Genomic DNA, 72,089 nt, shown 5'->3' with positions numbered 1-72,089 from the left:
TCAGTCTCTTCATTGTCATAGAGAGTCTAGATTTGGAGTTTGATTTTTGCACATATACTACTTTGATGTAGATAAAGTTTTGAAAAGATACAGCAGTATTAACAAATGAGGTGAAAAAAGTATGTCTAAGGAGTTAGTGGGTTTGTGCATTTGCTTAGATCCAAATTGGTAAGCAGGTGTGCAAGTAAGGAAAACTGGCATTTCTGAATTCATTTTATTCATATTCAGTAACATTTTTTCTTTAGTTTGGCTTAGAATTTTGTAACTACAGAGAGCCAAGAAATAATGCTAATTCCTCCTTTTTCTACATACCTTGCAAATACTTTTTTGCATGTATATACCATACCAGTTGTGAAGTTTGGGTTTCTCCAGCAATTGGAAGCCTATGGCACATTCTTTTTTCTTCTGTCTGGTGAAGTAATTACTAGTCCTATAGATGTGATTACCAAATATTGAAGTAGATAATATTCATGTCACCTCATTTTAGCTATGTAAACCATGAAGTTCTTGCTCTTGCTCTTGTGCTTTCTTTCTCATTAGTAGGAATAACTGAATTCATCTTGCTTTTTTTAAATGCCTAGGAAAGGTATGTTGCCCTCTGGAACTTTCTGTATCTGCCTGTTGACTGCAAAAAAAGTTAAGAATCTAGTCTGAATAGGAATCTAGCACTGAGAAGACACAACAATATCAAATGATTCTCAGTTTTGCAGGCCAATAAGATCTTAATAAACTTTATAGAAACTATTTTGACCAGCTAACATGCACATACACCTTGAGTGTTTATATCATAGAATCATAGAATGGTTTGGGTTGGAAAGAACCTCAAAGATCATCTAGTTCCAACCCCCCTGCTGCGGGCAGGGACACCCTCCACTAGACCGCATTGCCCAAAACCTCATCCAACCCGGTCTTAAACATTTCCAGGGATGGGACCTCCACAACCTCTCTGGGCAACCTGTTCCAGTGCCTCACCATGTTCCCAACAGAGTTTAGGTCAGGAAGATGATACCAGATTGCTATATCTGTACCTTTAATAAAATTAAAACTAATCCTCAAAAAGTATCTTTGATGGGGTCTGAGAAAATCAGAGATCACACTAATGCTCTTTTTAAGCATTGTTTCTTTTGAGTTAGCTGGCATCCAGCATTATCAACAGTGTGAACTATCCAAAGTTTATTTCAAAAGCTAGCAAAAACGAACCCAAAAGTTCCCTAACTCCAGGTAAGGACATGTAAATCTAAACCTGGCATTTCATCCTCAGTGGGAATGAATCATCCTCACCCCCAAAAAAACCCACAAAACTTTGAGCCAAAACACATCACCATACAGTTGACAACACAGGCACACATAGTGTTGGGGTACCCAATGCCTTACCCCAGTGTGACACCTTGAAGCTTCTTCTAGAAAAAGAAGCTGAGGCTCAAGATTGTGGTCAGAAATGTCAACTTTCCAAGCTCTTTGGTGAATACCAAAGGCTACACAAAAGGTACCATATCACTTTGAGGAGTTAAGAGAATTAGGGTGAGTGATGTGTACTATAGATGTCCTACCTATAGGCTGAAGAGTCTATATGTATCTTTGACTCACCCACAGTACCTGGCAAGATCAGAATCTCGGTTCAGTTACTGAGTTGAGATGAGATGAAATGAAATGAAACAGCTCTCTGCCTTACTGTCCTGCCATACAGAGAATTTATTCCACCTAAAATCAGATGCTTCATTTGAATGCATTGAATGAACTGAGTTTCTGATCTTGCCAGGTACTATGGTCAAAGATACAGACAGACCATAGATTACTCTCCCCATTAACACAACTTGAGGGCATGTAGTCCACTGTGGCTGTTAAGCCCTTTAATGGGTATATCTCTTTCAACTTTCAAATACCCTGCAGTAAAGCTATTAGGATCCTACTGTGGGGCATGCAGGTAATAGTCTGTCCTCTGTGTGTTGTACTGTGATGAATCTATTCGAGTGGAAATTCCAGCAGCAGCAAAACTGTGTTCAGGATAAAGCCAGGGGGAAGAAGCAGAGACCGATACCTGGAGTCAGAGAACTGGCTTGTAAGATACATAAAGAAGGGAACTGTCTTGGGATAGACAAGCAGACTCCAGGTTTTTTTAAACTGAGGATAACCTGCAGCAGTCTACTGCAGGCAAGATGTGCCAGCCATAGTGTTATCTAGGATGTGATCTTGTGTTATTTGTCAGAATTAGGACATTTCTGTGCTCAGGAAAGGTGTAGGTCCATGCTATCTATGCTTTGGAGCTAGAGACAGTGGCTTATTGTTTGTGTGCTGTCCCTTAAAAGGCAGGAAAAGAGACAAAGAAATTACTAATGGAAAATGTGAATGGAATTCCGTCCTTTTGGTATCTGTGTCTGAGTTGGCCATCTCAGGCTGTTTTAGTAGCCAGGGAAGAGAAATGGGCATTTGTAGGGCACAATTAATCTGAAATATTTTAGACAGTGAGTTTTCAGTGAGATGAATCACAGTGTACAAATACTTTCTGCATTTGCTACAAATGGAGCCTAAGTGTGCCTAGCTCAGACATCCACATCATAGGTATCTGTGTTTGCTCAAGTGAATGTCATTCTAAGAAGCCAATGAAGAACAACTCCAACAAGTTCTCAGACAACGAGGCATACATCCAATAGACGTACATCCCAAAACTCAGTAATGGAAGAGTGAACTGAAAGTGTCACTTCAGGAACTAGGACTTCATGCATCAGTCAACAAAGTTATTATGCGCTCCTCTGTTGTAGTGATTCCTGGGAGCCTTGTTTGAAAAGACTCCATCTCTCTTGTCATTAAGGGTCACTAAATCTATTTACATCACAATTCATTAGAAAACCACAGGGTACTGGAGTTTTTAGAACCATTTACAGTAGTGTTTCATATCATTGCTGAGGTAGCCTGTTAGTTTCCCTTAGCTTTCTGTAATATCACTGGCAGCAAGAAGCCTCAACAAAAGGTGATTCAGAATAACATAGCAAGGTAGCTGCTCTAAAGGAATCAGCGTGAGCAAAGTAGTACACATGCCATCACATAAGACTCACCATAAAACTCATTTCTGGATTTCAGGAGCTATTTTTAAATAAGAGAGCTAGTGAACCTACAAGGGGACAAAGCTAGGAATTATATAAAATGTAGAATACAAAATTAAATTCTTTTTTAACCTGCCATAGATATTTTATATCTATTTTTTGCATTTTTATTTTATTTAAGATATTATGGATATGTTGGTTGTTTCTGTTCTCAGTAAAAATGCTTTGCTTTACTCCTAGTAAGTAGGACCAACCAAGAGTTTAAATTAGCAATCAGTCTTGTTTGAACTTTACTTGCAAAGAGAAGTAATTTTTTGAGTGAGCAGCTCTTTTACTGTACTTCTTTTTCCCGAAACTCTAAAAGTACCTTTCCTCCCCAAACTATGCTGTAGTTATGGGTATTGTAAAAATCAGAAAAACACATGATGAAAGTGCACATTTATCAAGCTTATTCTTGACTATATTGAGGAAAGTTCCTTCCTGTCCATGTACTGTGTTCAACTGAAATAAATAACTGTTTTACTTATTAACCATATCTTTATGATACTGATATGATTTAAGACACAAAAAATGAAAACCTTCTGTTACTAATCTGAAGCAATATTTTACAGTTTCTTCAGAGGAAAGGTGGGTTGGAAGTTTACTTTAAAACACTCAAGATAAAATTATCAAAGATATTTTTTAAAATTTATTCACTCCCTGCTACCAAGATTTGTTTATTTAACTATTTCTTGGGAAAACCAGAAAATTCAAAAAACCATTTTTTGCCATGACAAAGCTTGATCGCAAATAGTATTTTATTGACAAGTCTCGTGTTTATTTATAATGTGACATACAGAATAGTGGAAAAGGTCATTTAAGCCTTTATTAATCGTCATGTTCATCATATGCTAAGGATAAGAAAGTCTATTCACCACACCTGACAGGTTGGCAATATCATCCAGGCATTGTGTTAATGTTTTTTCTTTAGGGTTTCTTTTTTTAAAAAAGGCAGGGGGAGGGGAAAGTGTTTTGCTTAGGTTACAAAATTATCTCTGGCACAACCTAACAGATACCACCAAACATAATGTTAGTAAACAGATAAATTGAAGCTGGGAGCAAAATCAGATAAGCATCTCCTAAAAAAATTGGAAACTAATCTGCTACAAGACAGAGGTAGTAATCCCTTCTACTTCCCTACTATCTCTTTGAATAATGGTGCATCAGTTTAATGAAATGAGGCTCCAGCTGCTCACTGGATAGCAGAGACTTCCACAGAGAGATGCATGCAGAAGTATGCAGGCTTTGGAGAGATGTTCCCTACCCAAATGGAACTAGTTTACTTGCCAGGTCACAGAGATATATGGTAGCATGGCCCTGCTCATTGAAAGCAGCTTTAGATAAGTCCATGAGCTCACAGAGATCTTATGCTACTCACTTTCATGGTTCCGAAATGCCTGTTAGCTCAACACGTAGCTAGTCATCTGAGGCCTCTTCTCACTCTACCTAGAGCCACTTTTCTGAAATCTATGGGAAATCTGATGATTAAGGTTGAAATCATCATCAGAGCAATTGAAAGCTACTAATGTACCTGGTCTGCTTCCTTTCTATGAAGCATTTATTTACAAGGTCTCTAATCTAGCATTACTTGAGAAGGCAGAAGCAGTGATGATACTTACAACAGCAGCTATTAACTCCTCCCACCTCAGATCCTGCTTAGCTTGCATGACCTAATTGCATTACAGTGCAAGATAACATGTTACAGATTTTATGGTACCTCTAAAACCATCTCCATTAGTTATACAATCAACATCAATTATTGTAATAGATCAAGGCTAGACTAGCCCATAAATAGCAAAGTCCACTGAAGAGCAAAAATAATTTTACTTCTTTCTTGTTAAAAACCATATAAATGCAATCAAGACTACCAATTTGTGAATCCATTAATAGCTTCAGGGATATTAGTTGGATTTCTGCTAGTATCTGGCTGCAGAATCAGAGCTGAAGATGGCAAATTTTGGATGTATCTTGTCCACACTGGATTGCTTCTACTGAAAAGAAATTATTATAGCAGTATATTTTGTGTGTGACAATATAGGAAGTTCAGCACACAAAACATTTAAACAAAACAAGTAACAAATGTAGCATTTTATAAAGAATTGTCTTCATTTTATAAATGCTTATTCATCAAAAATTACTGGTTTGTTGTTTCGAGTTTTTTGTTTGTTTGTTTGTTTGTTTGAAAAAGAATAAGTCAATTGTTGGTCCCACACAACCATACATAGTTTTCTAAGCCTTCTCTATAGAATGAGTTATTTTATTGATCAGGAAGCTGCTATCTTGGTGCTCAGTGCAAGTCTTAATGAAACACTTATCTTAGAAAAAAGATTAGTAATACGGCCAGTGAAAACCAATTTTCTCACATTTAATCTCCTAATCTATTTTACATTATTTCCCAGGGGTAGCATGAACTTCACAGACACATGGCTTGGTGCAAATAATCAATTACATGGTAGAATCTCATGAGTTTAAGAGTTGCTCTATAATAGTTAGCCACCTTTCTAAATGGACTTTTTCCTCTTCTAAAATACTTAAGCCTAGTCTAACTAAAGGATAAAGGACCCAGCAATGCTATTTGAAAAAAAAAAAAAAAAAAAAAAAAAATTATTTGAAAATCACCACATTTGATCTTGGCAGGATACCCCAAATGCATATTATTATGTAAGTTCTGTGAAACAATAGGTAAGGATGCCATGTTAAAACACCTTTCAATACTTGACATAGGTCCATTACAAACTACACCGAGTATCTCCCCATATTTGGAACAACCCCATGCAACAATATATTCTGCGGGCCACCCAACCGGAAAGCAGCTTTGTGGGGGGCATGGTGGACATGAAGTTGAAGAAGAGCCAGCAATGTGCCCGTGCAGCAAAGGTGGTGAATGGTATCATCAGCTGCATTAGGCAAAGCGTTGCCAGCAAGGCAAGGGTTGTGATTCTTCCTCTCTATTCAGCACTGGTGAGGACACACCTGGAGTACTGTGTCCAATTCCAAGCTCCCCAGTAAAACAGAGACATGAACATACTGGGGAAAGTCCAATGAAGAGCCATGTAGATGATTAAGGGACCAGAGCATCTCTATTATGAGGAAAGGCTGAGAGAGCTGGGACTGTTCACCCTGGAGAAGAAAAAGCTCAGGGGGAATCTCATCAAAGTATATAAATGCCTGAAGGGAAAGTGCAAAGACAGAGCCAGACTCTTTTCAGTGGTGCCCAATGGCACCAAGAGGCAATGGCCACAAATTGAAACACATGAGGTTCCCTCTGAACATCAGGAAACACTTTTTTACTGAGAGGGTGACTGAGCACTGGCACAGGCTGCCCAGAGTGGTTGTGGAATCTCCCTCCTTGGAGATATTCAAAAGCTGCCTGGGCATAGTCCTGGGCACCCAGGTCTAAGTGGCTCTACTTGAACCGGGGGTTTGGACCAGATGACTTACGGAGGTCCCTTCCAACCTCAACCGTTCTGTGATTCTGTAGTTCTGTGAAAAAGCTGCTCATATTTCTGTTGGATGAGGCTACAGGATATGCTGTAGAGAAAACCATGAACAGAGTTAGCCAGATGAAACTTTTCTCATTAAGCCTAATTAGCTTTGGTGAAACACTTATGTTGATTTTCTTTTCACCACCAAAATAAGTTTTTCTACATCTCTGTGCAAATCCATTACAGTGATGTCGAAGCTACTTGATTAAGGCAGAGGACAATCTCTTAGCTATACACCTCAAGTAAGAGACTATGGGACCTTGAGGCAAAAGTTAGCTCACAGAATAAGTGTTGCTGAAAGATTAGCTCATATAGTCTGTTCTTTGGGTGAAGGGACTAAGATCTGCAGGAGTATACTCAGATGAGGATGTCCCTCTAGTTTATTCAACTTGATGCTTAATAGACTCAAGGAATTTGATTTGCCTGACAGCTCATATTATGCAATAATCCCTGTACTCACATACTATAGAAATGTACTGTATGATAATTGTCTACAAAAGTTTTAGTTTGCTGTTGAATCCATCAGTGCTTGTATCCATGTGTTCCTTTCGTTCATTGATGAGTTAATGGATGAAATCTATTATCTATATAACTCAATCCTTATCCTCATCTTCCTATAAATTCTTTCCTCTGAACAATGTCCAGTGCTATTTTCAATGCTCAAGCATTCCTGCAGGTATTTCTGATGCAGCCTAAACCCCCACTCCTGTTATCTCTAAAAGCTTCTAATCTCACTCTGTCCGGATGCTAGCGAGCTGTCTCTTCCCTCTTCATGCCCGTGCTGTTTTATTTTCCCCTCTGCTTTGTCTCTGTGGAGCAGAACTTGAGGGCTATTTCAAATTTCTTTGTCATTTTTTCTTGCCTTCCAGGCTTGTTCCACATCCCATTAATTCATTGTCCATATTATTTTTCTAAACCCCATCTTTTACACTACAATATCCTTGATAAAATATATCCAGTTGTATGCACCACCATCCATCCAGTGATGGATTAGATAGTGCTTTACTGTCTAAGTCAATATGTCTTCACACTTCTTAGTCATCTCTTCCCCTTGATTAGACTTGACTCTTCCACACCAAAAGAAATACATTACATTTTGCTCAGAGCACTACAGACAAAGTAAGTTTTGTGGCTCCATTTTATGTCACTCTGAAGCTGTCAGACAGGAAAGACACTTCATCCTCCAATACCCACATCGAATTTAAGCTCTTTACTTTTCTGTATTGCTCGGTATCTTGCCTCAGCTGAAGCATCTGCTTCCTCCCAAACTCACATCCCTTTTCCCAAACTGTTGGGGTCTGTATATATCTATATGCTATGCCAGTGTTTGAAATAATCTCTCACTTTCTGTGGATCAAGGATCAATATGCTGTTCAAAGCCTTTTTTGAAACCCGCTTCTTTTGTCCATCCTTTTATCAGTTTAATTTTGAGTAATCTGCCTACTTATATACCTCTTTTTTTTAACTTTGTGTATCTAGAATATAAATTTCAGAAGATATGATGATTTTTAGACCATCTATATTTTGAGCATGTGGAGCTACACAATGATAAGCCCTCCGTAAAAATGTACTTATGGCCAGTTTAAAACCTGAGCTCTACCCTCTGGATTTGTTAGTCTCCTTCTGAGTTAAACCTTCCTTTCCCTCAGACCAGTTTTTACTTCCCCGCTGCCAGTGACAGCAAACATCCTGCCTGTCAGCCTTAAACATTTTATATGTACTTTCAGGCTTTCAGTAAGGCAGACAGTGAATCTTGCTGGGAGTCTATCTGAGCCCCATGGAATAGCCTATCCATTATAATTTTCCAGTTCACTACCAACCATAGCTCAAACATATATCACAACCTAAGTTTTGGTTTTTTCATCTTGTATAAGAAGACCACAAGTCATGCAGAATTTAATAGTAACCAAGTAAAAAAATTTCCTTTTTTTTTCCTGCTTTTTTCTTTTTCTTTTTTTTTTTTTTTTTTCTGAAAGTGTTTCATTTGCCACTTTGTAAAGAGTACTGAATGCAATCCTTGAGGCATCATGTGCAGCCTTCCAAAAAGAAAAGCTGAAAAACAAATTGGACAAGCATTAAGAACTGCGAGTAAAGCAATTCAGTTACACAACAGTGGAATTGTATGTCACAAGGCTGAGAAACGAAGTACCTGCTTCTCAGTCTCTTAGTCAAATCAGAGATTGCAATAAAGTTCACAAGGGGTTTAATAATCCAATCATGGGGTTTTGTGTGTTACCTATGGATTTTGTTGATATAATAAATGTGGTAGTGGATCTGCTCGACTGTACCTCCTGGAATACAGACTCTGCAGTGACAGGCAAAGCTACATGCCTGATTTGGAATTATTATAGTATAAAAATAATGCAGTTGCCATTTCTGACAGCCATCAGTTCCTCTGCAAATAAGCAACTTTTCTTGAGCTGCTGGGGCACAGCACTCAAGCAGAGCGGAATATGATACAATGATGATCTTGTTGCTACATCTCTGTACAGCTGTAGGTACAAGCAGATTCACTGTGCTGGTTGGGTAAGGCTCAGTTATTAACTTGAGTTGGCATACTTAAGGGTAAGGGAACACCACTGTGCCTTTTTACGCATCTGTTTGAGGAGGAAACAGATCAGGAAAGTAAACAATCATCTCTGAAAGCAGGACAAAGCACAAATCCCCAATATTGTCAGAAAGTGATGAAGAATTAGAGAGGATTGAATATGAAATGGTTCATCACAGTGAGTGTGCATGTATATAGACTGGAGAAATTGTTACAGGGCTGGTAAAAAGTCCTTTCTTCTGAAAAAGAAAAATAAGGGAAAAAATCTTGCTTTTCCTCTTGGGAATAGCTACATTGACATCATAATTGAAAGACATTTTAAAAATTTTAACAGCTTTAAATTTAAATACTTTAATTTCATTTTTTGCTTTCAAGAATTTGGCTTATTAAGAACAGACTCTTACTGGAAGTTCATTCAGGATTTGCTTTTTAAAACAACATTTTTTAAAAATTCTTCTGAGTGTTGCAAATTCTGCAAAAGAAAGCATCATGTTATCATGTGAAAATCAGTCTTGGCCTTTACACAGATTTTAGACCTTTACAGATCCTATAAAGAGCGGCTTCTTCACACTGTAAAGGTATGTCATTGAATTTTTTAGCTTACTATCTTTTCATTGCTGTATCATTTTAGAATGTCAAAAGAATTATAGTTTCATATTACTGTGTAAAACTGAACATATATGTGTGATGGCAGACATATATTTAGGGACCTGGGATCTGAAGAGATCTCTCTGAAGACACTGAGGAGAACAATAAATCTCATTGAGAAAGGAAAAGATTTATAATTCATGTATGTTTATTAATTATTACATTTAACTGCTTAATGCCAGCTTTCTGAAACAAATTGCATTTATACCATCCTGATAGCTACTTAATTGTGCATGAATAATGAAGGCATAATATCTTCAAGCAAAGCTATGACTTCAGAACTGAATTGTAAGTTGAAGCCTTTTTTTCAATATCAGAGTCTTAGTTTTGAGTAATGGTGAATAATCTGCTCAAATGGTCTTAAAGAACATCAGGGGTCTCACTGTGGAAAATTCTGAGACTATTTTTCAAGAGATGACTGACATCATCTGCAAAAAGGTAAAATTTACCTTTTTTTCTTGCAAATTTCACTTATGTAGCGCTCCACAATGCGATGTTACAGATTCTAAACGGAGCTGCAAGAAGCAGTAGCTCTAGAAAATGTAAGGAATTCTATATGTATATATGTATGAGTCTACGCGCATTTTTAGGTGAAGGCTTACAGTGTAAGTATGCCAAATAGTACTTTCCGACAAACCGGTTGGAGGGAATCGGTTTAGGAGCAGGTTGAAGCCTGGCAAGTGCGCGTCCGCACTGCCATCTGCTGTCAGCCATCGCGCCCGTGGGTGCACAGCGGGTCGCACCCTAGTTGGGGTGCCCTTGGTTCCTTCAGCGGGTATGAGCCTACCAATAAGTCTCATAAACAAAGAAACATCCCTGGAATGGTGTTTTGCTTTCAACCGTTTCACGAACTCTGTTTGTGAAACAAGAATGTTGTAATGACTTTGTGTGACACCAACAGGAGAAACAGAAGTGTTTTCCTCTGAACGGTGGTAATATCAGGCTCCTCTCTTTCTGTACATCAGCATTAGTGATGACAGTGTGGTGTTCCTCCAGTGTCACCTGCATAATTCCCCCAATTTCTATTCCTAATCTGACACAGTAATGATCTAATGACAACTCCATAGGGTAAAACTAGCATAGTACAACCAGCAAACAGAGTTGTAAGTCTCCTTCCTCACACTTAGGGACTTCAGGTCAGGCTGCTCACATGAGGGAACTGTGTAATACCACAGTCCAGTCAGTAAACATGACACATACAGTCATCCTGTAACTGAAAAGACATTTACTTATTCCCAACTTTTCCAAAGAACTTCAATGTGTGCAACTGTAGCACATCTCTGTTGCCCCTGAAGCTGCCGGTGGCTGCAAGCACTCCAAATCCAGACTACCTGAATCTTCAATAGTCAGGCTGGTTCACACCATCCTCTGAGAAGTGTCAGTACTTAATCCATCCAGTGATTCTCTGATAAATTTTTAAAAGTGTATGTTGCTTTGAAAATCTGTAGTTATGCTGGGACAAAAGAAAAAGAAAAAAAAACAATATTAACCCCAAACTGTATGTGTAGCGTCATCTTTTCTACAGCAGGGGCAATCTTTCATTTCCACAACAGGCTGCTGGAATCCACAGACACCCAGCAACCACTGTGCTGTCACAGGGCAGGGGAGGGCAAGAGCTTGGAGATTCATGGTCCTGACAGCTCCTTCCTGATGTTTATTTTTCATTAGATATCAAGGAAAAAGAAATTGTTGCTGTAACTTAAAAAATAGCTACATTGGGCTTTTTGAGCTTTAGGATAATCAGTCCACTGCAATTCAGTCCACCCTCAAATAAATAGGGACAGAATTTTTTTTTTTTTTTCCCCCTTAGTGCAACATGTAAGTCGTTCTTATTCTCAACATAGTGATTTTAAAATCTGTGTACAACTGGTGTCCATTTGCTGCAGTTTATATTGAATCTACATGGACAAAACCTTGCAGTTAAATGTTTGCATTACTAACACTTGATGTATTTATCTCCCTGTTCTCTAGAGTCTAATGGACTAATATTTTATACTGTTAGATACATTTAATCAGTTTAGCAAAGGAAATATAGATTGGATTTTGCACTTGGAAGGTTTTTTTGTTATTGGTCCAGAAAATTTTCTATATGACATGACAAATCTTTTATGGAACTCCTAATTGGGCCTATTTTGTGTTAGTTTAGATGTTCAGCACTTTCAAAAATGAAGATATTTAAATGCAGAGTTTAACCACTGCACATGCAGTGCTCTTTACTACTTTACATAGGCTAGCTTTAAACTCTCCATTTGTACATGACTTCAATATATTAAATTTGATAGACGGACATTGTTATGGACAATAGCGAAAATACATTTGTACTTAAAGGAGTGAGAACATAAACAATGAGTTTATAATCTACTTTTTAGTTAAGAATCTCTCCGAGTATGGGCAGTCGAATTTGGAGTCTGTTTCTTTAGTTTGTGGCCAGATCTTTTTCAAACACATGTAGTGCTACACAGGTTAATGTTTATGATTTGGTAGCCAGGAACAGCATATAGCTTGCTTTAAATAGTAAAATGACTGAACTGAATATGTAACACTGCGATATGACTAGACAGTCCTCTTTCTTGGTCTTGAATTGAACTACTGAATGGCTTTCTGGTCCTCTATGCCACCCTTCTTTGTCTGATTCATCTAATTGGGGCATTAACGACTTTCCAATACTCTGCTTAGATGTGTCCGGTGTAAGGTAGACATCTACCTTTCTTCTTCTAGAGAAAATGACACCTCTAGTGAGAGTCTTTCCATCCTAACAAAGAGATCTAAGTCTAAGTGATGCTGCAGAGTCTTACTACTGCCTTCTCACTGCAGGGAAGGTGCCTCATTTGTGCCTGACGGTTCTAGTACCCAGACTTCTCCTATTGGCAATGATACTGACTCATACAATGATACTCATACAATAGCTTCTTCTTTGCCTGTTGGCCTGAGCTGTCTTTGGAAGGAGACATGGTTACACAGGGAACAGTGCACAACATCTTCCCTTGACATCAAGTTGGGATCTGACAGTTATACGTGGGAAACTAAACTGCTAATGCAGTCCTGCCACATTGATATCATAATTCCAGCCTAAAATGAGTAGGATAAAGTGTGAGTTTTATCTTTATTGACCAAAAAAAAAAAAAAAAAGGAAGCTTGAATTATAGTTAAAACTGCGTATTAAACCTGAAGATGGCCATGATTAAATTAAATTAATTCCATGTAAAGGGTATAGTTCTATGTGTGTTTGAAGGGATTTGATACATCTGAAGGTAAGTTGTTTTGCTATCATGTTTATCAGATGAGCAGTTCTTGTAACACTATGGTTTTCTTTCGTAGGTGACACTACTGTACGCCTTTCTTCACATGAGATAAAACTTGAAATATTTTGATAAAATGAGATGCTTGCGGAAACGATCAGCAGTGTCGTTTTTAGGAGTCCTTGTCATTTGCTTGCTGTTCATGAACTTGTACATTGAAGATGGTTATGTTTTGGTAAGTTTTTTAGATGGAAGAAATTATCATGGAACAACAGGACACATCCCTAGTAATGCAGTGTGTGTAAAAGTTCGTAATTTCTGCAATTTCCCCTGTTAGTGTACCACTAGCAGTGAAGTATCCTCAAAACATGTCCTTTAGGATGAAGCCATCTTATCAATATATACTGCACACAGGGGGTGTCAGAAAAAGCCTAACAGTCCTTTTCACAGAAGTAAAATACGTCATTGCTTATTGGAAGTATGGGAGATAATGAATGTAGCAAAACATGGAGACATTTTCGTTAGATATCTTCCTTTGAGTCAAAACATCCGCTGTATTTCCCATATTTCTGGATATCCCTCAATTTTAATGTTGAAAATCATCTACATCTGAAATACTCATGTGAGCTAGGAGCTCCTTTTTCAGTACACACTGCAAATCTGTATTAAACAATATTATAGAAATAAAATTATAGAAGAGAACTTACACTGATTCCATATATTTCAAGCTCCTTGCATGAATTATTTCTTTTAAGTACTTTTATTCTGTGTTTTTCTCACTTCCTATATCCCAGATTTGAGTCTGGCAGCTTCAGTGCTACAGTATTAACAACTAGACATAAATGATATCTAGTGTAAGTTTATGATTGTGAAAAAGATTTATTGAAAGATCTTTGTAATGAATTTCAACAAGTAAGCTACTGACAGTGTGACCTAACTCTATATATAACCTATGGGTGTCTCAGTGCAGAATGTCAAGTAATCTCTGAAGACTTGATTAATGGATTGAATTTCCAGTTCATCTGAGGTTGGACTGGGCCCAGTAAAAGAACATGGTAGTTTAATAACTGGAGCTTGCAAATAGTATAATGACTAAACTGAATATGTAATATTGTGATATGTATGATTAAACAGTCCTCTTTCTTGAACTTGAATTGAACTACTGAACAGCTTTCTGATCCTCTATGCCACTCTTCTTTGTCTGATTCATCTAATCGGGACAGTATGGGCTTTCTGATATTCTGAAAGGTGAAGTCCCATTTCAGTTGGATCTGAAAAGCAACATCATAATATGAAATAGTAGTAAAATCCTTACATTAATTTATCAAAACCATAGACAACTTGCTAGTAATTTTAATGTAAAATATTATAACTATAGCATTACGTTATAAAAATATTGTAAACATTGTAAATATTATTAAGACTATCCTACTATTTTTTAAACTATTGAAAAGATAAACCATGCTTCTAGCATGTTACTCCATTATAGAGACATCGCTTTCTCTAACAGTACTTGCACTAAGGTTTTGCACTATGTTTTATTCATTCATCATTTCTTGGTTGTGATTGAATTTGACCTGGCTTATCACATTTTTTTCCCCAGTGGTATTTTCCCTGATGCTTCTTCTCCTTTCACTAATTGCTTCAAAGTCCCCCAGATGTTTCTAAAAGTGCTTTTTTTATCACTGCTAATGGTGTTCCTCTTGATTTGTTTTTGAAATCTTTTCCTGTCCTATTTGCCAGCTCCCCAGATGGCTCCATGTCTTATTCTTAATTTGCTCTTTTTTCCCCTTTTTTAGAAATCCACTCTCTTTCATTGCTTCTCTCATCACAGTTCTGGCATGTTTGCTTTCATGTAGCTCCCAGCCAAGTCTCTTGCCAAGTCTCCTGACAGTTCTCCCAGATCTCTTGAGATCTTTATGGTCCATCAAGCATTTTTCAAATGTGTTAGGCTGTTGACTTGTTAGTTTATTTATTTATTTTTATTTTCAACTTTCCTGACCATGTCTGACAGCTCTTGTCTGGTGTGTTTTCTCTGCTGAGGCAAAAGATAAGCAGTTTCAGTGTTGGTGGTGAGGAGAGATACATGGGAAGAGCTTTCAAGGACAGCAGGCTAACCAGTTCCCCTCAGGGAACAGAAATCTGAGAGTCCTTGGAGTCCCAAAGGCCCTCTGACTTTCTAGTTGTAGCGAGTCTCCTGCTGGAATATCTCCTGAAGGGAAATGATAGAGGGAGGGTGCAATTGGCCCTGAGTTTCTCTTCCCGGTCCCAGAGAGCAGGCTGTGCAAGGGGACGCGGGGCTGGCACCTCTTTCACCAGATGTAAGATGAAGTGAGTGGCCTTTTTCAGCAAGTTAGAATGACAAAGTGAGATTCTTTGTGGCAAATCTTAAGAAAGGAGAGGAGAACTCTCCCTTTTTGCTCAGAGACTCGTATGTCCCGGGAATCCCTTCACTGTTTTCTGCATGGCATTTGCTGTGGAAATAGAAAGCAAGGGCCCTCATGGGAGCGTTGCTTAAGTATGTTTGATAGAGGATATACAGTGCTGATGCATGTGTGTTAGCAGAGCAGTTTAAGATGCTTTGTCTGTAGCATGTGTATCACATCTAATCAAACATTTTGAAGACATACTAAATTAATATAACCCAGATCACAATATCTGTAGGATTTGCCACGATTTTTTTATACATATTCTGAATTGTAAGCGAATTGTGAGGCATGCCTTCTGCACTCTTATCTGAATACTAATCATTATTTTGGGCACTATGAAAATAATAGTATTGTAGCTGACAGAGGATCCTTAGCAGAGTAGGGCATCTCTATAAAGGATGGAGAACTTCTGGCACATCGTCCCATGGCACCCACAAGAACTTCCCAAGCTCCAGCAAACACTAGAATGTAAGTTAGAGGCTAGTTAACAGATGAAAGCCAGAATCATCATAGAAAAAATTAAAAACAGTTAAAGAGAGCTAATCAAGCTCTTCAGCTTCACTGATCTCTGCACAGTAGTTAGATGTAGAAGAACCAGATTTAAAATTTTTGGAAAAACCCATATTTCAGTTTTGATTTTCATTCAACAAAGAAGTGACAACAACAACATTTAAAAAAAAAAAAAGAAAAAAAAAAAAGATTGTTAGCCACAAAAGGCATTTTTTAAAGAGAAAGAAAAAAGGAAAATGTTTGTGGTCAGTTTAAATATTTTGCTTGTTAAAATCAAAACATTTTGTCCTGACATTCTCTATTTCTAAACATTTTGAAACTTTTTATGTAGAAAAACCTCAGCAGAAAGGATTTCCATTCCAAAACCTTCTTATGAAATGGAGAATTTTGGTGCTTCATTCTGAAACCAGTGACATGTGATGTTTTGACATTAAAGCAAGGCTGGTTTCAAAAAAAGAGGTTTTGGACCAGCCTTTTTTTTTTTTTTTTTTTTTTTTTTTTTTTCCATTTGATAGTTTTCACAGAAAATCTCCTGAAGTTTTGGTACATTCTCTTCCTAGCTCATTGAGTTACATTTTAATCTGGAATCTGATCAACATAAACCTTCCTCTCATAACTTCTGAGCAAATGTAAAGTAGCATAGCAGCACTAGAAAAAAATTACTGGAGAGACATTGCAGATCAAGAGAGCGTAACAGTGCAGGTAGATGTCCCTGGATGTCCACAAAAGATGTTTACTAAGTTCACAAGTGGATTATTTACTGCTTCTCTGAAAGAAAAATAATGAACTTAAAATGAACCTAGGATCAGTTTAGAGAAATATTTCTTTGTGATATAAAATATATCTTTGACACATTTTTAAATATTTATACCATTAAATAGGAGTGCTGTTTCAGTGGTGGTTGTTGTCAGCACCAGTACTATCACTGCATAGTGCTCCCATTTAATGACAGATCAGGAAGTTTTTAGTGCATTAACATACTGTATATATCAGAAGAAATTAACTCATTCGTACACTGGCTTGTCATCAGATGAGAATCAAGCATAGTAAATTAAATAAGCATTCCTACCTTTAAATTCAGTCTCATGACACTACAACCTGTTAGATATTTCCCTTTTCTTAAGGACTGAGGAACAGATTTTCCCTGAGACCCAACTGAGCTCATGGACAAGGCACTGCTGATGAAGCCACTCCTTCCCTTGTGTGACTTTTTGTTGTGCATCCCAACAAAGAGCAAGTCAAGCAAAAACACCAAGAGACCCCCGTGGATGAACAAGGACTGGGCACAGTCAAACAAAACAAAGGAAGCCTACAGAGGGTGGAAGCAAGGGCAGGTAGCCTGGGAAGAATACAGAAAAACTGTCCGAGCAGCCAGGGATCAGGTTAAGAAAGCCAAAGCCCTGATAGAAATTAGGCTGGCCAGGGATGTCAAGGACAACAAGAAAAGCTTCTATAGGTATGTCAGTGATAAAAGGAGGACGAGGGAAAATGTGGGTCCCCTCGGGAATGAAATGGGTGACCTGGTTACCCAGGATATGGAGAAGGCTGAGGTACTCAACGACTTCTTTGCCTCAGTCTTCACTGGCAAATCCTTGAGCCACACTGCCCAGGTCACAGAAGGCAGGGACTGGGAGAATGCAGAACCGCCCACTGAAGGAGAAGATCAGGTTTGAGAATATCTAAGGAACCTGAAGGTGCACAAGTCCATGGGACCTGATAAGATGCATCTGCGGGTCTTGAGGGAACTGGCAGATGAAGCGGCCAGGCCACTCGCCGTCATATTTGAGAAGTCCTGGCAGTCTGGCGAAGTTCCCACCAACTGGAAAAGGAGAAATGTAACCCCCATTTTTAAGAAGGATAAAAAGGAAGACCCAGGGAACTACAGGTCGGTCAGTCTCACCTCCGTGCCTGGCAAGATTATGGAGCAGACCCTCCTGGAGACTATGCTCAGGGACATGGAAAACAAGGAGGTGATTGGTGACAGCCAACATGGCTTCACTAAGGGCAAATCATGCCTGACAAATTTGGTGGCCTTCTATGATGGGGTTACAGCATTGGTGAATAAGGGAAGGGTAGATGACGTCATGTACCTGGACTCATGCAAAGCATTTGACGCTGTCCCGCACGACATCCTTGTCTCTAAATTGGAGAGACATGGATTCGATGGATGGACCACTCAGTGGATAAGGAATTGGCTGGATGGTCGCACTCAAAGAGATGTGATCAACGGCTCAATGTCCAAGCAGAGAACAGTGACGAGTGGTGTTCCTCAGGGGTTGGTACTGAGACCGGCACTGTTCAACATCTTCGTCAGTAACATGGACAGTGGGATCAAGTGCACTCTCAGAAAGTTTGCTGATGACACCAAGCTGTGTGGTGTGGTCGATGTGCTGGAGGGAAGGGATGCCATCCAGAGGAACCTTGACAGGCTGGAGGCGTGGGCCCATGTGAATCGCATGAAGTTCCACAAGGCCAAGGGCAAGGTCCTGCACATGGGTCAGTGCAATCCCCAGCATGAATAAAGGCTGGGCAAGAAATGGATTGAAAGCAGCCCTGAGGAGAAGGACTTGGGGGTATTGATTGATGAGAAGCTCAACATGAGCTGGCAGTGTGTGCTTGCAGCCCAGAAAGCCAACCATGTCCTAGGCTGCATCAAAAGAGGCGTGACCAGCAGGTGGAGGGAGGTGATCCTGCCCCTCTACTCTGCTCTCATGAGACCCCACCTGGAGTACTGCATCCAGCTCTGGGGGCCCCAGTACAGGAGAGACATGGAGCTGTTGGAGCAAGTCCAGAGGAGGGCCACGAAGCTGATCGGAGGGATGGAGCACCTCTCCTATGAGGACAGGCTGAGAGAGTTGGGATTGTTCAGCCTGGAGAAGAGGCAGCTCCGGGGAGATCTAATTGCGGCTTACCAGTACCTGAAGGGGCCTACAGGAAAGCTGGTGAGGGACTGTTTATCAGGGAGTGTAGTGACAGCACAAGGGGTAATGGGTTCAAGCTGAAGGAGGGTCGATTTAGATTAGATGTTAGCAAGAAATTCTTTACTGTTAGAGTGGAGAGGCACTGGAACAGGTTGCCCAGAGAGGTTGTGGATGCCCCCTCCCTGGAAGTGTTCAAAGCCAGGCTGGATGAGGCTTTGGGCAATGTGGTCTAGTGGAGAGCGTCCCTGCCCGCAGCAGGGGGGTTGGAACTAGATGATCTTTAAGGTCCCTTCCAACCCAAACCATTCTATGAGTCTATGATTCTATGACTTTACTGTGGCTTGAGAAGCCTCTTGGAAGAAAAAGACAGGAGAAGTAGGTAGGAAGAGGAGGCATGGTGATAAATTTGCCTTTATTGTATACCATCAGTGTTCACCAAATCCAGAGAAAGCTTTGCCTGTCTGGATGATCACATGCATTTCTGATTATCACAAATCTGAGTTGGAGCTACTCAGAACAGCGGCAAAATGAGCCAGATGCCAGGATCTAGTTTCATCTTTCCTTTGCAGCAGTTTTGGTGGGTTTTTTAATCACTGAAAATATGTTCAAAAAATCTCCCCGACTTCATCATCTATGAAAATTTTCTCATCTGTTGCTGACTGATGCTTTTTTATCCCTACTCTGAACACCATAGTATTTTTTGACAATTATTTAGTGTTTGCAACCTTTCCAGAGCTTTTCTCCAAAATATTTTTTCTTCTTTTCCTGTTACCGTAATCTAAAGGGTTATGGTAGATTTTCTGTAGCCAAAAATGTATGATATTCAGTAATGGGTTTTTTTTTTAAAAAAAAAATATGAGGTGACATCTACATGCTTTCACGAAAGCTGACACTGAAAAATGTTATTCTTGGAAACCTGCCTGTCCATGTTTCCTCTCTGGCTGGCATTCACAAATGTGTTTCTCTCTGTCTCTCTCCCTCTCCTATTCTTTTTGTTTTCTCACTAATAGGAAGGGGACAAGCAATTAATCAGAGAAACAGCCACGCACCAGCTCAACCCAGAGCGCTATGTTCACACTTTTAAAGATTTGTCTAATTTCTCAGGATCTATAAACATTTCCTATCGCTACCTAGCTGGCACGCCTTTGCCAAGGAAAAGTAAGTAACTGCAATCTGAATGTTATGAAATGAGGTGATTTAAAAATGGGTGAAATCCATATAGTGCCTGTGGTATTTCTAGGCAAGCGGGTCTGAGTTAAGCGGTGACGATCTCAGAGAGTTAGTGGGACAGCTATTTCTCTCTGCATAGGCAGTTCCTGGGCAGCTGCTAGTTTAGCCCTAGCAGTGCCTGCCCCAAAGCCTGGTTACCTTCTGGCCAAATGCCTGACTTGTAGTCATCCTGCAGGCAACCCCTGGATGGTCTGTGCGAGCACATTTTTTTTTATTTCCCCCCAAGGCCAGAGGGAGATGATTTAGAAAGCAGCAGCAAGACACATGCTGGTGGAGCTCCGTAACCACCCTTTGAGACCATAACATTAGCCTCTGTCTGTATAATCAATAAATTCAATCATCTGAGGTATGCTTGGGATCACGTAGATACACCCTGCAGGTCCCCTGTTTTGCCAGTCCAGCAGCTGTGAATGGATCTCCTTGTTCCTTTAGCTGTGATAATGAGGGATGTGAATTGTGCTGTTATGGGGACAGTAAAGGAAGATTCTTCTCGCAGCCATCTGCAGATGGACTGTTTAGTTATTCTGACTTCAGGCAGGGTTCAAGACTTTTATCTCAAAGTGAAATATGGCCATACCTAGGTTTTAGACAGGTGTCCTTTGGGTTCCAAATCAATCATTTCACAAACATAAACAAGGCTCAGAAGTCCAAGCACAGAAAGTAAAATAAAATCATCTGAGAGTTGTTGATCTTCATAGAAAGCTATAAAGTAAAGTTTGTTCAAATTAGATTTGAGAAATTTGAGGCTTTGTAGGCAGCGTAAATGGCTTCTGGGGGTTGCACTTCGCTGTACAACTGCATTTTGAGTAGACTTAAGCCTCGAGGGAAACTCTGAATCACTTTATCAGAGCCATCTTTTACAAGCCACAATATTTGAGGAAAGTTGGGGTAGGTTCAAATAAAGTACGCTCTGTCAATTATAAAATCTTAACATTTTTTACATCAGAAGTTAGAAAAATGGGGATATATTAGCAAATATTTAAAAAACTGATTTGGACTGCTGGTAAAAATGCAACGGCAGTGACTCCAAAACAGCAGAGATGAAAATTCTTCCCTTATAATTAAGATGCATCTCTTCTTAGAAAGATATAACAGCATTAAAAATTATATATACAAGCACAAGTATGCAGTAGTAAGTTCTCTTCTACTTTAAAATAATATCTAAATTACATCTTGCAAGAGGGACTTCCCTATAAAATACTCAATGAGTCCTGAAAGAGGGTTAGAAGAAAAATTATTAGCAAGGGAAAATTGGAAAAATTCAGTGAAAATTGAACATGCAGAAAAAAATTATCCACGCAACATTCATAAAAAGGTAAAGTTGTGCATAAGTGTAACTAGTCTTCTAGAGTGCTTAAAATGATAAAAGTTGGCAATTAATCTATAGCTCATGTTTTTGTGCTGTATTTTGTAGTTCCTTGCTTTAAAAATATTGTATGAATCATATCTCATAATCCCCTTTTCTTTAGGAGATTTTACAGCCTTGTCATTGTCTATGTTGTTTCCTCTATCAGGCATATATGTGCACATTGCTTTGGCTTTTGTCTACTACGTGCTATTCCTTGCAGTTAACAAGTGAATGTTTAATGCAATAGCCTCCATGAGTCTATTTGCTTGCAATACTAGTCTGCTTTCATGAAAAGAAAATAAACGTCCTTTGTTGCATGCAGCCTAATAAGTGCACATATCAAATTTCTCAGTCTTCACCATTCAAAAAGTTTATTTAATATAAGCATAGCTCTGGAGGGTAGCTTTGTGGCAAAATGGTTTCCAATGTCAGATACTCAGTTTTTGCTTGAATTGTCTTTTGTACAGGATATCTTACAATTGGTCTATCCTCTGTGAAACGGAAAAAGGGAAACTACTTGCTTGAGACCATCAAATCCATATTTGAGCAGTCAAGTTATGAGGAACTCAAAGAAATCGCAGTGGTAGTGCAGCTGGCAGATTTTGACTCAGCCTGGTGTGAAGGGATGGTCCAGGATATTTCACAGAAATTTGCACATCACATAATTGCGGGCAGATTAATAGTTATTCACGTCCCTGAGGAGTATTATCCTGTACTGGATGGCCTCAAGAGAAATTACAATGACCCAGAGGACCGTGTGAAGTTTCGATCCAAACAAAATGTAGATTATGCTTTCCTTCTTAACTTTTGTGCTAATCTTTCTGACTATTATGTAATGTTAGAAGATGATGTTCGCTGCTCAAAGAATTTTTTGACTGCTGTTAAGAAAGTAATTACCTCACGAGAAGGATCCTACTGGGTGACTTTGGAATTCTCCAAACTGGGGTACATTGGAAAGCTTTACCATTCCCATGACCTCCCACGCCTGGCCCATTTTTTGTTGATGTTCTATCAAGAGATGCCTTGCGATTGGCTGCTCATCCACTTTCGTGGGCTGTTAGCTCAAAAAGAAGTGATACGTTTCAAGCCATCCCTGTTCCAGCACATGGGATACTACTCGTCTTACAAAGGAGCTGAAAACAAGCTAAAGGATGATGATTTTGAAGAGGAATCGTTTGATATCCCTGACAACCCACCTGCAAACTTGCACACCAACATGAATGTATTTGAAAACTATGAGGCAAGCAAAGCTTACAGCAGCATTGATGAGTACTTCTGGGGCAAAGCTCCTTCTACTGGAGACTTCTATGGGATTGTATTTGAAAGGCCCATTAAAATCAGTAAAATTAAAGTTGTTACTGGAACTGAAGACCGTCAAAATGACATTTTGCATCATGGGGCCCTGGAAGTAGGAGAAAAGATTGTAGGGAGTAAAAAAGGGAGACAATGTACTACTTACCTGAGACTAGGGGAATTCAAAAATGGGAATTTTGAAATAACAGATGTAGAGCACAAAGTTCTGTTTGACATTAACTGCATGAGAATACTTGTTACCAAAAGTCAAAAAGAATGGCTGATCATTAGGAGCATTAGCGTCTGGACTTCTCAAACACCAAATCAATAAAGCAAAGCCACCTGAGAAGATACACAGTGAACACAATCAGCTGGGTCCCAACTGGTGCCGTTCCCCAGAAAAACTGACATGTCCAACTCTTCACTAGAGACATGGAAAATCTGGGGAAATCACAAGACAAGCAAAGCAATTTATTTTTTACTAGTTTGGCCAGGCAATATACAAACACTTACTTGTTGCAAATTTTGAATTTTATAGGAAATGCAAAGTCCTCAAACCTCTCTTGAGATCTTGAACCCCTTTTTTATTATCATTTCTCTGTAAGAGAGATCTTCTGGACTAAACAGAACAAAACAAATCATCCTATAATTACCAAAAGGTTTAAAGTTATGACCAGTATGTTGTGAAAAGAAATTGGATTGCACCTTACGCACATATAAATTTAAAATGGTAGTAGGCATTTGTACAATAGTTGGTGATGTGTTTCTTTTAAAGGCAGTTGTGTCAAGGAAATCTGTCCTGAAACTGGCAGTTTCATTCTGAGCACTGTAAGAAAATAGTGTGGCTAATCATTGCAGCTTCTTTTCAAAAGGGAATGTACGTAAAATTATAAATTTGACATGACAACTATGTAAAAAATAGATAATTGCATCTGTTATTCTGTCTCAACAAATATCCTTTGTTCTTTTTCCTGGGTCCTTCCACTGAAATGCGCACTGCTTGGATTCTATATTACTTAGGGGACCAATTTACTCTCCTTATTTGAACAAAATGCCGCACAGTAAGCAAGCATTCTGCTTGAGTACAGATGTCGCTATCAAACCCAAGCACCTCAAGGGCAACACTGTTCTCTTAGACAGGCATCTTAACAGATCTCAGCTTCAACACTTTCTGTTCCTTCACAATATGCAGAACTCCCCATGAGAAATTTGCACATAGCTGAATACTGCAGTATGTTTTCCAAGGACTGTTATACCTTCCATATCTACATGTCCAGTCCATGTATGGTATGAATGCAAAAGTATACCAGGTTAATCCATTGGAGACAAATGTAATCTCCAGTCTTTCTTGGATGATCTCTAGCCAATAGAGCAGATGCAAAATGAAGAATCTTGATTCAATGAAAAATTAATGTTTCTAAATCAGGTGGGTTTTTTTCTTCAGTTTTCTAATTCTGATCATATTTGTTTTGTAGATATCTTTCCACTGCCTCTGATTACTCCTGTGAGCTTATTTTGTCTGGCTTTAGCCAATAAGCAGAAAAGTTCCCTCAGTCCTCATGACTTCAGTGTCAGTTCCGGGCTTTTAGTGCATCACACAGGGAGGCTGTGTAGTTATATGATTTATACTATCTGCGTACATTTGGATTAGCAGAATCTATGGGTTTTTTTCCTCTAAGAAATTCTCAAGACTCTCTCAGTAGACACATTAAGAAACCCATGAGTATCAAGTGTGAGACAGATGAACACTGTATTGTCAATCTCATTAATACTGTGGTTATCATCTAATTGCATGTATGGGTTTTAGTTAAACATGGAAGGCAAGGATTAAATTTCAAGAATGTCTGCACTGACCTAGAGTGAACTAACTACTGTATTCAATACATCCAAACCTAACATGGCTATTTCAGAAGGGTAAATTTTCCAAAAATTACACAAAACAACAATTCAATTGCTTTTCCTGGTTCATATATCCTGATAAATTCAGGTCCAGGTTTGGCAAATCCCCCAATACAGAGGTAAAGTACATTTTTAAAATAAATCTTCTAATATATGCTTCTACATAATTCAGAAAACCTTTCTCTTCTCAAAGTCTTTGTTTTTTTGTTCCTTAATGCACACCTAAATCTCTATTCTCCATATGCATATCTTCAGTAAAATAGATTAAAAGCAGCATATATGTTCAATCTGAAAAGAAAAATAATGCCATTTTTTAAAATGAAAAATACGTCCTAATCTCAAATGATTATATATACTTATGAAGGACTTGCTTTTTGGCAGTGATCTTCCCTGATTATCAAATAATTAGTTGATAGTCATTAGTCAACACAATTTTTTTTAATCAACTGTCGTTCTTCTCTTTTTCCATTCCTTGATCATTAACTATTAGTGCCAAAGCAAGCATAACTAGGTTAACTCGGAACACTACCTTTACTTTTATTCAGAAATGCAGCATGTAATGCAGCAATCTTCTAAATTAAAATGGAATATATACTCAATCCCAAGGTTTAAAATGTTCTTGTAATCAAAACCATACATACACACTGTGAATGACTAGTGCAAATTAAATGCTCTCGACAGAAGCCTGAAATAATTTAAATGGTATTTTTGAATTAGGAGCTGAACAAAACTGCTTTCCTTTTTAAAACAACAATAGTAATGAGTGTCATCTTCGATATCATGGCTTAGCAGTGAGAACTCTCACCTGGCTGTTACCAGTCTGAGAGGGTTAAACCCACAAATGCCCAAAGTGAATGCCCTCAAAGGAAGCTTTCTTTGGGTGTGGATAGTGGCATGTGCTGGGAATGAGAGACATGTACCACTCTTCCTGATGCATTTGAGTTCATTTGGAAAAAATATTTCACAATACATTTATTCCAGGAGAGGCAAGAATTCAGTTCAGTACTCTAGTGTTTTGAGCACTCACCTTAGTGCATGGGTCCCAGCTCCTCCTTCACAGAATGCGTATTTTATCCAACTCATTTACATGAAAAAGGTTGTCAAATTTGGCAGGAAAAAATCCATAAAATCAATGATAACTGTTTTTCAGACAGATTTCAGAAAGATATATTTAAAGATACAGTTTTTTCTTCATCTGCTAAGAAAAGTGACTGCCTTCTGAAAGGGAAATATTTAATCAGACGTGTATATGTTCACTAATGCTTCTCAAAATCTGGATTTTCTTTTTTTCACTGGTGAAGCAAAAGATTAGCAGTGTCACAAAGCTCCGTTCATTGGTGTGTACAGTTGGTTCTGTTGGTGTGTATTTCCTGGGTTCATTTGTGGACTGAACATCAATATTTTCTTAGTGAAATGCCAATACTGAAAATATTACTCTGTGGTCTGCACACTGATGGATCTATTCTTCACCAACATACATGTATTGTTCCTATTGGCACTGTTTGGGATTCCTCATTGTATAATGTCCCTGGGACTTTATTTCTTTTCTTAACTAAAAGCCAGTTTGTCTTCTATCTTTCTTCACATAGTGTAATCCCTCTGACACAGGGAATTCTTGGGAAGTAAAATACTACTCACTGTGAATTAAAAGATGAACTGAGCCCTTAGTTTAGTGCAGAATAAACAAACCCGAGAGACAGCAATTTTCAGGCAAAACAGTTTTAGCATATTTATTATATGTACTACGATAAAGATAATTCACCAAGGTGCTATATGAATGTGTTATTTCTGGATCAATGTTCTAACATGGCGCACTGTTTTACTCTCTGCTCAGTATTCTCTTGTGTTAGACTAATGTTTTTTGCTTTTATAAAGGGAAAACGGGAACTTGTTCATTATTGAATTATTAAAAGTTAAATAAACAGCAAACTATAACACCTTAGAAAATATTTCATCTTGGAAAACTATTAAAGGAAGAAATCCCATGGTTAACCATCTTAAAAACTGCAGATGCAATCAGCTTTCTTCGTGAAGCATTTCAGAAATTCTGATGAAAATGATAGTTCTTACTATTCTCATGTTAAATTTGCAGTTGTGTTAGGCTACATTTCAATAAGTATTAGATTATGAGTAGTAACGCAGATCGTGTATCATGAGCTCAAGCAGTGTCATATCCTCAGATAGTACAGTATAATATTTTGCAAAACACAGGTGGAAAATACAGATGTATTATAATGAAAACAAATTAAATTATTTTGGTGTCATATTCTATATACAAAGACAAATGAATTTAAGTGTCTCCACCACTCCATTGGCTTTTCAGGTAAAGTAATCCAAGGGGCTTAATTCTTGTTCTTCTCTCCTTAGTCCTTGGAGATGAAAACTACAAAATTTCTACTCCCTTCAGTGGAGGCAGTACTGACATATGTATTATAAAAGACTGAAAGTGTTGATTTTGTAATTTATTTATTTTTTTAATATACACAAATATTTGTCTTCTCTTTTCCTTTTTAGTTTTAGCCATCCTGGAAGGCTGAAATGAGAATAGTCTCCAAACAGAAGTATTTTGGTATCTCCGGATGGCATTTTCCAAGTTCTTGCCTCTTTTACTAGTTTTGTCACAGCAAATAATACATTCTGTGTCACCTAGGCATTCATGCCCTTTAGCAGCACAGTCGGGCATGCAGACTGAGGCGAGATTGCTGCTTCTGCTGTAAATGGAGAGAAAGAGGAGCACGTCCAGAGACATCTCAGCATATAATGGTTGTCTAAGATCTGTTTCTCTCTACTGATTATGGTGGGAAGCTGTGCAAGTGGTCTGATCTGAACATTCATTTCTTAGATAATTAGAGACACAGGAGATCTTGTTTTGCATGATTACATATGATACATGTAAATCTAGACAAAAACATATGATACATATAAACCTTTACAGCTAATTTCCTATCAGCAGCACCACTCTTCACAGCAGGGATGTTCAGTATCTTCTTCATAAATACTCTCTTGCAATTTCAATGAAAAATAATTTGTTCAGCTTTAAAATAAGAAATATGAATCTCCACCTTCAAAGTAAAACATCATTTATTACATGTTAGTTTAACAATGAAATTAAGTACAGAGAAAGATTAATTACAATAACATTTCCATAATAGTAGTTTGTTGTTAAATTGGCATAAAATTGAATTGGCATCTAAGCTATTTTTCAGTCACATTTCTAGATGTTTTTCAACTGTCATAGTACCTACTACAAATAAAATTCTACTTTGTCCTGACAGTAGTAAAAAAGCTCTTAAAATTCCACGTCGAACTTGAAAGTACTTTAAGTAGGGTTATATTGCTAATTAAACCCTTTGCCAGCCCTTTGCTGGGCTTATGTAAGCGTTTCACATTTAATGAGTAAAGCTGAACATCAAAAGCCGATGCTCATTTCCTCCATTCAGCTGGTTAAATAGCTGCCTTCCCTCTTTCTTGCTATTTACTCATTAACATTGGTTTTGCTTCTGCCAGTTCAGGAAAGCCTGCCTGGCAGCCATGGAAATCTCAGGCTGTGAATTCTCAGCCTCAAAGATACTGCGTTTGTACTTTATGAAATGTTCCCGTTTCTGAACAGGCACGTATCATTTTTTGCAAACCAGCACAAGCACAGTGTTCAGTTTCTTGGGGTCTCCCTTAGTGTTATTAGAGTGGGTTTTCTTCCTAGATAATTGCATCGAACAAAGACATTAAGACAAACATTACCAGGAAAAAAATAACTGCTATGCAAAAGATCTATTTTTAATTTTTAAAAGCAGGTTCAAAGGTTTCTTTATGATCAAGCTTCATCTATTCTGTGCAATTTAAGTAGAAAAGATGAAAATACCATGATGGCAAGAAAAGGTTAAACAAATATCATGTGTGTATATTTCTGCTGTATGATTGCACTTAAACTAACTTATCATTTAAATGTGGGGGGGGCTTTGTCAGAGTATCATCATTGTCTTAACCCTCTTACAGCAAAAGGGAACCTGTGATGGCCCCTAGAACTGCTCTTTTTTTGCTGTCTCAATAAAAATAATAGATTCAGCTTTCAAAAGCATTGCCTTGGGCATACACACTGATGTGGTACACAAAGAACAATATTGGCCGTCTGTCCAGCCTGCTGTATTGCAGCACTGGAATACTTATGTCTACCAGAGTGGCTGTGGAAATGTAACAAGGAGCAGTTACTATCCTTGCTACAGTACCTGTAATATTTTTGGAAATAAACGTAAGATATTAAAAGACCCTTTGGCTTCATGCCCTTCTCTTTCACCACAGTACTATTCAGTTTTCTTTTAACTGTAGATACCGCATTTCAATTTGTTTAACTGGAGCCAAAAGCGCATATAACCCAAGAGGAAAAAGCATACTTTAAAGGAAATTTGACAACGAGTTATTGTATACTTTGCTTTCTCAAATGTATATTCGCCTTGTTCTGATAACCTGGATTTAGAATTCCTGCTCAAACTGAGGTCTAGAGCTGCAATTTAATATGTTCTTGCTTTTTTCCTTAGTATACCTTGCACCACTAAGAGCAGCGATCTTAAGGCGTAAGTTAAACCCTTATACCAATATTTACTGCTACTGAAAGTCCCTTGCTTTGTGCTGATGCCTCTTGGGATATTTCAGTTCATCTGCAACTTCAGAGTCTATTCTAATTTCGTGTTACACTTTCACCAGTACACACAGGCATTCCTTCCCTCTCTCTTTAATTTCAATACTGAATAAATGAACATCATCTTGGGTCAATATTGCCAAGCCACTTTCACCTCCATTCAGGAAACTGGGACTGTTACTGTCATTTAGTTCTCAGAATTACTTCCTTCATTTGGTCATTGCTCACTATATTTAAATGCCACATCTGCTAAGAAGACAATGAGCATGCTATAATGAGACATCCTTTTAAGGGAGAAGTGCTAATTCTTTTTTTTTTTTTTTTTTTTTTTTTTATAACTCTAAGGGTGCACTATTTGATTGTTTCAAAATTATATGCATACCTTTTTACCTCCGTGAAAATCTCGTAAAGCGAACTGGTTTTGTTAATCACTCCTGAAAATGGTTCCTGGCAGCAGTCTGGTTTTGCGTTTGCACAGTGAGCCAGGTTTCTCTCCTCCACAGAGCTGAATAGCGTCTTTCAAGGAAGAAAAAAAAAATGCCCGAAACCGGTCTTCTCTCTAGTGGTTGTCTGCTACCTTTCAAAGATGCAGTTTCTTCCATATTTTTCCTCCCTTCCCTCCCTTAAAACTGTATCTTAATAACAACATGTGGTCCTCCTTCTTCCTGATACCTCAACTCACTCCCATCTCCACACTTGTATTTTTCTTTTGGAAAGGGGTAGTTTTAGTTTATGCAGAAACTCACAACACAGCCATCAAATTTTTCCAAAGGTCCTTTTTTTTTTTAAGCATTCAAAATAAGATTTGCAATATATTCCCTCAAAGGACATAAAATTTTGTTCAAGTGTGTTTGTAACTGCTCCTCACACAAAAACCAACAATCAAAAAGTCAGGTGAGGCTCTTTAGGTAAGTACGTGTGTGCATGTGCGTGCATAAGTGCATTAACAAAAAAGTTGTGAAAAACCACATCTATAGCTGCCTTCTGAACCAAAGACTTCAAGATCTCTGGCTAAGGAGACAAAACATATTTTTATCAAAGGAGTGTGTCAGAAATAATTTGGACATTAACTTTTCTACAGTTAATCACTCTTTCTTCTGATACTAAGCCAATTCCATAGAATATAATCTCTTGGGTAATATCTCTTGCCAAGCTGTTGCATGTATTTTGTAAACAGATGTTGCTTTTCCTGAATATTGATTATAATTAATACATTTACCTTGACCATAAACTATGGATAAAATACTTGTCGTCTTCTCCTTGAAAGCTTTTTTTTTCTCTCTCTTTTAAATTGAAGAAAAATATTTGTTCTTTTCAACAGCTTTAGCATAAACATTCTAGAACAAGGGATTAGGAGCCATATGTGTATTCTGGTATGAAACTGGATTCTAACATTGTACTTATAGCATACTGGAGAAAAGGTATTTAAGCCATAAAAGTATATTTAAGCATTTGTCTGTTCTAAAAAAACCACTAGACTATCTTTTTTTCAGGACTTTGTGAGAAAAAAATGCATAACTAAGACCATATTACTGGAAAAATTCCCTTTCCCAAACTTTCATTTCTTCTGCCAGCAGCAAGGCATCACGTTTCTCCAGTTCTGCTTCACGAAACCCAGTTTCTTCGTATCACGTATTTCCATCACCTCCATAAAATTAAGTCAGATCCCCATCAGGTTTGTATGCATTTAGTTTAATGAACTTTTATCTTTTTATGCTTTTTAAAGATTGAAGAGTTATCTTCCACTGTCCCAATGAAGAAAATATTGTGGAGAGTTCTGGTCAATATGTCTCTTTGTTTTGATAATTAGTGGCTAGTAGTTGGGTTTATTTATTTATTTTCATAGAGATAGATTTTCTGAGGATTGGAGGGGGAGAAATTGGTTGTATGTCTACATCACCTACTTCTGTCATCACCTTCTTCAAATCCACATTTTGCTACTCCCTCGTTCACTGCAGGCACACACTCAAACAGTGAAAAAACAAACAAACAGTAAGGCATTGTAAGCAATAGGTTTCTGGTAGAGAGAGGAGCATGAGAGAGAGAATTAGAATCTGTCTTAGATATATCAAGTTGAGTACAAAGAACATTTTCTTCTGCTGCCCTGCCTTTTCACTGTGACATTTCTTCCATTTCACGTGCCTCTGTGGATACGTGATCTAAAGCTCACTGCACTTAGTGGGAACTTTTCTATTAACTTTGCACTACTTTGCTATGCCACTTCAGCCATAAATCTTCTGTCATGAAAGCCAGCTTGCTTTCTGGTCGAACTACACCATGCTGCGTAGATGTACTCTCTAGCTGCCTGTGTGGTTTTAAATTTGGGATAAATTACTAACCCAGCAAACATTTATGCAGATGTTTAAGTTAGAGAGGTGTCTACTCCTGCTGAGACTGGGTACTGGAGCCAAACTTGGCACGCTACATCACCTAGAAGACTCCTTGGGCGTGTGTTATAGCACCATAGGCCTCTGACTCGCATCCAACCTGCCGACAGCTATAGTGGTTTAAAACCTTACTGCTTGCCAGCTTTTGTCGTATTCCCCTCTCCTCACTTTGCTTAGAGTTATAGCCCCAACAGTGGAGCCGGTGGAAGAGAAGAGCTCAGCAAAGCCGCTGCTCAATGCAGCATCTTTGTGCAAACCTACTTTCATCAGTATTTTATATATTTTCACAGGCCGGGGACTTGGTGCACCAGCGGCATTCCCCCACGCTGCCTTCTGCTCCTGCCCCACCAGGCAGCAGTGGCTGGTGGGGAGATGGTTGCACAAGGCCTTCAGCTGGCCCTTAAAACAGGCTTCTGTTTTTTTCACATTTCCTTCCCTACCCAAAACAATCCTTCTTGCCATTTTTTGTGGAGCTATCATGTTTTAGTGCAGCAAGTTTTCGAATAGCAAAGTAATAAAGATATTAAGGAAAGAAAAGAAAAAAAGAAAAGAAAAAAAAAGCTTTTAACTGTAAATTTTCCCAAATTAGTCATTACCAATAGGTCAGATCCAGTAACAAATTAGGAGACATTTCTCTTTTTTTCCATTAAATTTAGCTTTCTTTTGTTTGTTTGGTTGGTTTTTTTCTCACACATTTATTAGTTGCAGAGGCAACTAGAACTGAAAAAACAACAGCAAACCTTTCCCACCCTTACTTCCCAGTTTGCATAGATTTAGAACTTTTTAATATCTACACATATGGAAACATCTACCATCTGGTAAGCATACTTTGGTCAGACGCTCTGCTCCCAGTAGTCAGGATGTCTTGGAAAAATTCCTAGTTCTTTAAAAAAAGACCAAATCTTTGTCTGTGCCAGGATAGTTTGTGGGCCAGATGCTTATCTGAATTACCCTGGTGCAAATAACTACTTCCAATACTAGTTGAAAAACAAAAGCTATATCTATGTTTTTTCCTTTATTTTATTTTCTTCAATTTAATGCTGTAATTAAACAGACTGAGACGATTAACAAAACCTCAAAAGCCTTTTAAGGGGAAAAGAATCTTTAGTTTAACTCAGAGTAAGAAACCAAAGACTTAAATTCCCTTCTCTCACAAAAGCAAGCGCTAAAGTGGATTTCCCAAGAATTTGATCATTTGAATCTCAGGAACCTGGAACAGACCCTCCTTCCTCCTTCCTCATCTCAGTATGAGCTATAGAAAAGCACCTTTCTTCCAAAATAGTCTTTATTCCAAAGGATAAAATTCATAATTTCATAAATGGGGTGTACATCTACTAGGACTCTTACGAGAGCTTCTCCTGCTTATCCCACACTTCTAAAATTCTGCACTCAGTAGCCTAACTGCCTTCACTGCACTTGTGCTAATAGACCCAGTTTTCAGGTTTTGGTCTTTTATGACATAAAATTTCACAATCAGGAATTATTTCTGTTCTCCCTGTTTGCTTCAGTACACTGAAGTTTTCAGACAAAAATGTGAGAGACACAAAGAAACAATTAGGAAAAATGTTTATAGCCTTCAGGAGAATTGTTCATTTTTTTATCCCTTTTGTTGGAAAACAGATCTTTCCTCCCATATGGCACCTCAGAACAGAGTTTTTGGCACTCAGATTGCTATTTGCAACATATTCCTAAGTGCTAATGCACCTTTTTTTTTTTTCCCCTCAGCTGCTTTTTTTAGTTTTCTGTTGTGTCTAAGCAATCACTGTCTGTTATGTACCCGAGGTGGTTTTTTTGTGGGTTTGTTTATTTTTTTCCCCCTTTTCAGCTGTACTGGAATCCAGATGAGGACATGCTAACAGCTTCTCTTTTGAGGTTGTTTTTTCCTTTTTCTTTTTCTTTTTTTTTTTTTTTTTATCAGAATGGGAACTATTTGTAAGAAACAGTTCATCTGGTAAATTGAGCTTGTATTTTCTTTTTTACTACTACAAAAGAAAGAATACAGAAAGAAGTGGGGCTAAATTGCCAGAGGACTGTAACTGAAGAGCATTTTTCCTTTGGAATGCCTTGCTATGCTTTGGTAGTGAGCATGTAAGGTGGCACACTGGATTACATCTAAACAGGCAACGTAGAGAAATTACTTTAGCTTAAACTATTCCTCAAGCCTGAAGCTTGCTGAAGATGTAAGAAGGGGGCAGTCACTAACAAACCAAAGGATGAGTCAGATGTTTCTAGTGGTCCCAAAATATTCTATAATTTAAAATATTTCAAACAATCCAAAGAACCCTGAAATTAAAAGGAGTGTATGCCTTCGTTTCAACAGGTCCTTGATCATATTGTAATTTGGAAATTATCTGTAATCATTAAATAAGTCTTAGTGATGGCACTTTGAGACCATAGCCGTGAAAACAAAACACTGTTGGTATTGATGTTTTTTAAGAAATCCTATTCAGAGTTATGCAAAATTTAATTGAAATCAGTTACCACCATTTCCCCTAAGCTGAAAACAGGGTTTTGTGGTCCTGCCCTGCTTCTCTTCCTGTCTTTCCACCAACCCTGCACTGTACTGGTACAAGCAGCCAGTGAGTCAGACAGTGAATCAAAGAGAGGAATAAAATATGGATTTTAACTGTGCTGGGTTTGCATGGCAAGGTTTTGGTAGCGGGGGTGCTACAGGGGTGGCTTCTGTGAGAAGCCGCTAGAAGCTTCACCTGTGTCTGATAGAGCCAATGCCAGCCGGCTCCAAGATGGACCCACCGCTGGCCAAGGCCAAGCCAGTCAGCGCCTCTGTGATAACATATTTAAGGGAAAAAAACAGTTAGAGAGAGCTTTTGCAGCCGGAGAGAGGAGTGAGAAGATGTAAGAACATCTGCAGACACCAAGGTCAGTGCAGAAGGAGGGGGAGGAGGTGCTCCAGGCGCCAGAGCAGAGATCCCCCTGCAGCCCGTGGTGAAGACCATGGTGAAGCAGGCTGTCCCCCTGCAGCCCATGGAGGGAGGATGAGGGGGTGTAGAGATTCCACCTGCAGCCCGTGGAGTACCCCACGCTGGAGCAGGTGGAGACACCTGAAGGAGGCTGTGACCCCGTGGGAAGCCCGCGCTGGAGCAAGCTCCTGGCAGGACCTGTGGAGCCATGGAGAGAGGAGCCCACGCCAGAGCAGGTTTGCTGACAGGACTTGTGACCCTGTGGGAGACCCACACTGGAGCAGTTTGCTCCTGAAGGTCTGCACGCCATGGGAGAGACCACGCTGGAGCAGTGCATGAAGGACTGTAGCCCGTGGGAGGGACTCCATGCTGGAGCAGGGGAACGATGAGAGGAGTCCTCCCCCTGAGGATGAAGAAGCGGCAGAAACACCGTGTGATGAACTGACCGTAACCCCCATTCCCCGTCCCCCTGTGCCGCTGAGGGGGGGAGGAGGTTGAAGCCAGGAGTGAAGCTGAGCCCGGGAAGATGGGAGGGGTGGGGGGAGGTGTTTTAAGATTTGACTTTTATTTCTCATTCCTCTACTCTGTTTTGCTTGGTAATAAATTAGATGAATTTTTCTCTCTTAAGTTCGGTCTGTTTTGCTCGTGATGATAATTAGTGAGATCTCTCCCTGTCCTTATCTTGACCCACAAGCTTTTTGTTATACCTTCTCTCCTGTGTCTGCTTAAGAAGGGGGAGTGATAGAGCGGCTCTCGTGGGCATCTGGCCCCCAGCCAGGGTCAACCCACCACAATAACCAAGCAAGAAATAAAGACTTTGGTATTAGTTCAGTTACCATTTGGCCACATCTGTGCTTGTGCTAGCTGAGAGATTGGAGTTAATGTGATTAATTTAGAAGGAAAGAAGACACTGTGTAGTTAATGACTAAGCAGTTGTCTGTAGCCTCTGAGATATTTATAATCCCTTTCCTTTAGTGTCTATATTAGCACATATAATAATCTTCTTATTGTCTCAGATCTAATGACGTAAAAAAAGATAGATCAAGAGAGAGAAAGAAATTGTGTTAGTCCAAGCAGATGAAATAAATCAGAGAAATACTAGGAGTTACCATGACCATAAAGTAAAACTGTATCACAGTCACGAGCGGGGCCCAGGTATCCATGTCTTCTCATTGTTCAGTTGCAAATATTTTGGTTTGATTTTTCTTCTTCTTTGGCCTTTTATAATTTTACATAAAATGTAATCTTGTGGCCTTACGAAAATCCCCCCAAAAATACTCATCACTATTAGGTTATCTATCTTATAAAGCAATTCCTGTAAATAAACTCTCTTTAATTTCATTCATGTCTCTTGCTACGTTTTTGCTAACTGCTGTTATAGACAAGCATTTTCCACACTGTAAAGTCATACTGATTTGAGAATTTCAGCTTGGCATGCATAAATTAGGAGTTATTTGAATACTAGGTATGTATTTTAAGTCTCAATAGCCAAAGAGGTGAACACTGTTGCTAGTGGACTGGTAAAGACAGCTGAGTATGAACCAGGAGCTTTCTGAATGAGTTGAGAAAATTAAAACCAGAAAAAAACTAAGAATCATCTTCTGGTTGTAGTAAAAAAAAATCTTCCAATTAGAGCTTATAAGTCTATCAATTCTTTTCCAAAGTTCATAAGCACATGCATATTTTTAATACATACTAAAGGCATAGACATAAATAAATGTGCATGGCACGTCATTGATAATTGTTGATAGAGTGCATAAGGTTGTAGAGAATAGGCACAGGCATTACTGCAGGACCTTGGAGTTGTCCCAGTTTCTGTGTTTAGATGTCTACCTTCAGCACGTCCCACACTCCCCGCTGCTGTGTGAAGGTTCCTACTTCACCCGACACACTCAAGAGTGTGAGCAGAAGGCAATTGTGGAGGCAGACTTCATTGCCAGTAAACAAGTTTCATAGTGAGACGATTCAAAGTCATGGCAGTGTGGAAGGAATGTTGTGGGAAAAAAACAGAGAGGAGTGTTTTTTTGGCATAGTTGTAAACCTAGGGATAGAAAACAGAAGACTAATTGAATTAAGTCTTGTACAATTTTCTAATGGAATTTCCACAATCACTTGATTTTTTTTTAAGATTGAAAAGGACCTTTGGAATTGCATAGTTTTGTAAAATAACTCCAATTTTCTGTTCGCAAGATGAACAGGAGCTTTAGGCTTTAAAAATAATGATAACAGAAAAACTCTGTTATAGGATGGGACAGGGACTGTAAGGCTGGAAAGGATAAAAATACATCAATCCTTTCCATTTCATAGAGGGCTGGACACAAAAGCTATGACCTTTTGTAAAGCAATTTAAAAAAAAAAAAAAAAAAGAAAAAAAAAAAGGACAAGGGTGGGAAAAAATGCTTCTACTGCAGCCAGACCCATTGGAAGGCAAGTAGAGACTGAGACATGTCAGAGAGCCATAGCACAGATCAATATCAGATAGATTCAGGAAGGTGGAAGAGAATAGAGAAAATAGAGATGAAGAACATGAACCGATAAAATTTACTCTCACATGAATAATTTTCTCTGAGTTGTCACTTAAAAAAACCAACAATTCAGACAAAATTATATTTCCTATTTATTCAATTATTTATTTATTCATGTATTTATTTTAAATTTTTTTTAGTGCTAGAATAGAAAAGAGTGAAGTTTAATGGCACCTATGAAGATAGGTTTGGAGACACCAAATCTCTACTAGTATTACATAGAGGTTTTCAGCATGAAGGCTGGGTTCTGAGTTATGCACATCTTGAAAGGCCTAAACCTGAGTTCAGCTCAGAAGATATTTTCAAATTAACCTGGTCTATATGGGTGTTATCAGCCTACTCATTTTATTTGATCATACAGTTTCATTTTTCAATGAAGTTTTTTTTTAATTTATTTCAGATTATTTTAAAAATATGAGACGTACTCACAATATCTCACATTTGCAATTCTGCTTGTTTTATGTTAAAAATTAAGAAAATCAAAGAGAAGGAAGTGGAAAAAGAAAAGAAAAATATTCTAACCTTTCAGCATTTTCAAATGAATTTAAATTGATTCTGGTCAATAAATGGGAAAAGTTTGTAATTGTTCTTGGACAGGATTCGTCTTCATGATTATGCATGTTCAGCAGCATTTTAGATATTATTTGGTATTGGAGACATCTGAAATCTAGGGTTGATCAATAGGGTATGGGATGTTAGGTAATAAATAGCCTCCAGAAGTGTCAGCTGGTGGGCAAGTATTACTATTATCCTTCACGATAAAAAACAGCAATAAAACTCAATATTAGAGCAACCTAAGACTGAGGCATCTGGTTTAAGATAACCAGTGTAGGAGTATCCATAGTCAGTAGACAGATGCTGTCTCCAGAGAGCAATTCATTGTATGCTAGGTTGAGTAAGTGCCAAAGAGAGACGGCAACCTCTCTGGGTACTTCTTTTGCAAGAGGCTGTAACGGGACCTGGCTGACTGCCTGAGACAAGACCTGCAGTGTTGAGTGGGCTGATTGACACGTACCCTATGGTTTTGTCTGTTAGTACAATTTCCTCCCACACCTCCACACCAAAGAGTACTCAAACGGATGTTTTAAACTGAAGATGCTTGTCTCTATATTTTTTTTTTTTTTTTAAAAAAAAAGAACAATACTTACTGCCAGTTTGCTGGTTTACTAATTTCAATTCATTGTACAAAAACTTGAGGATCTTTTTGGAAGGCTGTCCATTCTACTGTAACATCTTGTGCCTGGCTTTTATTTCACAGGCACTGATGTTTTGCCCTAATCATTTCAATGTGTATATCTGCAAGGAACAGTACATTGACTAATTAATGTTCTATGTTATTAAGCTCACTTTTCTTCATAACTTCCTTCCATGTTCTAAGAATTCTCTAAAATAGTAAAAAAGCTTGTCTCAGTTTAAAAAAAAAAAAAAATGTTGTAATGTTCTCACAAATTAAGCATAAAGTTCTTAAACATCTTTTATCTTTATTGAGTTAATCATATTCACCAGTAGCACAATCCATGGGTCAGAGGTTTATGTACTTAGTGTGAATATCAAGTTGCTGAATGCACACAAGCTTGATTGCAAGATGGTTACAGCTTCCTACCATGGAAAACTAGTATCTAATTCCAGCAATAAGAGCCTGTCAATAACAGCATCTGACCCTCTCCTCTTTCACAGTTCACATACAGCTGCCTTGCCCAAACCCTCATTAGCTTTGCCCAGCGTTCTTTACAGACTGTGTGCTGGAGTCTGCAGTGGCTAACAGGGAGAGAAAATATTCATGATTTTGAGCCAATGTTCAGCTTTCCAGCTTTTTTTTTTTTTTTTTTGTCCTCGATTGTTATTTGGAATAAGGGTACCACCTACTGGCCATAAGTTTTTTTGTGAAATTATGTGAAAAATACCTTTTACTTCTGCTTGGTGCCACTTACTCCTTCCCTATTGACTAAAACAACCTAATTTCATACCTTTCCTGTCATTTCATACCTTTCTGGGCATGTGGATTTGAACAATATTCTTTTTGCTTTATATATGTATGTATCAATAAAGGCCAAAGAATTGAGACAAATATGCAGGAGGCCAACTGTTCTTGCTTTCACGTATAGTTTTATTGATGCAGGTAAGCATTCATATATGAATGAATACTGATTTCTCCAGTATTAGGCAGGAATGGTCTCCAGAATCATATGCTTTCTTACATAGAAATGTGAAAGAGTGTTTTTACTTCTCCCTCCTTTAAGGACATAGGGAACAACAAAGTCTTCCTACACAGGATTTTCAGCTCAGGTGTCTGACCCCGTCCCGCACGCTTTCTGGCTCTGCAGCAGCGGGAGGGTATGCCCAAACTCTTCCTCTTCAGCCTTCATTTCCCGCCTGGGTGTGAAGCAGAGAAGAGGGGAGAAAGAGGTGGAGCTTCATTTAGGAGTAGCAAGGGTCCACAGAGAGACTATAAAGTCCTGTAGGTGCCAGGAGGGAGGTGATCTAGGTTGGGTCAGGAGAAACTCAGCAGTCACTCTTCTCCTTCCTCACCCAGCACACTCACACTACTCACTCCTTTAAACAGTCAGCTACGTGAAATACTGCTGATCTTTTCCAGCCTCACTTCTAAGGCCAAATTTCCGAAAGTTCCCGTTTACCTTTGTTCTGCCCACCCAGTAAAAACCAGCCCTTGCAGACTCTGCAGCCGCTGCCTCCCTACCCAACTGCGCAGCCTCCCTTCCTTCCCACCAGCCCACTGACACCATTCCCCTGGACTCTCCTCAAGTTCCCACTGCCCCAGACCACTGCTATTTCTCACAAAATTGACTCTGCCTGTGCAGAAAATCTGGAATTAGCTCTGATTTAAACCTGAAACTTTTCATACTGTAAATAAGGAAAGCATTTAATTTAAGAAAAAAAAAATCTAAAAGTATTTTAAATTACATTTATAAGGTATTTTACAGAGAAAAATTATTGGATACTAAAGATGGTATTTAATCTGGTGGAGAAAAGCATAATAAACAAATAGGTACAAATTAACACTTGAGAAATTCTAACTTGCACTGCTTATTTCCAATTTTCATCAGTTAGGGTGATTAGTCTTTGAAAAAGATGATCAAAGGTGGGAGTGAGACTATTTGTCTTTTTGAAGTCTTCAAATGTGGACCGGAAAATTAGCTTTAGCCTTGATTAAATTCTCTTGTCTCTCTGGTAGAGGAAAGCAGAATCAATGATTCGATGTTTCATTCTTCACGTATTAATTATGATTCTCTGAACTCTATCCACTGAAGAAAAAAAAGTCTGAGCACCAATTTAGTTATATCTGGACTCCAAACCTCAGATTTTTGCCTACTACAAGTCTAAAAAGCAATGAATATATTGAGTTGTAGAATGTAGACAGGAAAATAGCATCACCTTTTGTACACTGCCACTAAAATATATCATGTAGGACCTGTTTTTCTAAACGTGGGGTTCAGTTCAGGCTGCCATACTTGCAGACAAATAGGACAAAGCTCAAAGGACCTATGGAATTGGCTTCAGAAGATCAGAAAGATTGTGGCTATTCAGACCAGGCAACAGATACTTAACAGATTTGACACTAACTAGTAAAATAATTTTTTGTAACCTTACTCAAGTCATACAACCAACTAGAAAATCCAGAATTTGGGGCAGAGTGGTGATGTCTGCAGGGGGATTTTTAAATAAAATTGGTAGACTGCTAGGTGTATTCACTAATTTTGTCACCTTAAGCAGGGGAAAACTGAACCTTTGGCAAAAAATAGGACAAATAAACTCACCTTCTTTGCAGTGAAAAAGGAGACTGCAGACTAATCCTGCACTTCCTTCAGGCAAAGAACTTAATGGAAGATTTCATGTTTTCTCTTGAGTAAGTTTTTATTGCATTGAATGCTGTTTATGAAACTGCTTTCAGTGCTATATGTAGTCCAGATGTTTTGGAGAGCTTCAGTCGTATCCAACAGCAATGTGTTATACTGAGCCTGGAGTTAACTTCCTTCATAGCAGCTCATAAGGTGCTGTGATTTAGATTTGTGACCAAAACAATGCTGATAACACACCAACGATGTAGCTATTGCTGAACAGTGTCTGCACACCACCAAGGCCTTCTGTGTTTCTCACTCTGACCCCTCACTGAATAGATTGGGGGTGCACAATAAGTAGAGAGAGGACACAACAAGGCAGATGACCCAAACTAACCAAGGAGAGACTCCATGCCATACACCATCATGGTCAGCAACAAAAAGGGAAAAGAGGGGGTTTAACCATCTTTTGCTCAGGAACTGACTGGGCTTTGGTCTGCTCATGGGAGGTGGTGAGTGATTGCCTGTGCATCCTTTGCTTTGTTTTCTTTCTCTCTTCTTCCATTTATCCTTCACTTATTCAAAATTTTTTAGTTAATGACCCCCAGGTTTTCTTGCTTTTACTCTTCCTTTCCTCTTCCCCCCATCCCACTGCAGAGGGGGAATGAGTGAGCGGCTGTGCGGTGCTTAGCTGCCAACCAGCGTTAAACCGCAACGCATGGAGAGAACCGAAAAAGCTATATAATAATTTTAAAAGTATCGTAGGCCATACAAGAATCTCTTTTAGGAAGAAAACAATTTTCTGAACAATCAGCTACCCAGTGGTGCAGCAGAACTTTAGGTAGTGGAGCAATGTAATATAGCCATGTCACATTAGTTTTATAAAGGAAACAGAAGGACTCATTAAAAAGAAGACTATTTGTCCAAAAGAAAACCCTTAAAAGTGGATAACAATGATGCTGCTTTTCATTCTCTAAAGGTTAACATAATTATAGATTGAAAACAAAAATTAAAGCTATGCTACTTAAAAATATCCAAAAAGGATTCATATTACAAGGCACAATTAACTTGTGAAACTCATTGCCATGTGATTGAAGAGGAATGAACAATTGCTTTAAAAACTGGCAATATTAGGTGTAACAAAGCTGTTCAATATTATCATAAGTGTGATAGATGGATTCCTTTCTTTAATAAAAATCTGTGGCATTAAAATGGTACAATTTTCTGAGCTGCACTTTCCACTGGATGCAGGTTTCCTATCTTCTCTTCAGCAGCATAGCTTAAACCCCATCCTCTGTTCTCAGTGGAACTGGATCCCCTGTCCCACATGCTTAGATGCACTATGAAAATGATATCTGCTCTATATAGTACAATTAAATTATTCTATGCTTTTGCTTCAAAATTTAATTTAAATTACAATAAATAAATTAAAAAAAAAAACAAACACTTTTGATCCTTATGACATAATGATTTTACAGGAAAAAAAGGCCTAATTTTTTAAACGTTAAATCTGAGCCCTTCCATATTTTAGGAGGTGGGAGGAGAGTCAAACTTTGGATATTGAACCAAATTTAACAGCTAGCCCCTATTCTTGCAAAAGGCAGCACCCAGGCCCATAATCAGGTGTCCGCATGCGCTGGGTACGGCTATGAATTGTGTCATCCTGAACACAGCCTCACTGGAAAATAGCAAGCAACAGGAGATGATCCTACCCCACCTTGTACGCGTGGCAGCCTTTGTGAATATACTCCATGTTCAACATTTTCCTTACGCCACTGTTGAGATCTCTCCCTCCTTTGCACACTGGAAGGGATCAGCCGCTCCACACCATCGACGGCCCTCTCCTGCCAACTGCATTCCCTCTGGCTTTCTAGAGACCAGAGGGAATCCTTCTATCGACTACGAGAGGGGCAAATGTTACAAAACCAATGCCATAGTTATATCCACAGTGTACTATTAGGCCTTGTCAAAATGTTGTGACAAAACATTTTACCGTCAAAAATGACATTTGTCTCATGTTGGCACACTCCTGTGGCCTGGCTGATCTTGCCAAAACTCCAGCAGAAACTGGCAGACAGGCTCACCACTCAGTTGTGACCACATCACCTAGTTCAGAAAGACTCAGCTCCCCTGGAAAGATTTACTAACTTGGTGTCCAAGACTGCATAGGTGCCTGCCTATAAGCCTACTTAGGTCTCTCTGCAGCCAATTCGCAACATCTCGTGGTACCAGACCGCAATTCCCCAAATAATTGGTTGCTGGACATTTGGGATGCCTGAACATTTAGCCTGGGAGCCTAAAAACTGGCAAAATGTAAGTGAAGACACTGGGGAACCTGGAAAACAGCTCCAGAACAGAATATTTAGTTCTACACCAAAACAAACATCAACATAATTATTTGGCACTTTTTTCCAAATATTTTTCTAGTAAGATTTTTTTAAATGGATATACATTTTACTTCTAATCTTGTTGTACTCGCAATATTTAACATTTGTTAGTGATGACACAGAAAGTACATGCTGACCACAGAGAGAGCACAGACACTACTAGCATATGTCATGAACTCTGGTAACACATGAATTTTCAGTGCATTGCAAAATGAAGTTTAGCTCCTAAAGTGCATGGGCAATATGACCATAAATTTTCCCCTAAGGTTTTTACCAAAGAATAAGGGGGAAAAGCCCTAATAGCAAAGAAATCAAATTCTACCAATACCTAGAATGCATAGCAATAGCCTATAGTGTATATGATAACTCTAGCTTGATATTTAGCAAAATATTGTGAAGTATCTTATATCACCATGTGCAAAATTCTATCTTGTCTTACAGAGCAGGTATATAAAGAAATGCAGAAGTGTGTATTCACACATCCTTTGCAAATACACACATCCTTAAGCCCCTTAAAAGTAAATCCCTTAAAATTAAATAACTGATGTAAATAAGCTGAATTGAGCTGGGTGAAAAATTCACATTTTTTTAAAATTATTTGGTACGCTAAATTCTTAAGAGCCCATTGAAGTCAATTAGTACTAGGAAATTAAAGCTTCCCAATCATCAAGACAGTTTAACTGCTCAAAAGCTTTGTCTTTCTCAGTACTTCCACCAGATGGTGGTGTATTGCAAAAAAACATAGTCGTGAAGACGGTTTTTTCACTCGTTACCTAAAAAGCAAGGGAAATTCTTCATTAGTAAAGTGACTTTCCTTCTAGTCTACTCGTTATTGTTTCAGATGTCAGATAGCTTTATTTTAAACAGATTGATTATGAGAGATATCCACAGCTATTTTTTTTTTAATCAAATATTTTAATATATTTCTATCCCACTTCAGCAATGATTCTTGACTACACTGTTTTCGTCTATTTCTTCTTAGCAGAGTTTACTAGTTCTGTTTTACTCGCTGTCTCACCTGTAATACTGGTGTGCTTTTCTGGTAGATTAAGTGTAAGGTCCTGAGCACTCCAAAGTAAGTACTTAAATTATATTTAGATATCATGGTATGACTCCTGAATGTTCGGAATGCTTTGACTCAAGGAAGATTTAGCTTTGGCTTAAAAATGGGCTTTGGCTTAAAGATGGGCCTTGGATTCAATGCGGGAAGATTCTCACTGATTCTCAAAGAATTACCTCAGCTAACAGGTGAGCGTGTGCATAAATTCACGTCAGCATCCCCAGCACCTTCTGGAACTGAGTAACTTGGTAGAAACAGTGAATTTTGAAGCTCTTGCAGGGTATGAGTTTTTCTTGCAAGAGCTATGGGTATTGATGGCAGGGGGTGATGTGACTTGTGATGTTTCAAGCTTTATTGTAGGTACATAATACTCTTACATTTCATCTCCAAGTATTGTGTTATTGAATTACAATCTGTATACGTAGACATTTAAATCTTACAAGTTAAAAAAAAAAAAAAAAGCACTGAAGGGCTCCCAGTTAAAAACTTTTTATTCTCATCTGAGAATACAGTGATTTTTCTTCTATTAGGAAATTGTTATTTCATCATCTGAACTGAATGGAAGCTGTATGTTACTGGTTTTAACAAAGGGAAAACTTAAAAGGCAAAATATAATGCTGTCATCTATGCTTTATTCACTGTGTCTCTCCAGGCAATGCCTTGATATGCATTCAGAAGTAAAAGGGTCCAACTTGCTAATCCTTAAGTTCCAGAGGCTGAGCTTGGGGCCCCTGGGAATATGACGCTTAACACAAGTCCTGACACTCCACCCTAAGCTGTGTGGATGTGAAAAGTAGGCTTCAAGCCTGGAGCACGACTGTTTTCTAATTATCCTCTGTTCATGTGAAAGTCAAAGCCTCAGAAGCTAAATGTAATTAAAACAGATATTCTACCCTTTGGTCCCAAACATGAAGCAGCCCAAACTCCCAGCTCTGTTATCCGTACTCTCCAGAATTATTCTCTGCTGCCTCCTCAGACTATTGACTGCTGCCTCCTCAGCTACCCGCTCACCGATAACGCGGATCATCGCAAGACCTCTGATCATGAACAGCAGCTCAACATTTGGCGTCCTTACCCTGGGATACAAATTGGCTGATGTGACATGGGCACATGATGAACTGGCTGTGTCCTCTACGCAAGCTTCTTGTATTGCCAGTCATCTCCTCAAGTCCACAGTGGGAACTAATCTACCTCACCAAAAAAAAGATGATTAAAAGAAAATGCATGTTTTTGTCTGTTAAAAGTCAAGTATTCCTCATGAGTTGGAAAACTGATGGAGCATAAGTCATGGAAACTTTTGTAATTTACTCATAACCTTATTTACACCTGAAAATGGGCCTGAAACATTGTTAGAGCAGGGAATGTGATCAAAAACCTACCAATAATTTTCAAGTGGCAGTTTATGGTTTACACGCTGTTTCAGTTTGTAGGTGCTCAGCTTGAAATAATTTGAGGGGGAAAAAAAAGCGGCATGCAGAAAGCACCATTTTCTAAAAGGCAATCTTGATTAACATGGTACAAATCAAGCATGCAGAGCTATTAGCAACTTTAGAAAAATTGATTCCTTACTTTAGAACAGGTTAAATCGTGTCTGGTTGCAACAGTAAGGTCTAAGACATTGTGTTGCTCACTCAGTTGCTGTAAAACAAGGAAAAGAGCATTATCCTTAGAGTCTTTCTCTCTTACTTTCTTTCCTCCTTGTCTTCTCATGTCCAGAATATTCACCAACTCACCATTATCTCCCTTTTTGTTAAAGATTGGAAGAAAGAGTACACATCTGATAACAATACATTCCAAAATTTTGGAATACAGCTGCAAATTTTATAGCTTCAGTCTCCAGTTCCAAAACTAAATCAAATCCTGAACTTTCTATTGATAATGTATAAAATCTGAAAAAATGTCAACAGTAATCACAAACATTTTTGAAAGGAAAAATGTGATTGCCAGCCCAAAACTTCATTAACACATTTTTGCTAGTAATAGAATTACAAATACAAAGTTGATCTCTTTTAGATTCATGATTCGCCCAGGAACAATGGATAATCTGTCAAATGAAAAAGAAAGCAAAACTCATGCCACTGATAACAAGGATAAGTTAAAGAAGGGTGAGTAGTTTGTACAGATAGATTACTCAAAGTACATAAACTTCAGCACATTCACAAATACTTATTGAATCAAGACCTAAATACTGCAATATATGCAGTATTCTGTCACATACTGTTAATCAGCTTCCCTTTTAGAGATGTTTTCAGGCTTTCCTGTCATTTTTTCAGTGACAGAAATTTCCAAATCAACATATATAAATAAGCTTGTTCTTAATCTCTCTGTGGCCATAGCAGTTTCACAGAACATATCCTTTGAAACAAAAATTTAATCTTTAATCATTTTTCCACACTTCGTTTTTTTCAACACTTCCTTATGTAAATTGTCCTTGAGGCTTTCTTTAGCTGCAGATACACAACACTCATAGCCACATGCTTGTATTTTCTATCAGAACTGTGAATCTAATTTTTAATTCAATAAATATAAACTTACTGCTAAAATTTTACCTTATGTCCATTGTATCTGAAATGTTCTGTCTTTTCCCTTTTAATTTTCAAAATATTTCCTAAATCTCTGATAGTTCTCTCAAACATTCACTCTATAAATGTCTCACATGGCACTGGAAAAATATTTTCTATCACACCAGATACAAGGACCAGTACAGTGCTTATTACTTCAAATCTCGCTTTCTTCTTTTTTACCTTTGTTTCAGGGAACTAGTTCTTTTGCTGGCTCGTAATTTTTTGTCTGATGATGATCATTGTGTAGGAAGAAACTTCTATGACTCATTATAGGCTCAAACCAAGATTCATCTGGCATCTTTGTAACACTTGAAGCTGAAGTGCCTAGTCCAAAGTAGATCGTCTGTTTACAGATAGATAATTCCTGATGCAGGATTTCTCCCTTAAAGCGCCTCTCTCTTCATTAGGCATGGAGGAAGTCTGCATAGCTAGCTTAGACCTAGATATCTGACTTTCAGATGGTTACAGCCACAGGAGATGAATTCCACATGAAAAGTCTCTAATACTTGCCAGCCCAAATTTGTGAAGGATTGAACTCAGTGACCTGCATGGTGTCTTCTACTCTTTTTGTGTCACATCACATCAAATTTCATGCACTTTCAACTCTGTAGTAACTCTACTTTTACAATCCATGCAACAAACAGGATGGGTTTATGGAATTACAGAGGAAACCCCATTTTGCTGAGTAGTAATGTTCTCCTGCAATTTAGAATGAGCCGTGTTCCTAAGGACTGGCTAAAAAAACAAGTGCGGTAGGATACTCACGTATCAGCTACTCTTCTCAAAAAACAGGATTAGACTCTGGCTTGTGCACTTCCACCTTCTGCTGCTGACTGGGTGCTACTTCAGTAGGAACACTGAAATACTAGTTCTCACAAGTTTGATTTCTGTAATCCCAGGAGGACAGGTAAGAGCCTGCTGTTTCTTGTTCTTGGAAGAGGACAGACATAAGCCGCTCGTACTCAGTGTTCGAAAAGAAGCAACTTTGAAGGCTAACAACATCTTTTTAAAGAAGTTTGTTACACTATGTGGGGAGCAACATATCTCTCTCTCTCTGTGTCTCTGTTTTCTTCATATAGCTTTAATAGCAACCATTTACTCCATTTTGTGTTTGAGTCACCTATGCTATCATAATGCATCATCATTTCCAGCTTCCAGAAGGCTGCCCTCCTATCATCACCTTTGCAATATCTGAGGGTTTTTATGTGTCTACTGCTGTCTTAGAAGACTGAGGTTTCTCTGTCAACCACATCTTTTCTTCTTCCCCCACTCCAGATTGTGTGTTCAGTTCAGGTCCAGTGTGACTGTGCAGGACATGGAATTAATTTTGTGGATGTTGGAAGATGACCATCAGGCGTACTACCCAGTTGTGCAGCTCATACCCGCACTAGATGAGATCAGGTATGGGTCATTATTTTGGCCAGCTCTGCTAATGCACAGTGAGAACTACGAAATTATTGGCATTTTTTTATATGTGAAACAAGTATAGACATTCATTTTTTGGCCAGAAAAATCAAATAGCATCTCTGAGAACATCTTGTGATGAGATATAGATTAACAGAGTTATGACAGAGGACATTATGTGCAATGTCTTCATATACAAGTGTGTGCTTGTGTGTATGTGTACCTACACATTAGCAAAAGAAATATTGTCCATTTATTTGACCTTTTCCCTGTTCCCAAACCCTTTCAACTGGTCATACAAAACTGTACTGTTTTAGTAAGCATTATCAATCTCAATGTATATCTATAATGGTGAATCTGAGCAATCTTTTCTCATCCACACCTGTTGCCAACCACATTTTCCTCGTAAAAGTTTAGCTAAGGAAGATGAGTCAGAGAGACTTTCAGTATTCTCAGAGGGGCAGATGAGCTTCTAGCAGAAAAGCACTGAAGTGCTTAAGTGAACAGAAATCGGGTTTACAAGCACCATGCTTCAGATATTTTAACACTCACTCTATCTAAATAAAGACTTTACTTTTCACAGTAAATGTCAGCTCCTTCTTTCGCATTAAGACATGCCTTGGAAAGTGGTGCAAATAGTACATTATGTTTCTTCACACGCTACTGAAAGCTGCTAATAAGGCATCAAAATTTTTAGCACAGCATATCTTCTTTTGCATTCTGCCTTGCTGAATGCTCAGAAGAGATCTTGTTTATAATCTATATCCATCCAAGTCCCAGAAACATGGATTTCGGGACCAGGTCAGAGAACCATGCATTGAAGTAGGCTGTCTGATTTGCCAGAATTATGCTAGATAAATGAAGGAAATCTAATTTTTCCAAGACCAGTTCCAGATTACGTTCTTTAAGAGAATATACATTTCTGGAGTTTCTCTCTAAACTTTGATCTGCAAAGCCTGCCTGATAAAAGCTACAGTTCCACATGCCACTCTTTGACCTTACACTGAAGAAGAAGCTTCACAGAGATTCAGATGTTTCTCATAGGTACTTTCTTCCCCCGAAGGACATGAGAACACGGGGTTCAGAAATGTAGGCTTACGGCTTTTTTACATGAAGTCTAATATCAGCAATTCTGGATCATTTCAGTTTCTGGACAGAGTGAATGGGTTCTCAACAGATATTTTACTGTTCTTTTTTCTGTGTCATTAACACTCAAAGAAACCTGATTTAGAGTGCTGACCATGCAGAAATTATCCAGTTTTGAACCATGAAGACTTGCACATTTTGCTAAAGTGAAGGGACTGGGGTTTTCTGCAGCCACACACACTCATTTGACCTTCTCTATTCCCTCCAGTTATAAGACCGTCCTATCTGAAGTGAAGCAACAAACCAGAGCCCTGTAGAGTAAACAGAGTAGAATGGACTAAGGATGGAAATATGGAGAGAAAAAAGCAGATCCAAACTGCCAAAGAAAAAACATTATGAAAACTAAATTGATTCAAGTTAACTTAGTCCATGTGCAGCAACACTTCAGTCAAGTGAAGTTTTATTATATGAAGTTTATTACCTAGGCATAGTTTGTATTAGAATAGTCCCTGGACTTCTTCATTGTCCTGAATAATATACAAGTATTTAACACAGATATTCCTTAGACTGTTCAAAAAGTAATTTCCTTACTTTACTTTAGAAATAAGTATTTACTTAAATAGAAGGAAGAAAGTGGGAAGCAGATCATATCTAAAACCTCTGAACCAAAGTGATTTTTCCCTAAAGAATAATCTTCTCTATCCTAGTGTTAGATAGTGTCAGATGTTAGTGTTGGATGTTAGTTTTAGATATTTCTAGTATTCAAAATACCTTATTGCTATGGAATAAACATAAAACCTGAGATGTTACCACATGCAATCATGAGCAATAGTGAAGCTTATACAAAACTTTCTAATTCTGTTTTCTTAGTTCAAAACTCTTGTGCAGAATAGGGAATTACTTTCAAGCCTTTCTGTCTTTGCTTCTTTGGAGGTGTAAAGAATGTAAAGACATGGCTAACTGAGCCTCATTTTTCTGAAAAGGAATGTTTTCCTACACTTCTTAAAGATTATCAGAGCATGAATGATACAGAGGATTGAGTCAGGGTTCTGGGTAAGCTCCATGCCAACCTTCAAAGCAATAGATCTGAATTCTGAGACCGCAGATATTGTTTTTAAAAATATATACATCTTGGACTAGTATAATAAAAAGAGAAAATAACAAATCTAGATTTAAGAGTTAGTGGGGAGAAAAATAGTCTGTGTAACTACAGACTAATCTAATTTTAGTCAAATTTGAGGCTTTCAATGGAAAATTTAACTGTATACATGTAAAGTGGGTTAAAATTCAGTTATTTTTCTCTGATAACGTTCTTTTAATACATGCTAAATGCACCATATGTAATTTATTTTTATTTCACTGATATTTGATTCAGCCCTATTAGGGAACTTGCTAAGTGAACCAGAGTAAATAATGGCACAGGAATTTGAAGTAGGACAAGGAATTAGCGCCATGGCAGATCAAAATTAGTAGATCAGTGATGGAAAATCAAGGGATATTAATAATTAAATTCATAAAGATTCACTCTTTTTTTTTTACTACTTTCATATTCAAATATGTGTAATAATATGTATTCCTGGCTCTGCACAGCTTACTGAATGATCGAATTGACTCTGGTTTGTGTCATTCTTAACTCTTGCCACCCACTTTCTTGGTTTCCTGATCTGCTTGCTTTAATTGTTCCAGTTTCAGCTTAAAAACTCTCAATTTGAAACCTCTCAGTTTCAAGCTACTTTTCTTGATTCAAGAGAAATGTTGAGAACAGGGGCCAGATTGTTGCCCTTACTATCCTCTGCTGGGAACTCCCCTTTTCTTCAGAATATCCTGCATCTTTTAGTTCATACAGCCTGTGTACACTTTAGTCTTCAACTAACACTAACCTAGCAAGACTTAACTCAGATTCCCTTTCCTCCTTTCTCCCTGACTTTCCCCTCCCTGTCTCCCTCCGTCCCTCCCTCCATCCAAATACATACTACCCGCGCCTCAGCCAGCTCTGACACTTTCTGGTTGGAGCCAGACAGAAGGAATACACAGTTAACCTCTTCCTACATTTTCTCATTAAGTCCCTTACCTGTCTGTATTTCGTTTCCCTTTTGCTTGTTCCCTTACAGCCCCTTTCAGTTCAACCCTCTAACACAGAATTCTGTAAAAGCACAAAGGTAATGTGGAGGTACATGTAACATTTATAAAGAAACCCCAAATTATAATGTTCATAACTCCCTCATTCTCCACAGGCAGAGTCTTAGAATTGTAACTCTTAACTCCACTATAATGAAAAAATTGTCTTTAGCAAATGGAAACTTTTGAGGAGAATGGAAGTTAAGTATTCACCAAGGATTTCAGCTTCAAAAGCAGCTGCAATCTTAGTACTTCAATGCCTTCTGCATATTAAAGAAAATCATTTAGAAATTTGTGTCACTATTGTTTATTTCTGCAGCAAACAGCAAAAGTACCATGGTACCATAGTGCATATACCTATAAATTAGAGACTTTATTTGCTGTAAAATTCAGAATAATTTGAATAAACTCTTCATTTGTGGGTACATACACACATCCATGTGGTGTTATTGATTCCTTCTTTTTGAACAGAACAAAAGACATGTTGTCTGTTCCAAACAGCTCTTTATTTAAAAGAACATCAAATAAGATACTAAAACACAACAACAACTGCAGTATATGGGTTGTGCAACTACCCTAAGGATTTGGCAGTACACAAAAATAACCAAGAAATTTCATTCATGCAAGAACTATTAAGTAAACTATTTCTAAGACCTGCTCTATACCTGCCATAAAATCAAAAATCTTTTATTTTTTTAGGAGGAGGACGATTTTTAACCATAGGGATTATTCATTCAATCAACTAAATTGATTTTTGCATCCTAATAAAAGGCTTTGCAATACTAGATTCCAGGAATTGTTGCCTTTAAATACACACAAACAATATGATTTTGAAAAATAATTTTGGAGGAACCACATCATTTATTCCAGACAAAATGATTCCTAAGTCATATTGCTCTGTGACAACTTTCTTTAAGAAAATAATGCACAATGTAACAAATACTAGGGGTTTATTTGGGGGGGTTGGGGGGTTGTGTGTGTGTGTGTGTGTGTGTGCATTTATTTTAGACCTTGAGTTAAATATTTATAGGGGGAAAAAAATCTTAAATTCTAAAATATTGGATTACAAAAATCTGTTATACAGCTTGGATTTTTAAACAATGAATCAGTAAAAGCTGCAATAATGATGTCAAGATTGTCTTTTAGGATGTTTCCAGTCTATCCTCAGGATCAGATTCACTGACGTACAAACCCAGCAGTTTCTCATTCATATACTGTTAACACTTTGTTAAGCAGCTTAGACACTACATCTGGACAGAGGTCCTCAGGCTGCTGGCAGTCATTTATGAAAGCAATTTGTAGGCTATCTGAGAAGCTCCTTATGTACACATAAGAGAAACACATCCTGCAGAAGATTCCTACAACTGAACTTCCAGAGTAAAATAGAAAACAGTTCCAGACTAATACTGCACTGTAACTTTTGAGACAAAACAGACTGGCATTTGACCCACTGGGAGCTCAAACAGCCAAATGCTATTCCTTTATAATCCAAGTCCAGTCATGTATAGTCCCATCTTTTCCTTCTATATGAGGGGACGTGAGGAGTCTCCTGAAACTACAGCTGTACACTCTTACCTACTTGGAAAAAGCAAGTCTTAGTTGGGCAACTGATAGCTCCTGAGGTTTTACGTTTCTTAAAAGTTGACACCCCTCCAAAAATTCCTGGGTGGCTCCCATGCCATTTCCCCATGTTGCCACCTCAGAGGAGCCATTTGGCCAACCAAAGCTGGCCTGCTAATGAGGTACCACAAAGCTCTTTCTAGTCTACTGTCTGATTATTGGGTCTGTCAGACCCATTCAAGTATCCTGGATCTGATAGGTTTTGAAATCTGATCATTGACATTGTGCTTTTGTGTGTGTCTTAATGTGATACCTACTGGATTCAAGAGATTGCATGAGAATGTCGATTTTCAGTAGCAATGAATAAAAACAAACAAATATGTTTTAGCTCCTCTTCTTGACAAAGCTTAAGAACGTGATTCAGATGCTCTCTGGCAGTCCAGTAAATGGAGGAAATAAAAATCATGTGACGTCTAGTGATTATTTTATTTAGATATCAGGGCTATCTATCTATCTATCTATCTATCCATCTATCTATCTATTTGCAGGTTTTTGCAGCCTCACTCATGACTTCTGAATGCTTGAATTTGATAGCACTGAAAATCTCATTACCTGGGTTCCTTGTGAAGATCAACCCTTCCCCCCACTTTCTTTGCTTCCTGGACAGCAAGGTACAAGTTCTGACTCTATCGCTATGTTGCATGAGTCAGTATACTTTATTTTGCAGGTTCTCTGCAACTCTTGTTTTATAACTGCCTTCAGTCAGTCCAATATTTTGGATGTGGAGAACATCAATGTGCCCTCCTACACTCGAGTATGATAGTGGTGGTTTGCATTTTCAATTTGATATTGCATAGTGCAAACTGGTAACTAATCTAAGGGGAAAAGAATAAAATTCAAGACCAAATCATCATGTCTCCATTGTGTGTTAGTTAAGAGTAGGGTATGAGACATAGTCACAATTGTACATTGTATAATTAAATCTCTTTTAATCTGCAAACTCCACATTTCATCCACTCTGTTCACACCACAGCCTTTAAACTTAAACTCTTAGCTAAAACATAGAACAAAGATTAGACTTATAACAGAAAAGACAGAAAACAGCAAATTTTATAATATACCACAAGCAAGACTCAAGAAAGCTAAAGACTTATCACGACATTTAACATTGAGAACTGTAACTATTAATTTTTAATGTTTCTTTTAAAGAAAAAACAAATATATGCTTGACAGACAGTAAAATTATTCATTTCTCTATGTTTTACTTTTCTTATATAGGGCATTTGTAAGATTATGGATGATAACTATTAAAAAATATAAAATCAAATTAAATCTTGGTTACATTTAATTCTACATTAGAAATAACTGAGAAGTTTCTGCAATTGCTCTGTATGACAATATCCAATATTTTAGGAGAAATAATTAAGCATAAAGTTTCTGAATAATTGGTATAATTATTCATCTATGAACTTCATAAAAACACCAGTAATGGAATAAGTAGGAAAAATGTGCTCCTCTGTGGAGACAGACAGCAAATCTCTCAGTAATTGCCTTCATAAAACAAAATTGTCCATATCAAGAGGCAGTTCTTTAAGCCAAGGTAGCAATCTGAGTTAATGGTCTTCAAAACAACATTTTTAAACTTAAGGCAATTATAAGCTGCAGAAAAAAAGGGAAAAAAAACTGTCTGAATTTACAAATCTTTACATATTGTGAAGGCCTCCACTGGCTTGAACTTCATTCAGCACCCATTGCTGCAGCAAATAGAGTGTTGATTTTGCAGTCAGCTAGGACCAAGGCAGGTACCCTGAGGATCCCACTGAAAGAATGTGCAAATTAGAAACAAATATGCATAAGCCCGTCTATTTTTTTGCTGCCATCATCCAAAAAGGAGGGCTAAAGAAAGGCTGCAATTCCACAGCAGTGAGGTCATCAGGAGGTAGCGACAGCTAGGAGTGAGAGGAGTTTTCAAGAAAATAAGGGTCCCCAAGACATCAAAATATCCCTTAACAGCTCTGTATATCTGGCTTAATTGTATGGTTTAAGTGTGTTTTACAACATTTTAATGCTGCTATACTCACTTTTCACCAATGCCCAATAAGATGAAATGCCAGCATTGGCTTTTGTACCTTTACTGACCATGTTACAGTTATGTATATTGTTTCCTCGTCTAGTTAGGACTGTCTCTCACTCTGAATGACATTCCTCTGACAGCTCCCTGAACACCTCCATCAGAGGCCAGGGAACAACTGAACAAGCTGCCTCCTGCCATACTTTAAGCTCTGCCTCCTCCAGTGACACACGGTAGCTGACCCTCTGTGGATTCAAAGGAAATGGGTTATTTTAAGCCATTTTCAGCCAGTCAGTCCGGCCAATCTGTTAACTCTGCACTGCAAGGAACAAGTACGCAGTCACAGGGTAAGTCCCACTTGGGTGTGGAGCACTAGATGAGGCTGGAACAGTTCATCATCATCATTTGAGGTCCTCTGCCATCACCCTATCTAAATCACCTCCAAGATGAAACATGGAAGGGTGCTTTTGTTTTTGAAAATTTTAACATTCTCTATCAGACAACAACCATATTACCTTACTCTACTTTTTTTTTTTTTTTAACTCTTATAAACTGAACGTGAGAGAAAAATACCAGGGCAACCTATTTCTTTTTGTCTTTTTCTTCTGCGTTCCCCATGAAAAAGTGATCTAAAGTTTCTTTTTTCTTCATATTTCACTACCAGTGAATTTTGGAACGAACTCTGTTCTGTTAATTCACACCAACAGATAATTTAGAATTTAAAGTGTCCATAACAGGACTAGGGAGCTTGTAGGTTTGTTGGAAAGAGGAATGTTTCTTAGCCAATTGAGAGCATACTGTGTCTCCAGTCTAATTCCACAACAGTTTCATAAAAAAATAAAGGGTATGAATCTACTAGAACCTTATTTAAGCAAAGCCCTTAAGCGCATTAAGCATTTAAAACACTGACACCAAATGTGCTTAAGTGCTTTGCTGTATTCAAGTCATAATGATTATTACAGTAATTAGTGTACGCTCAGTTATATCTTGTGAGTGCATGCATTTAGTGGCTATTGAATAAATAAACTGATTAATATTTTCAGTGAGAAAAGGAAATATAATTAGCTTTAATATAGTGAAAATACATTTTACTGTAAAAAATCCATCCCTCCGCATGTAACAAGGTTCGTGTAACCATTGGTATGGGTATGTTTCTCCTATGCATATCTCTGTATATATTTAATAATAATTGACAGAAAATCTGACCTGTGAGAGGATTTGGAAATTCTCCAAGTGTTTTTTTCTGGCAATTTGTTGGAACAGCACTGCCTTGAGGAAATAATATCACAAACAGAAAACAGGTAGGTTTTTAAAAGCAATGTCTGTCCCATATTTTGCCTCCTGGTCTGAGCATCCGGGTTTCAAGGGTCTTGGACTATCCCCCTATTTTGACCGCTGTTGTCACGCCCAGTACTTTCAGACTGTTTTACTCCAGACTAGAACCCAGGACGACTGACATCCTGAGTCTCACGTACACATCACAGACACAGAGCTGGAAAATGGGCACGTTTCAGGTGGTACTTAATTCCTCACGGCTTGAAAACAAGTTTTTCCATGCTGAGCTTCCCTCCGTGTCAGCCTCCAAGACTGTCATTAACCCCTGAAACTGCCTGTTGTTATTACAAATTTGTTGAGGGAGGGAAAGGAAATGCTTTTTAATTGTAAGTCTAAGATGTTCTAATTTAGTTCCTCTTTCAAATATTTCTCCCAAGTTTCTCACACAAATGGATTAGTATTTTGACTTTTAACAGTGACAGCACAGGAGCATGAATCAGCTTTTATTTTTTGTCTTTATTTTTTTTTCCTGAGCATTCATAGATTAGGTAAACACTGTAAATTCTTTTACTGATTTAATAAATTATTTTCTTTATTTAGTTGGTGATACACAAGACTCTGAAGCACATCTGGGTTTGTTCTCACTAGCACACTTTGTTAAAGTCTTATTTATGTATTGTTTTCTTAAATTATGACTCTTCAGTGACAAGTTAGGAGTCAAAACCATAAAATTCATTTACAAGCTATTTAAAATATGAATTTTGAAAATATGATTTAACAGTTAGCTGATAGTATTTCTTTCCTTCCTTGACCTAATCCCTAATAAATTAAATTGGCCAATATATAAAATATTGTGGCAGTTCTGACTAATCTATTATACAAAAAATTGCAAGCCTATGTATGTTTGAGATGTTGCATTAAGAAATTGTAAGATTCTCAGTAGGGTTTATGTTGGTGTGGTTTATAAAATAGGAAAAGACTACAATATTCTTGGAAATATGTTGAAATCTCAGTTTTGTACAATACATCATGCTTAGAAACTAGATTTATTTGCAAATGTATTAGTCCAATCAATCTCAAGTAGGAAAAAATCACAATCAAGAAACAGCAATTGCAAAAAAGACACAGTTATCATCTCGATGATTTTCCATAGCATATTTTCACACAAATATGATTTTAGATTTAAATAAGATAACCATAATGCACAGTTACCTATAAACTAAATATACATTGTTTTCTTCTGCTGCATCAGTAATACGAACTTCTCTTCAGTATGTATGGTCTTCTAGCTTTGTTCACATGCAGCTGCCGTTTCAGAATATAGGGATTTTTTCTTTTCATTATTTCCTTGTCTTGGCTTGAGTTCTCTAGATCAAAAGCATCTTGCTGAAGTAACTGTAGGATGCAAGAAGAGACATAATGTTACCAGGTTTTTTTGGTAATGAAGATTGTAAATTCCTAGAAAGTTCTATAAAACTTTATTTTAACATCTGCCACCAAGAAAAAGTCTCTACCATAATAGTTGCAGGTTTTAAAAAAAAAAAAGACACAAAACTAAGATAAGGCTAAAGATGAGCTGAATACTACGGCAGTAATATTTAAATTCCACTGAAATAAATTAGATCATTGGTCTTGACTAGAGAGAAAAGCTGGTATGTCCTCCTTGGTCTGCAACTTGAATTGACTGAAAATTTCCTAGGGATTGTCACTCTATAATCACTCATTCAGGCTAAACACCTCCTAAAACACCCACTGCTTGCTCATTTCAACTTTTAAGCAATATTTGTATCTGCAACTTCCTACAGCTAAAAAAAAATCAAAATGTGAGTAAACAAATAGAAAATTAAATAAAGCACAAGAAAGACAAAATTTTGTCAGTCAGATAACTGGGTTTTGAGTTTTCCTTGAAGTTTTTAAAGTGTTTTGTTTAGATTCATTCTTGCTTTATCTGTTAAGATTTCATCCCTTCTCTCATCACGTTCTTCCATGGTCAAGTACAGTCCTACTGTCTGGCTGAAAGGCATTAAACTGAAAACATTTTTATACTCATCTCAGTATTTCCCTAAGCAATCAAACTCTGTTACTCACTTAATTACTTAATAAATGACTGCTCATCTAAATTCTATTGAAATGAATGGAAAGACTCTCATGGTTTCAACAGACTTTGGAGTCAATCCTGTATGAATAAGATCACAAGAACTTCTCTCATTACATAAATTGTTTATTTCAAGCCTTCTTCAATCCTTCTCCCTCTGGCTCTATCCCTTCTTTTATTGTGTCTTATAAGCCTCTGCACTGCACAAGTGTGTTCATAAGCTGAGACAGGAAGATTTATTTTTTTTTTCAATATTTCATATGCAGTACTGTTAGGAGTGATGATTCCCAACCACCAGAAGAGGTAATGCAACTGCAAAGTAAGGAACTGTGACTGAGTCATACGGACTATTGCATATAGTCAGTTCTACGGTAGCTCCTTTTCAGCAATAAACGTACTGATGAGGAGAGTCCTCAGCAAACTCTGGTTCTCAAAGATGTTGCAGTCTTTTGTGTGGACCACCCCAGCTAATATGAAGGATCGAGAATAAACCTGCAAATACAGAGCTGTGACTCAGCAAACAAAAGAAGATCAAGATTCAGCCAGACGGTCCATGAACCTGTGATGGCTGAAGAAATTGGGCTTACTGGAAAGTGGGTAGGGACACTGAGTTATCTTTTTTCACTACACAAAGCAGCTTTTAGTGTAATATATAACAAAGCAAGTGGATTGTGCCCAGTGTGCCTCTCTGTGATGACTGCGCTAAGATAAATATCACAAATGGCCCCCTTTATGTGTGGGGAAGCGAAAAGCAAGAGGTCCCTTGCTACCAGTTTCCTAGCAATGATAAGAAGCCCAGAGTACCTGGTAAAATTACATGTACACATGGGCATGTGTCCACGCTTTTTGAATCCAGTTTGCCTTAGGGCCTTAAAAGGGTTTTCAGAAACTCTGCCTACATTTAGTTATGCCTCAATAAATCTGCAGTAACTGCACGTTTTTTAAGTAGATAATAATTTTGTGTTCTGACATAGAGCTCACTTTCATGTGTTGGTTTGGTTCTTTGGAACAGCTACAAAGAGTGGAGAAAATATGCAGTTAAGAATAGTTCTCATTTATCCATGGGTTGTTATAAAAAGCAGACACTCAGCTCATCAGAAAGAACATTAATTCACAACTCTTTCAATAAGAGGCATATTAGAGGTATCAGAGACTATTAAAAAGGGAGGGAAAGCTCAGACAACGTGACAGGGGTCCCATGGATATGGGGTTTAAAACATCACTACAAACAGAGCCTGAGAGTTAGACAGCAGTTGAAACAAGCATTTGGGACAGTTTGTTTTACCTCCCAATGCTGAAAGGCTCTGCTGTGGCAAACTTTCTGGAGTTGGTATACTGTCAGCATTGCTTCCAAGCTGAAGCCATCCAGAGCAGCAGGAAACTGTCTTCCTGAAACGAGATCCTCTTCATCTACCTCTATTGTTTCTCCCACTTGGTTGTTTATGTTGTTGACAAAATTGCAGACATTTAGCAGGGTCATTTTCCAGTAAGGAAGTTTTGCTCTGTTAATCTGAAAATACAAATATCCACTATATTTGACATGTTGCATTTTTCGTTTTGTTTTTTAGTAATAATGATGTGTGACATTCAAACATTTTGGTAGGAACAAGTTTGTGTGTTTGAAGTACTTTTAATCTGCTCAACTTTTAGACCATAATTAGAGAGCACCGAAATTAGGACAACTCATTTATTAAACACACCAAGTCTGCTTCCCCACAGCCTTACCCCCCCAGGTAGATATACACAATGAAAAACTAAACTGCCACAGAACCAGAATGGTAGCATTTCGTAGTCATTCTGCACAGGTGCAAACAAAAACACAGATGGAAATTAATATAATATAAATTCACAGGTGTAAATCAGGACAATGAGTCAAACCCACTGGATAAATTCCCAGTACTGGAATCCAAGGTGGATGCCTGTGGTTAACTGGATGCTCCTCCCCAGTTCAGAACAAATACCAGTCATTTCAAAATTCCCTGAGAAAAGGAATGGAGTCCCTGCTGCAGGGCAATCTGTCTGATGAGACTGGGTCTGAAGTTATGGAATCTGTGAGCCTCAAGAGTTTTGGATGCTGGAAAGTCATTAGCCTGGGAGATGTGAATCAAAGACCTACAGGCTTAGATGAAGGTGGAGCAAAGATGAAACAGAGCTGTGCAAACAATGCATTCCTGATTTAGTAACTGGACTGAAAACTCAGACCAACTGTATTTAGGTGGTCCATAATGGACCTTTCCAGAGATGTTACAGAAAGACAGAAATAGAGAAATTTCACCATGGTTTGTCTCAAATTTTGCTTGCTCCAGTATCTTGCATTATTTAGGAGCTGTGTAACTTTTAAAACCTTTTAAAAATGTTGAGAAAAATATTTTTTACTTTTTCTACTGGCACTGTTCTTTCCAAGCAGTTGTGGCAGTAGACTTCTTTAGTTTTGATTATCAACAGAAAAAAGTAAGTGAAAAACCTAATTCCTACATCATTCACTGTTTTTCATGTCTCTTCTGCTTTCTTGGTTCTCCCACTATTATTTCTTTCAAATTGTATTCCTTTTAGTGGTGAGTATAGAAATTAGTTTCCTTAAACTAGAACTGGTGACGTAGCAATCTCCAATCAGAAGCCAAATAGCAAATTTCTATTTATTCCTGGCAAGGGCTTCCTTGCTGTGCACATTAGGATTACACTTTTCCTATGAACTGAAATGTAGTTGCTTCTTTTCTGGTACGTACAAAGTTAAATACAGGTACTGCATTAACACAGACATTGCCTTTTAAATACTGACAGCATAAATTAAGAGTGTGGATGCAGTGTTTACTTAGTTGAACATTAGGTAATCACATAATCTGTTGTCGTTTCTTTAAAGCACCTTCCTAATAAAGGGGCATTGTATGCAAGATTTCTGCATCTTCACCACACTTTACTATTTTTTGAGGAAAAAGGAAGAAAATGGAGAGGAGTGAGGAAGAAACAAGAAAAGCTGGCATCACTATTAGCATTAGTTACCCCCAAAAAAATCCTTTTTGGCCACAATCATTACTCCAATATATATCCGATGTATGCATGCCTTTCAAAACGAGAATGATTTCAGATGCCTGACAGTGCCCAAAGAAAACAAACAAACAAGAGTATTTTGTTTTGAGGCTAAGAAGAAAATAAATCTCAAATCTTATTCTGAAGCTTGAAATTGGTTCTGCATTGCTTACTTTGAGCTCATCTGTTGTCCCATTAGGTGCCCTAATTAGTCTGTTGAATTATTTGAAAAGATTTGACAGGTTAAATTAAAATTAAATTAAAATTAACCTCTTTGCAGAATGTCTAATTTAATTAACAGAAGTTAAATTATCGAAAAGAGCAAGTGTCCACTGTAATTTCAAAATTTTCTTTGGTCTGTTTTAAAATATTTGTGAAATATAAAAATATGTAGCTTTCCATGACAAATGAGGAGGCTTTTCCAATGCACTTCTCTCTCCTGGGTATATGAAAGAAATGTGAGCTAGCACTGCAACAGCTAAATCGCAATGAAGAATAAAATCTAGGGGCAGTGGTACGTGAGCATGCGAGAGTTCTGAGTTTAAAAAAAAAAAAAAAATATTCCAGTGAGTGGGAACGGAAGAGAAGTGGAAAACCTAAGGAAAATTTTTATGCCTTCTTGCATAATTTATAGAATCTTTTTGATCTAAAGTTACTACTTTATGTTAGCCTGATGTATCTGTATGTTTAAGGGAACTTTCCTCTATATATTAGTAAAATACTTAAATAGCAGACTTCATTAGATGAAATTGGTCTTAGCTGCTACTTATAAGCTTAGGGGAAAAAAATTTTGCAGTGCTGCCTGCAAGCATACTTCGTTTGTTAAGGGAGTCTAATTCCCATTAATACCATGCATTTATCACTACAAAGTATTTTTACTTGAGTACACCTGCTTTTGACTTACACTATAGCCAGCTCACAGAATGCGACTACAAAGCATTAAGAACTTCAGTCAAGAGTGAAATTTTTTTTTAACTGAACATGGAGCTCTCCAGGTCATATCCACTCACTGAACACAGCAGTCATGTTACTTTTCTACTCTACTTCACTATTACAGCAAGCATTGCAATCAGACGTCTTTGTTTTATATGTTATGGGAAATCTCTGAGGTGGTTATCCTACAGGAGTATGTGAAAACACAGTTTCAGATGACCATAACCCAAATTTTCAAGTACATTTCCAACGTGTGATATATTTTCTGCACAGGTCTAAGCAATACCAAATACAGTTGCTGAAGATGTGTTTTGGAAAACACCTACACAAGAGATCAAGGAACCCATATCTGACAAGATGGAACTAATTTGTTTTAAGATTAAATTGAAAAATATCTGGGAGTGATCTGAAGGAACAAAAGAGACTTTAGTATGAATCAGAATTTAAAATTCGTTATGCTGAAGTGAATATGATGCATGCATTTCTACTGTTGACCCTGCTTCTGAAATAAGACTCAGATATACGGTTTCCCACACCTCATATATCTTGAAAGATAATTTTAAATCATTTAAGAAACTGAAATGAGCTTGAGAATATTTCCTTCTTTGACAACAGGCTTGTCCTATGAAAGATTAAGGAGAATTCCAAGTTACAACTTATAGGATATCTTTTTCTTTCCATTTCTTGTTGAATGATACCACTGATAGTTTGTTTAAGACACTTCTTATGTTATAATGCATACCTCTCAAATGCTTTTTTGTCTTTTTTTTTTTTAGGAAAAAAGTTAAATTCTCTGCTTTTTATATTCTTTTCTTTGTCTAGTGAAAGCAGATGAAAAACAAATTCATAACCAAGTAAAACCCAAAGTTATGTAGGATCTCTATTGTTCCTTTTTGAAATAGTAGTTGAATTCTTTTCAGAATGTAAGCATAGACATAATAAAAATACTCTCTGTCTTTAAGCAGATATGGTATTGAGATCTGTTACAGCAGAAGTTCTTCCAGGGTATTTATTAATGCCTGTAAATGTAATGAATTTTTATGTGATGACTGAGTCAGGAAGTCAGTAACTCCTAGGCAGCTGTAATCTCATCTGCTTCTGACAAGGAGGCCTGACTGTCTGGACACGTACAGTCAGCAACAGGCATCCTAGAACACCAAGAAGCTCAGAGGTTCCAAGACTTCAGAAAATTAATGCGAGTGGGGATCCCAAAGGTGAAGTTTATTCTAGTGGTGAGATATTCTTCCAGGCAACACTTTTTTCTTTTTTTTTTTTTTTTCTTGAACTAACATTATCTCAATCTTGTTTAAGTTCAAGACATTCTTCATGCAAGTGGTGGTTTCAGGCAAGCACTTAGGAAGCTGAGAATAGAGCTATCTATCTGATACAAAAGAGAGACAGCAGATAACTGTCCACATATTTGTGACACTTCAGGTTGTGTTGCCTTACCAGATCTTCCAAAAGGCTCTTTGGATTTTATCTTAGAAGACAGACAGATGAAACATTTTAGGGACTTGTTTGATCTTTATATCTTCTTTGATAGCAGGGAAGGATGATAAACTGTATTAAATGTTGAAGACAGGTTGTGATAAGCATGGATGTACTTCTTCAAAGATGGAGCGCGATTCAGCATATATATGACTTTAAAGAACTGTTTGAAAAGGTCCAGTAGACACTGGACAGCAGTCTGTGAAGTCAAAAGCATATGGTAACTCTTTTCATAATATTGGATAGTCTACTGACTGTTGCAAAAGGTATGTGCTTAAAACCCTAGCTATAGTCTTGATACTTGACTTCCAAGTGCCTGCTTAGGAAGATTTTTTTTTGTCAAATACTAGAACCACAAATGATAATCCACTTTGCTGCATTTTTAGATCAGAGCTTTCATAAACTTTTTTTTTTCTTTTTTAATTTTTTTTCTTCTCATCTTAATGCTATTTAAATTGTCTGGGTTTCTCTTGCTGCTTATTACCCAGTCAGTGTCAAAGACAGTTAATGCAATTTAACAGTAATTGCCTTCAAGTGGAACCAGGTTTCAGGCACAATACAAGACATTTATTACACATACCATCCTCAAATTTGTCTCTCACACCAGAACCATACTTTTCTCTAATCAGGGTTAAAAGCTAGCAGAGGACAACAGAAAAACAAAAAAAAAGTATATGTCATTTCAGTAATGAACGGAATAGAAGTATGCCTCTTGTAGAAACATTTATGCACACCTTTTAGTGGTTCCACCGTGCCTTACTTTGATGTCAAGAGACAATATATATTGAACTAATGAATTTTAGATGGTAATTTAAGAATTAAAGCAATGTCTCCACCATGCATCTACTGCTTCTGTCAACTTCAGGTGTCACTTGACTTATGGTATATACCATAAGGAAATGGAATAGCAAGCTACATGATGGAAAACAACATATAAGAGTATCATGGCAAACATCATTACATTATCGACTGGTGCACTCTATTTGTGCATTTTTAGTTACCTGAGATTATATTCTGTGCTGAGAGGGAGGAAAAGATGGAAGTGGAAGTTAGGTTCACTGTTCCACTAAAGTCAGTAGCAGAAATACCAATATGTGCAGGGTTTCCTCCCAGGGCTATTTTTGTCAGCCTCCTACGTTTAAATTTGTCTCAGAAAAAGAATATGTATTAAATCTTTCTGTACCTTACAGAAGTGAGTAGCAAACAGGTTTATTTGGCATCTAAGGTTAATTACCATGCCAGTAGTGAACATGGCAACCTAAAAAATGCCAGATCAGACCAAAACAATGTGTTTTCTGACCTTATGTCTCATTTTAATCTATTCAAAGGATCCTGTGAAAAAGCTCACAAATAAGCAAATACAGTAAATACAGAAGTCTCCCAGGCAGGTTTTGTCCTTAACCTTCAACTAGTCATTGGCTTATGAAATTATTTTTGGGGGGAAATTTTTCATTTCTCATTTTATTTTCCATTGGATTTAAGCACCACTTGAACTTCATTAGAACAAAGAATTAAAACATTCAACCTTAAGCCCATGGCATTTGTTTGACGGTTTGTTCTTTAATATGTTGCTGAAGAAATATTAGATGTATATATTTCTTAGATGATTCATGGGAAATAACAGGGTTGAGAAAGTGTTTGCCTATCACCCTGTTCAATACATATATGCAACACTTGCTGCTTTACCTTGTCAATATGAGATTGGAACTGAATTTTTGTCTATTTGTATTAAATAACACGTACATCACTCACAGTATAGCAACTTGTCAAGGAAATGTCATTTATCAGATTAATACTTTCACAGTAATGTCCCCATGTTCCTGTACTAACACTATGATTAAATTCCTAAACCAAAATCAGCATATGTATTAACAGATTTTGCTTTATGACTACAGATATAGGAAAAGTTCTGCATAAAAATAGCACTTACGGATTTGACTCAAGGTTAATTTAGCTTTCATCAGGCACAATTTCCTCATATAAATTTACATCTCTGCACATAACACAGTTTTGACAGTTTAATGAAAGTACCAGTGTTACAAGTGAGGAGCACTTTTAGTGTGTCACATCAACACCTTTAAACTTCCTTTGAACTGGAGAAAATCTTGCACCAAAGTAATGTCTAGCACTGAACTTTTTGGTCTAGACCATACGTTATTACTTTGTAATAACTTCTGGGTTTGTAATGAGAATTCATTTGCTCCCTACACGTCAGCTAAAAGAGTAAAAATAATTACCTTTGATGTGTACATATTGGTCAATAAATCTGCTTCTAAGGCTTTCATTTCCTCTTCTGAATCTGGGAATAACCAGAAACATATGTTTATAATTTCATCATAAATCATGGACATTTGAATTCAGCATACAGCATTTACATACATCAAGGAATTTTGAAAACAAACAAAAAAAAACCCCACCCTAGCAAACAAGCAAACAACTTAGATAAAAACACAGCAAAGTGATCTAGAGAGACTGTGAGGAGTCTTCAAGTAACAGCAACATTACGTTAAAATGGATACTCACTATGTTTTCAAAGCATGATCATGCTTATTGAAGTGAATTAAATGATTCATTAATCTCACTTCACTGGTAGACAGGCCCACTAATCTGCAGCCCTTTCAATAAACAAAACTGCTGCAATACTCACCATTCAAAATCAATATGATTTTCATAATCATTATTCGTCACCTCTGCTTACTTTGGAAGATTTTGGATATTTATTTTCAAAGAATATTTATTTAAGTAGCAGCTAAGTATTTACGTCAATGGCAGTTATGATTATTTGACAAGATTTAGTCTTGATTATTCTTGGTTAAATTAAGAATATTTTTACTGAGATGAGGGACTTGAGCTTGACCAGTTTGTGATACAAGTTCTTGACAATGCATATACCAAAAGAAAGTATTGTGACTGAAAGTCTTAGGATTTTCTTTACTAATTTAATTGATCTTTGACAGCTCCGCAAACTTGCAAGACCTGTGATTTGGTGAATAGGATAGAAATTGCTGTAGAAAGAGAAAATAGCCACAAACTTTTCTGTGTTGTGCTGTATGGAATCACAAGGAAGATCTGCTGCCTTGAAAATGAAGCAGCAATCACAACTCGAAGATGAGATATATACAGAAATCAGTTAAATCTTCAGATGAAACAGAGTTCCACATGGCTTTTAGCTTTCCTGGAATACCAGCAGTTCAAAGCCAAATGACACACTTATTTATATTTTAAACCAAAATCTAGTCTATATTCATATAAATCATCTCTCATTTTCATTAAAATGATCAATGCTGTTGGCATGTAACACCCTGCCACAGAACCTGTGGATGGATTCTGCCTATGCCTCCATTTCAGGGATCATGACCATGTTGTGTCACTACCTTTCACAGACTGTAAGGGACCTTTTATACAAATATGTGCTAATATGTCATAGATTTCTGCTAGCATGGGAAGCCAACCATTATAATGCTCTTAAAAATCGATCATGTTCAAACTTAATAACAAGATCTCACCACCATGACTGTGTTTCTTCTTTGGGGAATTCTTCCAAACTATCAATGGTTATTCACCTCCTTCTAATTTCAAGCCTAATATATTTCTAGCTACAAAGTTATGAGTGGTTTGTATATAACTTCCTTCACTATAAATAATACCTTTTATTTGTAATATTTACCCAACTCGTGTATTTTTTGAGAGCAATCAAAGCCCTTCCCAGCTTAGATTTTTAGGGTGTGCTTACATAATCAGCAAACAAATGCAAGATCACTGTGCCTTTTGGACATAAACCCTCACCCCGAAAATCCTGTAAATACTTCACTGAAAGGCTATGCCCAGAGGTATTAGACTGTCATCTATTCTCCTCTCTTGTAATAGCCTTGTATCCCCCAACTCATCAGAGTGGCCCTCCTCTGTGCCTGATATGATCTCAAGACAGCATAGCATAGTACAGTTTGCATCAGAAGCCTCAGTACTTAACTACCTTAATGCTTACCATTAGCTGCAGGAAGTAGCTCTTACACATTATTTGATTTTGTTTGTCTTTCATGGCTGAAAAACTTTCGTATCTCGTAAAAAAAAATGAGGTCAGATAACATGACCAAGTTTTTTATCTCCTCAAACATCTCCAACAGCTGTGCTTCTGTTAAAAGGAGCTTTTAATAAGAGCTTCTATTATTTCCTAAGCTATTGCATTTTGTACTGTTGCACTGCTGCTTATTTCTATTATTCAGGTCATCAAAAACTTCTGTGTGTTATGCCAATCTTCCTCTGTAGTGATTCTCCTGTTCACCTTTGCATTACCATCACACTATATTCATTCATTCTTACTTTTTGCATTGAAGTTGAAAATATTGAAAATACAGCTTGTAGATCGGTATTACAGGAACTAATGTCCAAACTAACGCCTTGCAGCCCTTTCAGCACTGCTGGTTATCAGCATTGCCTAGTCTCTTAACCGCTTTACCATTAGCCAAAGTTCTGCAGGTAGCATAAGATCACCTCAGCTGATTTTCCACTAATTATAGGAGCAGCTCGGGTGAACGGGTGAGCAGCACACATGTGACAGCATCATGATTTGTGGTGTCCTGGGTCATACCAGCTGAGGACAATGAAAGGACTTGTGTCTGGTTAGCACCTGGTTTTTATATTCTGTAGAGGATGGAAGTTAGCTTTCACACCGTCGAGGTTGGAAGACAGCTGCAGACATGGAAGATAGGTAGGTATTAAGAAACGTTTTGATTGAGAAAAGTCTGGAGGACGTTATTTAGGAGGCTGTTCAAGATTCCTTGAGTGAAGAATAAAGCAAGGCTTGGGGAAGGAGAAGGGAGCATGTCCAGGTAATTCAGGAGTGAAAGAGACAGATCAGCAGTAAAACCATAAAAAGAGCAGAGTCTCAGAGAGCAATGTATAAAAAGTCTGGTTCTACATTATTGTTCAAATCAGAAGGAAATTCACACAGTTTGATGTCCTCCTGATTCAATTCTTATTGACAAGAAATATAGCTTCTATTCATTTAATCACATTTTACAGGAATAGTTGCATTCTACAGGTACACACTTTCCCCTGAGGGCAAGCATTTTCAAAAGAAAATTAAAATGAATGATCATATTAGTCAAAACTGATTTGGTCCTTCCACTCAAGCTTCTCCATGGCATTTCTCATTTAAATGTAATTTCGAATCTTCAAGCAAATACACCATCGTGTCAGTTACACGTACAATTTTGTTTCTGGGTTTGTTAGTGAGCCTATTTTAATTCCCACTGAATTTTTTTACTTTAGTGGGCTTTCATTCAGGTGCTACAAACACTTGAACTTGAAACTGCCTTACTGAAAATACTAGTCAAGTATTTGCTTTAAAAGCTTCAGATTTTAGGGAGAAAATAGTAAATATTAAGCCTTGTCACTAAGATCACCAGTTCTCCATAATATACAGAATTATTATGTTTAAACTGTGATAAAATGCAGGTATTACATTTGTTACATTTTTTCTTCTGCAGGGGAATACAAACTTTCATTTAAAATGAGAATCAGGAATTTTGAGTCCTTCTGAATATTGACGCTGAAAATTGAAGCTACTTGTAAATTTACTCTTTAAATTTTGTGGCATTAAAAAATTAAAGTAATTTGCAAGTTAGTTAAGTTGGATTTTGAAGTCTGTTCCGCTTCACCTCTGTGTGTGTACACCTCTGTTTAATCTCCACCATACCTATTTTTGGTCATAAACTTAGGGCATAAATGACACATGCTTAGCTGTGGCATTTTCCAAAGGAGAAAGCAATGCATTTTAATATATGATCCTCTTTTTTTTAGGTTTCTGAAGCAATTGCTCTTGGACTAGAAATGCACTTACATTAACCTTTCTATTGTGTGATCTGCATCTGACTCACTATTTTTGTCATAATTTCAGATCAGTTTCTAGCAATTTTTTTTTCCTCCAGAATACAAAAATTGCATTTCTGTCACTAACAAGTGACTAAAGTGCATATATATTTATATTCATTTGGATTATGGCAGCTATTCATAAGAGTTGCTGAAATTATCATTTCTATGATAGTTTAGAAATACACGGTATTCAATAAAACACAAATGAGGCAGCATAATGAAGCACACGGTTTACAGCGATGTACATTTCCAATGACTAGTCTACGCTAACCGCCATGGTAGGGATGCTGTGAGGAGAAACGGTTTACGTGAAAGGAGAAAGTTAAGGGAGTGACAGAAAAAAAATGATGCTGGCCAGAACCCGTTATCAGGGCCAGCTCCTTGGCGCCCGTTCAGCACAGCCGCGGTAGCCCGAAAACGACTTCACCTCCTGTCTTTGGGTCCCTCTGAAGGCTCCGGGAGCGGCTCGGTGCCTACCGCTTCCACAGACTCCGGGGGGACGGCGAGCAGCGCCAAGCCCGCGTCCTGGGGGTGCGCCCGGGCGCAGGGCGGTGCGGGGCGCCGGCGGGGGCTTACCTGAGCAGAAGCTGCAGGAGGCCAGGGCCAGCAGCACCACGCACGCCAGCTGGGCTCTCATCCTTGCCGCGCCGCCCTCTAGAAAGTAAAGTCCATAAATCCTGGGGAGAGACGGAGAGAGAGAGAGAGAGAGAGAGCGCGAGCCCCGCTGCTCCGCGCCGCTCCGCGCCACTCCGCGCTCTCAGCACGCGCGCTGGCGGGCGGCTGCAGGCACTACACGGGGGACCCGGACCCTTCCCCAACTATATAAGCCGCGGGGTGATGTCACGGCGGTGCCGCCATCGCCTCCTGATGAAGCTCCCTCCCTCCTCCCCCTCCACCCCCCCCCCCCCCCCCCCGCTGCCCCCTCCCCGCCGCTCCGCGCCCGCCACCGCTGACGCCACTCGCCGCCTGACGCACGCGGAGCCCCGCGGGGCGCGCAGCAGACCCCCCGCACCCACCAGCGCGGGGCACGGCCGGACCCAGCTTTTCCCGAAAGGGAACTATCGTCTGATCTGGAAAAGTCCCCAAATAATTAGTTTTTATTCTTTTTTTTTTTTTTTTTTTTTTTAAAGTTATCGCAGTTGCTCGGACCCCTGGCGCGTGCTGTGCTATGGGGCAGGGGCAGGAAACGGCCGCGCCTCAGGCTGAGCATCGCGGGCAGCGCCGCGGTCCTCCTGCGCTTTGTCTGCATCTCTTGTACCTTTCCCTACAGCGAGGGGAAAAAAACGGGGAGTGAACCCCACACCGGCCACGGGCAGGGATGTGACACAGGGCAGGGACAGGGGTGTTAAACCGGGGATGGGCAGGGGATGTGTGACATCAGGCATGGGCTGGGGTATAACCTCGGGCATGGGCAGGGGTCTTACATCGGGCATGGGTAGCAGAAAAAAAAAAAAAGATGGGGGGGGGGAAGTCTGTGTGAGAGAGAGAGATGGAAAAAGATACCGGGAAAGTCACTTGATAGAGATTTTTCATAGATGCGCAAAAAATTCTGATACCCGACACGGCGAGACTCCCTATTACTCCTGAAGAGTGCTTGCCATCAGCTAACAGCTGTGGTTTCAAGAGAGTAAGCGCTCCTGCGAGGCATTTCTCTTAAGATGTACTTTTCCCGGTTGATTTTTACAATAGATATCTTTCCTCAACGACCAGCAAAGAGCAGGCTCCGCGAACAGCATCCAGAGCTCAACACTCAGTAAAACGCGCCGGGGACCCGAGGCGGGAGGCAGCGCGGCGGCGGTGCGGGCGCGGAGCGGGCGCGCAGTGCCCCGGGGCGGGGGGGGTGGGGGGGGAAGGCACGGACGAGGGGTCCCCCGTCTCTCCATCGCACGCCTTGCCCTCCGTGCGTGCACGGGAGCCGGTATCTGTTCCGGCCTGAGTCGTAAAACCCACGGAAATTATCCGAAGTGGAGGGTAGGGCAGGGTAATCTTTAACGCATGAGTATATAAATGTAAAGCTGAATACTCGCATCAGCCTCCATCGCGCTACTGCTTTTGCTGTGATTTTTTTTTTCAGATACAGACAAATGCTCCATCTGTTGAATGCAGATATTACAATGCGGAACATTTTGATCTCTGTGAATACATTTAAGGGCAGATACACATACCACATATAGCAGAAACGCACTCCGTGAATGGTAAATTCTGCTGGCGTGGATGTTCTCTTCACTGCAGAAACTTTCCTTTAAAATGCAAA

At 38.2% G+C, this 72,089-nt stretch overlaps 2 protein-coding genes across 2 annotated transcripts; one reads left to right on the top strand and one right to left on the bottom strand.

Annotated features, from left to right (window-relative positions):
- Positions 1 to 13,106: 13,106 nt before the first annotated feature.
- MGAT4C (MGAT4 family member C) lies at positions 13,107 to 23,808 on the top strand. Its single transcript, XM_075742861.1, is given in 3 exon segments — positions 13,107 to 13,235; positions 19,871 to 20,018; positions 21,906 to 23,808. Coding segments are annotated over 3 exon segments (1,434 nt in total). The 3' UTR covers positions 23,063 to 23,808.
- A 28,684-nt stretch (positions 23,809 to 52,492) lies between these two features.
- NTS (neurotensin) lies at positions 52,493 to 70,713 on the bottom strand. Its single transcript, XM_075748231.1, has 4 exons — positions 70,412 to 70,713; positions 66,199 to 66,260; positions 59,799 to 60,023; positions 52,493 to 57,813 (listed from the first exon to the last, which is right to left on the bottom strand). The coding sequence occupies exons 1-4, from the start codon at positions 70,470 to 70,472 to the stop codon at positions 57,667 to 57,669; spliced, it is 495 nt and encodes a 164-aa protein (XP_075604346.1). The 5' UTR covers positions 70,473 to 70,713; the 3' UTR covers positions 52,493 to 57,666.
- Positions 70,714 to 72,089: the final 1,376 nt, after the last annotated feature.

This window comes from Balearica regulorum, chromosome 1, assembly GCF_011004875.1.
Source record: "Balearica regulorum gibbericeps isolate bBalReg1 chromosome 1, bBalReg1.pri, whole genome shotgun sequence".
Lineage (NCBI taxonomy): Eukaryota > Metazoa > Chordata > Aves > Gruiformes > Gruidae > Balearica > Balearica regulorum.
The sequence above is the reverse complement of the archived record's forward strand: the minus strand, read 5'-3'. Positions and strand labels throughout refer to the sequence as shown.

Coding starts and splice junctions, on each gene's coding strand:
- NTS (XM_075748231.1), bottom strand. CDS start 70,472: ATGAGAGCCCAGCTGGCGTGCGTGGTGCTGCTGGCCCTGGCCTCCTGC. Junction 60,024..66,198: donor CCAATATGTACACATCAAAG/GTAATTATTTTT, acceptor TTGTATTTTCAG/ATTAACAGAGCAAAACTTCC. Junction 57,814..59,798: donor GAGCCTTTCAGCATTGGGAG/GTAAAACAAACT, acceptor TGCATCCTACAG/TTACTTCAGCAAGATGCTTT.